We start from the raw sequence: 72089 nt of genomic DNA, 5'->3' as shown, positions 1-72089 counted from the left end.
CGGAAAACGACTCAGCCACAGTCATGAAAACGAAAACTTTTCACTTAGAGTCCTACTTCTTAATACCAATTCTGAAAAGTGCCTTCTTCTCACCTTTTTGCTGGTCCCACTCTCAAATAAGGAATAATTTTACTTTTATTTTGAACTTAATTTCAAAACTTTGATCAGACTATTGTAGCTGGTGAGCTGTTGCAAAAAAAGAGTACAAAGGGTGTCAAATTAAGCATCTTAAATCAAGTCTCAGCCAGTAGCATCGCACCACATGTGGGTTGGTGTGCGCAGTTGCCCACACCAGTTCTTTAAAATTCTTTTTACTTTTTTATTGGTAAATTTAATATTTACTTTTATACATATATATATATAGGTGTCCCTCCATATACAAATATTTTTGAATAAGAGTTCCTCCAACTAATTTTTCTGTCTTTGCCACTAGTCTCACTATTACAGTTCTCTCACTACCCTCTTCCTTAATTCAAAAGCTCAATTTAGTTGAATGAGATGACAATTATGTGTGTGGTTGCACAAGGTGACTTGCATATTATGGGGAAGTGGGAAAAGAGCCTCCCCCGACATGTTAGAAGGAGGGCGACTCTCTTCACACCTTGCTATAATACATAACATGCTCTGATGTAAGTAATAGAAGTGAACTTGAAAATGAATTAAATTCTAAGCTAAGTTTTTGTGATTGATAGTTTTTCCTATTTGACCCAAACTAGCCGTGTGCAGATTGAAGAGAGCTTTAACAGGCCTTGGAGTTGGGGATGTGTACATGTTATGTCATATAAACAAAGTTGGACTTCCTTTTTATGCGTCCACCAGTCTTTGAGATGCTATAAAATCTTGTATTAGTTTGGTTTCTAATTTTTATTATTCTTTAACAAATGTCTTGCAAGCCGAAAGCTGAAGGCATGCGTGGAGGTCGACTTTTTATCTCAAAGCAGATCATCATTTTTACTTGAAAAGATAAAAAAGAAAAGGTAGAAAAGCTTCACATTTCTTAAGATAACAGACGTGATTTTTATTTGCCAATTGTGAGACAAAATCCAACGTATGATAGAATATTTAAAAGTATTAAGTCGTTTCTGAACTTACAACTAAATCATTAGGTCTCAAATGAAAGCGTAAGTTGAAAACAAAACATTGGAAGGCGTAGGATTTACGGGTCGTGATCTCTTTTCGGGTTCGGTCCATTTTCCCTCCTCCCAAACTCCATGGAGGGGGAAAAAATGAAAAAACCCAAGGAAAAAGAAGGGAAAATGGATTAGGGTTTGCTTTGCCTGTCAATTTCTCGACGAGATGAGAAATGTTTTCTTGGTTTCTCGTAATATTTTCATTTTTGGTATGTATGTTGTCATTGTTGGGTTCCGATTGATGATTAGAATCTGACGAGATGAGGAAGAAGCTCGACACGCGTTTTCCGGCGGTGCGCTTTCTTTCTTTTCCCTCTTTCTTTTGATGGTGTTCTTTTTGTGTTTTTCTGGCTGTTATTTGTAATTCTGTAAGCTTTCCTTTATTGCTACGGCGTTGGGTTTTGTTCAGTCTCCGTTTCTGTTTTACTTGATTTGTGTTGTCGTCCTGTTCGTCCCTTTTCCTAGAATGTTCTGAATAGGAACTAATGGCAATTTCATCTTCAGGGTTTCTCATGGTTTTCTAGATTTTGAATTTCGTATGTTGCTAACAAACGCCTCAAACTTAAACATCTTAAAACCCGTATATTCGGTTTCCATTTTCATCTAGATAAATATATGCCATCACGCAGCTATCGTTGTCGGGGGGCGTTGAATTAGAGTTTTGATTGATTGGATTGGCACCCATCTTACTATTATTGTCGTTGATGATGATGGTAGTGTTCATGTTTACGGACTCTGTCTTTTGCGGTTCTGCAATAAAGTATCTGCTGTCTATTTCGAGGAATTTATACGTTGGTGGTCGTAGTTGGTCAAGTATATCGTTTATGAAGGAGTTTGTTTATGAGCACTTTCGATGGTTTCTGCGGGAAATACTGAAGCAGAATATATCGTTTATTAAGGAGTTTGTAAAATGCTATGAGCACCATCGATGGTTCCTGCGGGAAATACTGAAGCAGAAGACTATCTGCCGCTCCAACCCTGCTGGGGGATCACACCGATATCTTATTGACAAAATGAATCTACATAAAAGACACAACATGTAAGAAGAAAGACTACATCGCATCCCAGATCGTCCTAGATTCCTTGAAGCAGGGATTAAGTAAGAGTTTGACAACCTCTGCTGGCAGATTACAAGAAGAAATGTACAAGAACCTCTTGAGGCGGCACAAAACATAAGAAGCAAACAAAAACTGGTCTGCTCTTTCCTTACAGCGAATGAGTCTCTTCCTCTACTCGGGAGGGCCGACTATCACCCTCATACCCTTCCGAACATCTGGGAACAGATTCAAGATGTGATCTAAAATTTCTATCCCGCCAGCAAGGCGACCTCTGCTCGAGTTGAAACTGCCCTGGCAAACCGGTTGGCCACTACTAGACTTGATGCCAAACACCCATGTTCAGCACTGGGGTTGAATCCGTACAGCAGTACCAACATCAAAGCTCTGTTGATTATGAGGAGGCCACGGGTCTGGGATAATACCTGTACACAACCAGATCTTCCCCGTGTCCACTTTGGAATCCTGCGGTGAGGCTGCCATCAACAGCATTTTCACATCGGCACAAATAAGTTGGCAAGGCAGGTTAGAAGCAGAAGACCATCCAAAGTGATGAAATAGCAAAGAATAGCAGATCGTCCTTTTTCATCACGGATCAACAGAAGAAGGGTATTATTATATTGCATTCCTTGCTTAACGAAACAAGATAACTCAGTACAACTTTTGATTCGTCGTGGGTTTTTCAAAATTTTAAATTATTTTAAATTGGTTTTTGGTCCAAAGATTGCAATTTGTTGTGACCAATATGATCAAAATCCTTATATGTTATTGTTCAAAGTGATGCACTTCCTGAACCAATTCTGAGAAAAGTCTGTGGTCTCTTGTTCCCTGGTAATTTTTTGGTTAAACTTAGGTGCCTCTAGCAGGCGCCTGGGAGATAAGCATGGTTACAACTTCGCAGGTTGCCATATAAAGAAAATTTGTATCTGATGGAGGGTCTTATTCTCCGCATCCATGTTGTACAGTCAAACTTTATCAAAATATTGTAAAGTCGTTTTATAGATTAAGAAGCTCATGCAGAAAAGCTTCTGGTTTGTTGATGTAAGACTGGGCTATTTCTGGTTGAACTTGGAGCATAAGGCCTTTCTGATAGTCACATTTTCTAGCAGTTATGCGTGAAATTAGTTTGCACAAGCAAATTCTCTGAGCTAGCAGAATGGCAGATGAGATTTGAGTTATGGAAGGATTGGTTACCTGACAAAGTAGAGTTAGTTTAATATTAGTAGCAATTTATTGAGAACCACTACACCAATGTTCAGTTTTTTCTAGAATTTAGCCTCCTAGTTAACTTTGATTCACATTTGACTTCGGCAGTGATAAAATAAAACTTGCATGCTCAAGATTTCCATTTTTGTTATGATGTGATGATGAAATGTGAAGTTACTATGCTTTTATGTTTCCATTTTACTCATTACCAATTTGTGCCAGATAATGAATGAAAGCAAGTTGCCTGTGTGAACAAACACCTCCTGACTTTGTATAAAAATTTAAAGCTCATTATATTTATTGATTTTATCTGTGTGTTTTCCATTTTGCCCTTAACAGAAAATTTTGAAATGTTTACTTTGTCAATAATTCTTGTTTTGGCAGTCACGAATAAAAAAGATTATGCAAGCTGATGAAGATGTTGGAAAGATTGCCATGGCAGTGCCCGTTCTAGTATGTGAGTAACAATATTGCCGTCCTTTACTCAGCCATTGACTGGTGGTGCTGGTTAGAAGTATGATGTAGCTTTATCCAGGCTTCACCTGCATTCCCATAGTTATCCAGGGTTAGCACTTCAAGGAAACAGGTTGTTGTGTGCTTGTAATACAGCATCTTTTCCTTTATTTTTCTCAAAAATGCATAAATATCCAGACAGAGGAGTGTCATTATGAATCCGACGTGAATCCACAATTAACCATTTGTTGAACATAAGGAGCAGACATGGAACAAAACAGATATGTATACCGAACTATATATATGTATAGGGTCGCCTAATCTGTTCACCTGGCACCCAGTGCCCCTGCCTAGGCGTGCCTTTGACTATATGAAATTAGCAAAAAAAGGTTGAGTTATTTTCTGAAGAGATTTCACAAGGGCAACACAAAGTTGAATGCATGATCGCAGCAACTTTATTTGAACGATCTTTGAGGCCAGATTAATATCCATGGAGTCCCACCTCGAAATGCTACGGAAGTTTATGAGGCTTGTTTCCACGATCTGAAGGCAAGCTGGACCCACTGACCTTTGTTGAACTGTTAAGGGCATAACCAGTTTTACGTCACCTCTTCTCCATATTTCCTTTTTTTTTTTGTGTCTAGGTGTCATAATACTATTTTACTTCTTGTTTGCTGTTCATATTGAAGGTTCTGCAGCTATAATTTCTTGTATAAAGTGCCGAAGCATCATTTAAGTTTTTCCTATATATCTTGCAGCTAAAGCATTGGAACTTTTTCTTCACGATCTTTGCAACCGGACATATGACATAACTCTGCAAAGAGGAGCAAAGACAATGAGTGCTTTGCATTTGTAAGATGTCGCTGACTTTTATGCTTTTTTTTGTTTTTGTGGGGGTAGGTTGGGGGCCTCGGGGTTGGGATGCATCCGATTGTTTATGATAGTCACAGACCTGCTCATGTATGACTCTCTCCGTGCATGGGATGCTCTACACATGCCATGTGCTTGATGGATCTGTTCTTGTTATGTACCTCTTGGAAGAGATACGTTACAGTTGTAATTCTGGTGTAACTGCTTTCCTCTGGTTTATGAAATTCATGGAAGGCCCACAGGTTTATCAAAGTTTATTAGATCTGGGACGTCGCTTACAATTTTCTATTTTTTCATTTTCAGGAAGCAATGTGTTCAAACTTTTACAGTCTTTGACTTTTTGAGAGATATTGTAAGCAAAGTTCCAGATTTAGGTGGTGTTGATGCTGGAGGTGATGAAAGGCATACTCCAAGGAGAAGGTATGGTGCCGATACATTTGAACTATACTGCAACTTACAATGGTAATCAACTAGTACAAGTAATATTTCTCTTTTTCTTCGACAGGAAAGTTGTGGAGGATGATGTCAATGGCAGTGATGAGGAGTCAAAAAGGACCAGGACTGTGAGTTCAAAACCATTTTTGAAGAACTCAACTGCCTTTTGCTGGCCTATTTAGTTCAATTGAGGCGTGGAACTTTTCCTGTGTTTCCTAGGATATACACCTGTTGCACATAACGCTAGAACTGAGAGCTGAAATTCTCAAATCACATTCTGTCATTTTTGTCATTCAAAAATGAGAAGTTGAATGAGATGGGTCAGCTGCTTATTTTCACTGATCCTGGGTTGTCAGGATCTAACCCTAGATGGACTTAAACACACAAGAACACACTCATACACTCACAGAAGCAAAGCAAGAGGAAGGCAGAGTGTAGATCTATTTGAATCTTTGAGGAGCAAGGTCTTTAAACGTTGAAGCCTATAGGAAGTTACCATTTTTTATATATATTCATACCATCTTGCTGAAGATAGTGTTGCTCAACTGTAGGAGCTTTCTCCGTCTGGAATGTCTGCTTTGTCCAACCTTATCATGCGCGGTATTTTACCATGAAATCTGGAAATTGGTAGTGACTATGATAAGTACAAACACTATAGCTATCCGTAGAAGGATGTGAATTTGTATAACAGATTGACTTCAAGAAAAATTTGAAAGCCTCTGTGTATTTCTTCATGCAAGATACTCTTGCCCTCTGTCCTTTTCTTTCCTTAGATAGCCATCTCTTTTGGTGGTGTATCAAACTTTTTACAGTGAATTTTAGCCATGAGAAAACCTCCAATGCCAGATTATCTTGAGTGTTCTTTTCGTCCTTTGCATTATTAAAGCAACCTAACATTTCATTTCACAGCAGGAGGGATCCTATGGTGGTCGAAGAGGACGAGGAAGGGGCAGAGGGAGAGGCCGAGGCCGCGGTGGTGCTCGGACAAGTGAAAGGGAGAATGCTCACTTTGGAAAATGTGAAGATGAGTCAGATCGCTCTCCTGAAAATGTAAACAAGCACAACCCATTTTCTAGGAAGCTACAGAGTAGAGTTGAACACAAAGAATCAAAGGAAGACGCATCCTGTAGCACAAGCAGCCCAGTTTTTAGAAATTTTGACCTCAATCTTGACCTAGATGAACATGGCAATAATCCTGCTGCTTCTACCTCTGCTTCAGCTTCCACTTCTGTTTCTGCAATCAAACCAGAACTGAATCACGAGGAATACCCAGGGTGGTCATTATCTGAGATGAACAAAAATGGAATTGATCCTTTGCAGCTTCTACAGCTTAATGAGCAAGCAGACGAAGAAGAGGAGGATTATGACACCGAAGATGGATGATGACAGACAAAGACATAGGCGAGTAGCTTTAGCTGACCATTGCTCTCTTCTCAAAGCTGGGGAAGTAGCAAGCGGTGGGCAACACATATTTTCCTCACTTGAGCTCCTTCGGAAATTGTAACATAGCATCTAACATAATAATACTCGAACTTGTATCTTCCAATTATCAATCTTAAAATTTCACGTGAAGCTTTGTGTAAGTTTCATTTTCCCTTTACTTACTCCTTTCCTATTCGAGATGTCTAAACTCTCTCTCTCTCTCTCTCTCTCTCCCTCTATATATATATATATATATATATATATATATAAGCAATTACTAATTAACCAAAACATTGTAAATCCCATAAAATGACTTTTTTAGTTTGTAGTTAGAGTTTATAAAAATACAATAATCAATGGTCAATTTTGTTTTGCTTGTAAAGCTCATGTTGCATGTTCAAAAACTATTAGGTGCACGATTTGACACCAATAAATTAACCTCTTTGAAAACGGGGGTCGAAAAGTAGGCAATGACCTCCCTTTCTTACATGTAAAGATGCTGTTGTTTCTTGCTTTCTTAAAATTAAATGGTCTCTCTCTCTCTCTCACATTGAGACGTGGGATCATGAGTAGGGATGTCAACGGATCGAATTCGGATCAGATATCCGATCTGAATTACTCGAAAACAACGGATATGGTTAGCAATTTGACATCCGATTGAGAAATCGGATCGGATTCGGATTTAAGAAGTAACATCCGATCGGATACGGATTCGGTTTTAAGTAAATATCCGATCGGATTTTTAACCATCTTATCCGTTCGGATACGGATTCAGATTCGGTTTTAAGTAAATATCCGATGATTCTTGAGTTGATATCCGAATCCGAATTACTGATATCCGATTCCGAACCGTTAGTTGATATCTGAATCCGATGATATCCGAATCCGAACTTGAGAGAGCTTGAATTGGTTTCCCCAAGTTTTGAAGTTGTGACCTATGAATGGTTAGGCAAAAGGTCTAACCAAGCGCACCAACTTAAAATTATGATAGATAAAGAATATAAACTGTATATGAATGAATAATCTGATTGAAAGCTGATGATTTTATGAAATTGCATATAATAATAGTCATATAATTACTATGTATAACATTGTACTTAAAATATTTAAAACTATATCATACAAAACCAATTAATAAATAATTAATATTATATTTAATTAAACGTTTTTGTGTAAACAAGAAAACTATTATAGTTAAGGCATCAACTAAACAGAATATCTTAAATAATGTATTTATTTAATTAAAAATAATAATAATAAACTTCTATAAAGAAATTTCAATAAAATTAGTATTTTTAAAAATATGAAAATTAATCGCAAGTAGATTTATTTAATATGAAAAAACTCTTGAACTCATAAAAAAGTTTTAATTTATGAAATTAAAAATTATTTATTTAATCAATCAAGAAAATTATTTTGTATAATCATATATTATGTCCAAAAGTCTTAGGTATTTGATATATAACACAAAATTCAAAAAATTTGTAAACAAAAGCCTTTAACTATTAGGAAAACAACAGATTGTCCAATTTTTAATAAACTATCTTACATATCATTGGAACAATTATACAATTTCATGTAAAAAAATAATTATTGTAATAAAGGTAAGAGTATTAATAAATTATTTGATATATTATTAAAAACTCTTTTTACGGGTGTAACACGAATTATTTCAAATAACTCAATAAAATGAGAAAAAATCATTAAATAATGTCTTTTAATTCACAATAAGTTATCAACATGAAATAATAGTTTAGTCAATTAAAATATGTTATGTTATTAGTTAAAAATAAACCAATTAATGTTCAATATTCACAATTTTTATAACTAAAGTATGAAAGCTTCTTCACCGTGTATTTTAGCAAGAAACCTTAAATAATATATTTATTTAATTAAAAATAATCAATAAAAGCTTCATATTTTTTCCACAAGTTTTTCATATGATTTGTATATTTTTTTCATAAGTTATTCATATGACATTTCATACTTTTTCATATTAATTGTGTATATAGAACATTGATTTGATTATTTTTAAATAATAACATATTTTGATCGAGTAAATTATTATTTAATGATAATTACATATTGAAAATTATTAAATCAAGTGACCTATATTGTTTCTCATTTAAAAAAGACATTATTTAATGGTTTTTTCTAATTTCATTGGGTTAATTAAAAGACTCTTGCTTTATATATGCAAAAAGAATGTTTTAATGATGTCAAACTTTTATTCTTCTTTATACTAACTAACTTTTTGGGTTAGTCCTCTTAGTTTTATTGCAATAAGTGTTTTTTTTATAAATTTGTATTATTTAATCAAATCATATAGTTTATTAAATCAAACAATTTATTATTTTCTTACTAGTTAAATGTTTTTGTAAATTTGTGAATTATGTGTTATATATTAAATACCTAAGACTTTTGGACATATTATATGATTATACAAAATAATTTACTTGATTAATTAAATAAATAATTGATAATTTGATAAATAAAACTTTTTTATGAGTTCAACATCTATTTCATATTAAATATATTTATTTACAATTAATTTTCATATTTTTAAAAATACTAATTTTATTGAAATTTTTGTATACAAGTTTTTTTTATTTATTTTTAATTAAATAAATACATTATTTAAGATATCCTCTTTAGTTGATGCTTTAACTATAATAGTTTGCTTGTTTACACAAAAATGTTTAAATATATGAATTATTAATTAAGTAGTTTTATGTGACTTTAAATAAATACGGTATATGATAACCTCTTAATTTATATTGTACCCTCATATACAATTTATATTCTTCTTTTATAATAACTTTAAGTTGGGGCATTTGGTTAGACCTTTTGCCCAACCATTTATTTATAGGTCCCAAGTTCAAAAGGTGAAGCCACCAATTTAGGTTCGGATTCGGATATAACTTAAAATTCGGATTCGAATTGAATTCAGATATGGATTCGGATATAACTTAAAATTCGGATTCAGATTGAATTCGAATATAACTTAAATTCGGATTCTGATTTTAGGTATAACTTAAAATTCGGATCGGATTCGGATATGTTAAATTTCGGATTCGGATCGGATTTAAGTGTAACTAAAAATCGGATTCGGATCGGATTCAGATGTGGATTTTAAAATCGGATTCGGAAATGGTATAAACTTCTTCTCATCCGAATTCGAGTCTTAATCCGAATCCGATTATATGAATATCCGAAAAGTCGGATATGGTAAAAGGTTTATCCGATCCGAATCCGATCCGTTGACATCCCTAATCATGAGACCGCGGCCTGAACATTCTACCTTGTGTCGGACCTCGACCTCTCACACAATGTTTCTCATTTTGAAAAAGTGACAAATATTTCAATAGGTTTTTCACAAAACTTTTTCCCTCTTCCTGGTTTTCCAGTCTTGAACCCGCAACCTGCGTGTTCGGGATGGACCAGATAACATTCCAAGCGGTGGTGTGGGCGTTGGAGTTCGAACACCTGACCTGTTTCAGGTGGCCTTTTTTAAGCAAATGTTTATACCCATCTTTCACTTTTGCCTTCAGAAAAATTTATAAATAGCCGCTCATATTTTGAGCCTATAACAAACCCACCCTCAACTTTTGAAGGGCAACAAGGAAGCCCCCAACTTTTAAGTTATACTCACAAATCACTACCTTCACTTACGGAGATGGACGGAGATTGTTATTATTATTATTATTGTTGTTATTTTTCAATGACAAGGTTACCCTGTGAGAGTATCCGATGAAAAGGAGCACTTGCCTCTTTTTCTCCCACCTCACCTGATCCGCATTCTTCCCCTTACCTACCACTTCTGCTCCCCCTCTATTCACCAGTCGCCCTTGTTCTCCTAATCCTTCTTCCTCGCGGTCGCACTGTCGTCCTCCTTATCTTTGCTTTTCCTTCCCCTCCTACCCCTTCGTTGTCCTCTTCTCTCCTGCACATCCCTGCTTCCATTGGTTGACTCTGTCAAATAGGTTTTACCAAGTTAATCTTCAGGTTTCCATCTAATTGAGGGTTTCATTGGCACTTGACAAACCTTCGTTTTCATCAAAGCATCGATTCCTTCTGAAGCATTTGAGTCTGCATTTGAAGTGATGAGAAACGTTAGAATCTCAGATACAATACAAGCTTGGCCCAAGTTTTGCATATGGGACTTTCTCCATGGACCTGATTAGGTGTTCTGCATTAATTAACATACCATCTTTCGGGCATCGCTGTAGCTTGAGATGTTATTGATGATTCTTTTATTTTCTCTTACCAAGGCAAACACAAACTAGGGAGTGGGTTATGCATCTAAGAGTGGCCGTTTATATTCTTGAGACTTTGTAGTAGCAAAGGTCATCCATTGCTGTATTAATTGCTCTTGTAGGCATCTGAACAATGTCAAATCTAACTACTACATACATGCACATGATCCTAGTTATTGTCCTTATATGTGGATGGCATATCTTGCCAGGTGTCATAATTGATTGGAGCCGTATTACAATTACGAGCCAATGTGCTTAAAAAGTTGGTAATTATTGATGCATTGGCTTTAATAGCTTGACCAAATTCATCATAACCTACTTTTAATTTTTTCCTTTTTTCAGTTTGGATACCTTTAGGCATTGGCTCTTTCCTCTGGTTTAGAGGTTTCCTTGACTTGAATCTATTGCAAAATGTCAAAACACGTATACTAAATATGCAAACAAACATAATGAGAAAACTTGGTCAAAAAAAATTCTTAAGAGTCATATTTATTTACCATGATCAGTATTTGAAGTTACAATGTCTTCATTTTCATCAAAGGAATCAAGTGAAGAAACCTCAACACATGTCATACCTATCTAAACCACTACAATGAGTATAGATACAAAATGTACAAACAGTGTTGGGGCCAGAAAATTTTGACGGAGGGGCACTAATCGATCTCCCACTTAGGAGAATGAGTGATCATAGAGTACTGACTCAAGTCTGGTGCAGGCACCACATGTGGCTGGACCTAGCTGAAACTAGGTCCAGCTTAATCATTATGAAAGATTTCGGGGGCTGGCATGGGCAGTCGCCCATGCTAGTCACACAGTAGCTCTGCTACTACTGTGTACAAGTGATCAAAGGCATATGAAATATGAGAAACATGTTTGAATTGAATATTAGAGAAGTTAGTAAATTGAGAAACTCAATATGGCAAACATAAGAAATGTTCTATGACAACTAAGTCTGAGGACAAGATCATTAGTCAACTATGGCAAACATCAATCTTATTTTTCATGGTTTGGCTAAGTTTTCATTTCCAACGCAGGAATTTTCTTCAACTTTTTTTTCATCAATTTCTTCGATGGCTCATAAACATTATCATGTCCAAAATAAATATGCTAGTCTTGGTCAATTGGATCTGGAATATAAAAAACTTGGTTTACTTGATTAGCTAATATGAATGGTTCATTTTCCATGCAAGTGTACTTGGATTTCACCAATGTAAATCCAAATTTATCCTTTTTTCATGCCACGATTGTGCAGTCCGAGCACATCAAACCACTTATATATTTGAAAATGACAAAGGTAATGCATTTAAAATATTCTATGTCAATAATATCTTCAAGAATGCCATAATATAGGACTTCTCTTATATGAGGATTTGTATCTCGTTTATTTTCATAGTTGTATCCCCATTCACGAACACTTACTCCACTATTATATGTTTTCCTCTTTTTCTCATTTCCTTTGGTGCAAAATCTAAATTCCATTGATAAGGAACACCTTATACCCTTTCCCCATAAATATTGTTCCTTGAGATAGCCACCTAGATTCTTTAGAAAAATAATGAAGAACATGAAAAGAAAAAATAAAAAAAGGTGGTAATGTGAAAGAAAAAATATAGGTTGGCGACTGAGATAAAAAGAGGGGATGATGGAACCGTTCTTCTATTTTTGGTCTAGTTTTTTCATCTATTCTTCTTCTTTCCTCTTACTTGTTTTCCATTTCTTTTTTGTTTGCTTATTTATGCATAACAATTCTCTATACGTTAAGCTTGATGAATTCTTAGAAAGATAAGGGACTTCAAACTTCATCTCATTTAGGAATTGTTATATATATATATATATATATATATATATATATATATATATATATATATATATATATATATATATATATGTCAATTGTATGAAATATAAAACTTCAAAAATTTTACAGCAAGACACTTTCAAAACTAGAGTCTTCTCAGTGGGTAGGTGTCAAAGATACATAGATTACAAATTTTTAGTTTGATCCAAAGTACATAAATTACATCAACATGTTGAAAATCTTGAAGATAGGCTTCCGCATTTTACTTTTGATTGATGTATAACATCAGGCATTTATTGCAATTAAATTGTAGAGACGCTGCCCTTGTCTTTTAAATCAGGGAAATGAAGGTATTTCTACTTGAATGGCCACGTACCAACCATTAGCCTGAGCTAGTGCACCAACCCCTTAGGCAACTAACTCATTACATGTTAATAGGAATGCACAACGAGCTCACCTTAAAAATAGTGGCTTCCTGACATCTCTCTTGGAGACTCCAATGACAGGGATCCTTTTGTTTGGTGTACAGGAGAGACAAATAAGGCTGAAAAGCTCCATTTTCATGTGTTTGAGATAGGTTGAAGGCCTGGAGATACAAGTACTGCTTCTTTGATCAGGTTTTATGGCAGACAGCATCAACTTAAACAAGCAAAGAAAATGTTTGATTCTGTAACAGGCCCTTCTATAGTTGGAAGACCTATATATAGCTTTATGATTAATGCCTATGCCAGATGTGGTAATCTGGAAAAAGAAAATTGTCTTTATGAAGAAATGGTTGGTCAAGGTCTTGGTCAGGATGCTATGACTACAGTGTTATGGTGAACATTATTACTAATCATAGTTGATTACAAGTTACACCCTACAAACCAATAGAAAAGCCAAAATTCTTTAAAATTTCTTAGGTTACATAAATGCTAAGCTCAAATGGCACACCGTGGCCGTGTATAATTACCAACTTCTTGGAGAACTCATTTGTCTTTTTTATTCCATTGTTAGTTTGTCCGACCTCCACATTTCAAGTGGTGCTAGAGGATCAACATTTTTTGTTGTTTCTTCTTTGTACGTCATATAATGCACATTTTTAACTAGATACATAAATGCACATGCATCTCTATGTTGAATGGAAAATGTGATATATGATAGAAAAGTTTCAAAATCGTCTTTGATTTTGCCATTTTGTCCTTGGATTATTTTCCACCTGTCCTTTCACTTTTTGGATGGAATGTTGTGGGGGGGGGGGGGGGTGCTAGCTCAAGGGGAGAGTACCTAGGTTGTAACGTCTGAGTCTAGTGATATATCATCCCAAGAAGCAGCTAGCATATGATCTAGTTATGCTCTTATTTACAACAATCAAACTTGACCTGCTACTTGTGGTTCCCAAGAATGGTGGGCTAGCATGTAGGATTTCAATTTTGAGGAGCTAAGAGAAGTACTCAAGTATTATCCTCAAGGATATCGTGGAGTTGATAAAGATGGCAGAACGCAGGAAGAAGAACATGACTTGACAATAGAAGAGCATATCTCGATCAATTGTACATGTAAATAGGGGAAATAGAAGGAAGAGAAATGCGGACAAGAGGCCATCCTTTCAAGACTGACAATAGAAGCATATCTGAACTAGCAAGTAGGAAAAAGTAGGTGGTGTCAGAGTCTTAGAACAGAAATTAGAAGGTTAAAAAGTGGAATAATTTATGGTTCAGTCAAATAAAAGAATTTCATTATGAACCAATAAATCTAGGAAAGGAAAAGGGAAATTTTTGAACATCTACACAATTATATTTCTTCACAGGCCAATGTTCAAACAAAAAAACAAAAGGAAGCTCAACAAATATTGCAAAAATTGAGGATTTTTTATAGCAATAATATTAGGAAAATCTTCTTCAGAACAAACATGACTAAGAGTTCCCTCCGCAGAACTAGAAAATGCAAGCGTGAGGGTAAGTCTTAGGTAAAAAAATCCATTTGGAAACACTTCATTTCTCAAAAATTTTATCATATTAACATTTTTCAAGATCAAAGGGGTAATTGTTCCAACAATTAGGATATGCATGTAAGGAACTTGGATTCATCATATGAAAAATGATACACTTATTGTACAAATGAACAATGGTAATGCTCCAACACTTAGGATATATGTGGTATGAACTTGATGATGCAATTCATTTGCCTATGTTAGGGGACAACCTTCAGTTTGGGTATCGATTTGGGACAGCATATGTGCAGATGGTGAACTGGTAGAGCAAAGAGATTCCTCCCCTAGATTTGGGACCCCGACCAATCTAGATGCCAAAATCCTTGCAGTTTTGAAGAAATCTATAGATGTATCAAAGAACAGAATTGATTTGGTTTATAAGAACAAGAAGGGTTTACATACCTTCAATTTGGGACTGATGGTACATCAATTGCTGGTGGAGTTGAGGAAACCTATAGGAAAGTGTTGCAGGTAGAAAAGATGAACTGAGGAAGGCAGTAGGTACATGTGGAAGGTGATCGATTCTAAAGAGAGAAATAGGTTGATGCTTCATCTATTGGGCAGGAAAAAGATTACTGCCAAACACCTCCTGGTTAATGAAATTTTGCAGCTTTTGGTAACCTCTTATCTTCTTAACAGATAACGAAATTAGTTCTAGAGCATTCTTCTCTACGACTGCATCTGTTGGGAGTTCCCTATCCAAATTTCTGCATTAAAGGGCAGTGTCCAATCTTTGTCGACAGAAGGTACTATCGGCTCTTTTATAAGCCCTCTCACAACGAGAGAACACCTGTTAGGGTGCGTCTCTTTTCTTGTAATGTCTAATGTTGATTTATCACAAGCCAGCAAAAATTTTCCTTATTCTATCTCTATTCTTTCCCTTCACATGGGCAACGAGTGCATATCCAATTTTTTCCATCTTTCCACTAGTTCCTTCACACTGAAGATTTGTTTTTTTTTTCTTTTTGATGTATATTTGTAGAACTCTTTATATAACTTCCATTAGAATCAAATAACTTTATAAAAACTCCAACTTTTGTATTTAACCATTGTAAAAAAAATTTGTTTTTTTCAGTACAATGTTAAAAGGAAAAAATTGAGTTTCACAAGGTCAATCATATTTCATGATCAGATCATTGGTCTATTTTACTAGAAGCCTTCAATTGCTTTACCTTCTTGCAATTTTATGCATCAAGACTACCTATTGTAAACAGTCCAAAATTTCCACACTACCAAATGACTATTTTACCATTGTTCCCCAGTTTTATTACTGTTTTGGACCATGTTCCAACTAGTATGGTCCATAACCACAAAGTAGAATCAAATTACCATAGGTTGTCCAAGTAGGCTAATCTTTACCCTAAACATAGAAAACCTTAACACTCTAGGCTAATCCTAAGTCACTTTTACCAATTTACTCCTAAACCCTCAAAAAACGTTGGAAATGAGGCTATTTGAGGAATCTGTTTTCTAAGTCATTTGAACTAGAATAAAATGCAAGACATGATGCTCATTTCTGCCAAATTTAGAAGCTAAATTCTATTAGATGTTATTTTAGGTAGGCCTTGTCTAATATAGATTCGTGAACACACAAAGTGTAACCTGCCAAAAATAGACTGGATGAGGCCCAAATTTGTTTTCTTTCCAAAAGTTGCCTAAAATAGCTTTATATGACCCACAAATCCCAAGGCAACTAGACTAGCCAATAATAGCGTCTAGGAAACCAAAAATCCTAACTTTCAAAATCCTACCTAAAATAGCTTTGGTAGGGCCCTCAAAACCATAGTTTCTCAAAATTGCCAAAAATAGCTTCAACAAGGCCTATAGATCCTGACTTTACTGAAATTGCCAAATATAGCTCTAGTAATCCCAAATCATTTGTTTTGCTACTACTTGTGTAATTTAAACCTAGTATGACCCAATGAACTTAGTTTCCTAAAACCTACCTAAAATAGTCCTGATACACATTGGAAACCTCAAATGAGTGAAACTTGTCAAATACAGCTTCACAGGGGTCCATGAACTCCAATTCTTAGCCTTATGTAAACCTAGATCCTGTGTTTGCTTAAAATTGCCAAGTTTAGTTTTGCTGGGCCTACCCAACTCAGTTCTTTAATACATGTCTAATTTACAGTGTTGCAAACAAGTGAACCTTTTCAATCAAAACCAAGTTTAGCTCGCTCACTGGATTTAGTTTGCAACCTTGACCGAAACAAACTCAAAGCTAAGTCATTTTGGCTTGCCTAATATAAATCAACCCAGATCAAGCCCAGGTCAAACCCTAACTCAAACCTAGTCCAATTTTTGACTCAGTAATCTAGATCTATTGAGCCTAATATTTAAGACTAATATCAATTTGACGAAGCTTGATCAATTCCCATTAAAACCCATTTCTATTTGACTAAGCTCAATCAACTCGATGTCTCCTACCTCTCTTTCTCTTTTTCTCTAAGGTATGTCCTCTCATCTTTCCCTTATTTCCTCTTTATTTACTTAGATTTTTGTATGACATCTGTCCTCTCTTTTTTCTAAGGTTGCCACCGTCCCTAGAAAGACTCGTGTGACCTTTCCCTAGGACCCCTAATTGCACTCAACATCAATCAAATAAGTACAAAGTGTCCCATTCAAAAAACCTTTGAAGCAAAAGGTCTTTGAATACAAGATAACCCACTCACAGTCTAAGTTACGGTACAATGTTTCTTCTTTCTATATGAAGGTGCAAATATAAGTAAACCATAGGTGAAAAGATGAGGGAGATAGAAAGGGAAAGAGTATAAGAAGGAGAGTTGCCTTGATGGAGGAAGGTGGTTGGCCGGGTTTCAGATGGCTCGACTAGAACACAGATAGGCAGCCGGGTCGGCGCATCCACCAGCTAGGTGAGGCTGAGGCCGAAGTTATGTAGTTTTTACAAGTAAAACTTTTCAATCTTACATGCAGACCATAATAAATAGGATATCATTAATTGTACTAGCCTTCATTCCTTATGCGAGATGACAACGAGACCTGACCTGTTGGTACTAGGTCTCACTATTCGTAATGCTTTTACCAAATGTAATCATAGCCAGGACTTTATTAAATGTTCCAATTTTTAAATCCAAATGTCATCCAAAACCTAAGAAAACAAACATGCCCTAAGTTAGAAATCACGTATGTTTTTAAAATCTAAATTGATCTCAAAAGAAGATTGATGAACAAAGAAAATTTAATTTGATGTCTGTTCATGCCCAAAACATCATAGATCAATGCAAAAAAATATAAAAGATCTAATATGATACATGCAAAATTAGGTCATATAGATCTAGAGTCTAGTCTCTATTGTTCTAAATTTGAAATAGGAGATGCTATAAAAGTCAGAATATCATATCATGTGATTAAGACTGATGATCCAAAATCCAAAGTCAAGAGTTCAGTTAACTTGATCTTGTACTTTTAAAATCCAAATCATGAGAAAATAGATCTAAATCTGATAAATGCATGCTTTAAAATATTGTATTTTAGTCTAATTGTGTGAGTATTGACATGCAATTCATAATACAAAGCTCATTGTGTAAAATTTGATATAAAAAAGAAAATGCAAATGCCACCTTTTTGAGTTTAATATAATTGAATCAAGGCAAATCGAGACAAGAGAAGAAATCGAAACTTATCTCTACATACCACTGTAGAGCATGTATTTGGTTTGCTTAAGCAAGATTTCAAATTTTGAAAAGTCATACGCCTTATTCAGTAGACTGTGCACTCAAGTTATGAGCAACATGCATTCAACATAATTTTATAATCCAACACAAACGAAATACCAAATAATTTTTTCCTGATGAGATCACTGACGATGGAGCAAATGACACAATGATGAAAGTATTCAACAAACACAAATACATGGAAGTAACAATGAACTTCATGATCACAATTCTATTTCTATGTGGAATGATTATGTCTCAACTAAGATTTTATTCAAAAAGTTGCCATTGTTAGCAACATTTCAAAACAAACAACATTACCAAATAAAGATGCCATTGTTATCAATAGTTGGTAAAATAGATAGGAAAAAACAGGAAGAACTAGATAGGATACAAACACTGAATAATACAAATAGAATAGTCAGAACAAAAAACAAACGTCAAGCAAAATAGATGGAACAGACAACACGAGACAGAAATATTAGGCAAAACATACATAACAAAAAACAAACACTAGATATAACAAACAGGACGACCAAACAGATAAAACAAAAAAAAAAAATTGCCGACAGAACAGACATTGTATTCTGTTTTTAAAACTATAAAATAATGATAGAGAACACATGAATAGAATGGACATGACCGAGGTGTGGTGTTGAGGGCATCATGTCCATTTTGTTCATCATGACAGTTATAAAATGACACCTTGAGAGTGCTTGGTTGCTAGGGTTGAGTTGCCAATGTTGGAATAGCACTCTTTCACAGTTAGAGCTGGGCATTAGGCCGGGTTAGGCCACCCAAGGCTTGACAAAGCTGGACTCGAGCAAGCCCAAAGACCTTGCTGGCAGCCCAAACATGGCCTCCTTAGTTATGGGGCCAGGCCCCACCATCCACTTTGTGCACTATCGGGTTTGATGCCCATCTTTATTTAAAACCGTTAACATTTTCTTTTCTAATATATCTCTGAAACTTTTGGTACACATCAAAGTTTTTAAGGATCACTTGGCAACACGTCAACAGTTTCTGAAGGAAGTCATCAGCAATATGCCAAGAGACCGGCATCATGACAAAGAAGATTAAATGCTGACTCTAGTTTAACTAGACATTCAGCGACATCAAATCTGAGCCGTCTGACTAGATGAACCCCTTCTCCCTCTCTCTCTGCATCTCTTCCCTTTCCCTGTGCCGCTCTTCCCTCCCTCTTTTCTCTCTCCCTCTCTCATTTTCTTTCAACAGGAGCCTTAACAGCTCGGGCCCCAGTGTTGTCGCAGGTGGCAAGGGGGAGGGGTTCCTTCTTTCCCCCTTCCACCATTGTGCATAACGATGTAAAAAAAAAATTAAAATTAATAACAATATTCACAGGCCGTCCATATATATATATATAAAGAGAGAGCAAAAAAAAAAAAAAGAACAAAATAAAAAAAATGGAGAGATGGAGTTTAACTATGTACACCGGGCCAAGTTGGGCTCCCACTACCTTTTGCGGACCTGCCGGCCTAGTGAGTTTCTTTTATCAGCCTGGCCCAGAGGTCAAATAGCCAGCCAAGTCCAGCCCATCATGGGCTGAGTACCCAACTATCCATCCGGTACCGGTCCCAATACCCATCCTTTTACACAATATTGTGGTGAGCTTGCACTAAAGGGCCTCCATGGTGCCTGTCAATGATCTTTGGGAAGGAGAGAGCTTGTGGTGCCCGAGTAGCATCCAAGACGCTCAACATAGAAGAGTTAAGTGACCAAGAGAGCTTAGCTAGTTACTGGAGGAGCAAGATGTACGTTGGGAACGTTCAACTGTTGACGGGAGGGACTATCCTCCGATCGTCTCCATTGATGAACAGAAAATTAAGGCAATGTCTTGTCGGATCTCATTGGCAAAAAAGAAGAGATTAAACACCGAAACTTAAAATTTATTCATTCACTCAATGTCCCCAAATGGGCATCTTGGAAGCCTTTTGTAATATGAAAGTGAAGCCACTCAAAATTCTCAGCAAGGCAGGTGAAACGAATGGAGATCCTAATCTGCAAATATGGCATGGCAGACTTCGGAACTTTCAGATCCAAGGTACATGAATGAGAAGTTCCACACGCTCGACTTATCTTATCTTCCATTTTGGTAGGCGGGAAGGGACGAAACTCCAAAACTGCTTGACATAACCTTTCTTGTGCATATTCCATGGTGGTTGGTACATGGTAAGTCTCAGCCAATCCACATACTCTTCCTCCACGCTAGAAGAAGACGAAACATAATTATTATTTTGTCCTTTGTAAGCAAAAAGGACAACCCTAATTGCAAAAATGTCTCCATAGCTCCCTCCTATTCTTATGTGGATATGATATAAGGTTTTCTACGCATCCATTTTTGAAGAAAAATACGTATAAGCTTCCAAAATTCCATTGGAACCCAAACTCGCTTTTTGAATGGGTTCCAAAATAGGCCTTATCTCAAAAATTTTGAAGGCATGGGTCTTGTCTAGTATCTAAATCTGTGACGTGGGTAGAGGTCCAATGTTGCTGGTTATAACCCAAGATCCAATATAGATATGCATAACTTAACGTCTGTCAAGCCAATGCAAGTACCAATCCCAATTTCAAGCACGATCCACTGTTTTGTTGTTTATTTGACCTTGAGAGGTCTGCGGTGGGAAAGGTAGATGGGCTTGAGAGGATCTAAATTTAGGTGTAAAGGTGATTTGAGATCAAGGAGCTCTAGTGATATAAACTCATGACTTAGAAAGGGAAACTAGATCTAATGCGGAAGATGGCTTGTAGATCTTGAATGGACAGTGGATCAAGGGCTAGTATACCGAGGTCAAGACAGATCGAAATTGAACTCTGGGAACCAAATTAAGTGGTGGTCTTGTGAGATAAGACACATACTAAGTTCAATTTGAAATCATTCTGGCGAAGCGGTAGAAAAATTGTAGAAAAAATATAAAAAATGTTGAAAGAGACGTTGGAAATGTGTTTTGAGAAATAATTCGAAAATAGTTAGAAAATAAGTGGAAAATAACTGAAAAATATTTAAAAAATGGCTTAAAATATAGGAAAATGATGAGGAATGAGCAAATTGAAAATTTTGGGTTGTTTATATCTCCATCGCCTTCACACATGGCCAGGCCAACACTAGGGTGTCCATGCTGACTGACAATTCATGCCGTCCTTAGCAGCTGCAAACGTCTGCCTTCTCACTCATGCTTTGCCTATTTTCACCTATACATGGCGACCCAACTGCTACCATAGACCTAGTGCGACACTGAAACATTGTGAAAAGGTTACGTTTCACCCAACGGGAGGGACATCCATCACCAGTGGCGGAGGGTACGCAGGGTGGAGCTAGAAAATTTTGATTAAGAGTTATATCATTTTAAATATTTAGGAGGCAACAATATATAAAATGAGAAAAACTACCACAAAATATTAATATGAAAATAAACATTTTTAATGGGCCTGTGAGGGGCAATTGGCCACACCTGCCTCCGCCCCAGCCAACCCGCAAAATTGCATTATTTTCTATTGTTATATATACAACTTTTATTTGTTTATATATGTGTGCCTTTTAAAGTTTAAGATCTAACTATTAATGCCCTTTAACCAGAAAAATCTTGCTCCACTACTATCCATCACCAAAGTATCAAGTAGAATGACTTTCTTTGGGAATGTAAGAAAGCTCCTATCCCTTCCTACTGCTATCTAGTCAAAGGAGCCACTATTAATAATTTGCCTGTTGCAAGACCATCTTGGCCCTTGGTAAACTGCCTCAGTTCTATTTCAATAATTTCCCCAAGATCCTTCTCCTCACCGCATTACATTGTTTGTGTCCGGGGAGGAGGCAGGTATGTGTGGGCAATTGCGCACATAGAGGAGCATAAAAAGCTTTTTATTTTTATATTGATATTTCTGAGCAAATTTTCTGGTTCTGACCCTGCTTCGTGTGGACAACATCCTTACAACTTCTTTTACGGCTAAGAGCTTTGCCGGCCTGCCACAGCAGACCTCCATGTCACCCAACATTATCTGCAGCAATATTCGTGCCCTCTTGATAACAGGGCCATTCTCATCAGTCTAGCCCCCTTTTTTGTGGCTATTGCGACCTAGCCTGAGTTGGTTTGGCTTGAACCAAGACTATACCAGCACGCCATTAATATATATTCTACCGGCCTAACCAAGAAGAGGTCAAGCAAAATAGGAAGTTATGAGCAATCTCTAACTCAAGCCATCAAATCACCCTCATAAGCCAAAGCGTTGTCGTCTACAACTTGTTTTGCATGTCTAAAAGCATGGACGTTATACTGTTCCATATGTTTTTAATCATATATGTATCACATCTATATAACTATTATTTTTCTATCTGATCCTTTGAATATGAAAACATGGTAAAATCTTGTCAAAGTGAGATGGATGGCTCAACATATTTCACATAATGATAATTCATAAGGAATGAACTGTTAGAGAGTTGTTTCTTTTATATATATATATATATATATATATATATATATAAAAGAAAATTGAATGGTTAGCCATCTAACCATGATTGTCCAATCCAACATGATAGATAGTTAAGAGAAAAACAAGAATAAAAAGGTGATGAACATTTTCATCATGTAGTATTAGTTTTTACCTTTTTCTCTATGTTTTTCCCTCAACCATCCATTTGCACATATATATATATATATATATATATATATATAAAAGGAGGGAGAGGGAGGGAGAATATGTAGATTTCTATATCCTGGTTTGCATGGCGAAATCATCTGTTCCCTCATTGGACATGGTCCAATACATTGTATCGTTAAGGGTAGGCATCGAGCCATCTCGGCCCCATAAGGAGTCGGGCTTGAGCCAGGCCACACATCTCTCCTCATTTGAATCTTTGTTTCCTATCATTGGTTCTTTTAGTCTGTGAGTTGTGGGTATCAATTTTGGGGGTCCAGTTGCTGTGTCTTTGAGCTTGTGCAGTACATGTTTGCCGATTAGCCTGACCTGTGATTGAATGTTTTAAAATTTTAATGTTGTGATGATGTTGTTCCTTTTTCTTATTTTGTTTCTTCATTTCTTAGAGATTTTGGGATTTAGGGATTGAAAACATGTTTTGCTTGGAGCTTTATGTAGCCCAATCCACCTCTAAGTAAATCTTTGATGATTCTTTCATACATGATTGAGTTCTGAAAACTTCTTGATAGATATCTTCTACTTAAATGAATTGAATCGTTAACGAATTTCTTTCTAGTTACTTTGGAACAATTAGGAGATTTTTTAGAAGAAATACAAAGTTTTACTTCTGGTGGCGACATGCTATTGAGTGGTGGTCTTACTTATGGGATCAAATCAATACGTTCTCAATAGCATGTTGAAAGATTTGAATATCAATGTCATCGGTATCATCTATCTCATAAATATGGTACCAAATCTCATCAATTCAATTACTTTTCAAGAAATATGAGACATCTAAGTTGTTCTATACATTCATAAAAAAAAACATAAACACTGATTGAATTGGTGATCAAATAAAATCCAATGTTGCAAACAGTGATTGGATAGATGATAAAGAAAGAGAGTTCTTAGTTTTGTTCTCTACCTTAATGACAGAAGAAAGGATTGGTCAAATTCTATTATTGAGTCTGACTCAAAGTGATCATTTATCAAAGAATGACTCTAATTATCATATGATTGAACAACCATGATCCATTACTTATAATACTTAGCTGACACTAAAATGGTATCTAATGAATAATGTATTTAATAGATCCTGTTTAGCAGAAAGACAGATATTCACTGCTCATTATTAGACAATTATTTATTCACAAATCCTATGTGGGTCTAATAGTTCTAATTTCTCATATCATCTTTTCGCTCAGCTTGGTCCTACCCCTATTTAGGGGCATTTTTTGTGATAGTTTTTATAGCAAGTGGATGATTATATGTTGTCAAATACCAAGTGATAAACTCCGATGTTTTATTCATTATGGTAGTTTTGAACAAGTTCTTGGATGACAATAAACGTTATCTTTTTTATGATATCGACGTTGATTATTGAGATGATATTGATATTGATGATCATGCTGATGATGACCTTGATTCAGAGCTGCTAACTATGTTAAATGTGCTAATTGTGTATATGACGTAAAAAAATCGACCAATTTCAGATCACCCTTCCATTAGAATTAGCAAAAGCAAAGTCTCCCAACATAATATGAAATCCCCAAACATTCATGATTTTGTATGTGAATAAGTCGAGTTACTTGTCCCTCAGTCTATTACTCCTAGGGATTGTTGTCCAAAAACTGGATCCCTCTCTAATAGTATGCATAAATCAACTACATACATTAAGATGCGAAAGACCAGCGTCCGAAGTCTCGATGAACAATGGTCACAGCTATAACGGTCCTACGGTAGCAAAATTCGCTGTCGGGCAAGTTTCGACCACCATGAAAGGCATAACGTTCTGGCCACTATCTTAGAGAGAGCGTCGCTGAAATGTTCTTTGTCTAATTTTTGGATATGGATATACTCAATCTAGCTTCTTTACAAAATAATGTTTTAGGCATTCAAGCTTTTCTGAAATAAATTCATGAGTTTTGACCGATCAAATTTCAGTGTGTTGTGTGGGCCAATATTATTTTTGTCCCTGATTTTCATTTGCATACTTATTTTGGCTTTTAGATCAGTTTATTAGACATTCGAAAAACAGGTAACAGGGGATACAAAAACTCGAACCACTCTAAAGTTGTACTCATTCTGTTTCCATTTTTCAAATGTTTGTGAATTTTATGTTCAATTTATTGAAGGGTTGCAAAGATGATAAACATAACTTTAGATCAAATCTCTTTCTCTCTCTCAAGTGTATCTAAGTGTTCACAACCTTAAAATCATTGAATCAAGTCAACCAATGGCAAAGGTAAGTTAACAAAAATAACCTTATTTCAATGTGCAAAATTGTGTACTAAAACATCAAGAGCACGTATTCTATCACAATTTGATAGTGAAGAAAATAAAGTTATTTTATGAAAATATTATCAAAATACGACTTTAAACATTACAAATATGTTAAATTCACTGTTGTAGGATTTGATTTGTAAACGAATCAGGGGAGCTGCCCATTGAGTGAATGGACCGATTCACTGGCTCAACTGGATAGATTGGAATCGAAAAACATATCAAAAAGTTATTAAAAGAAAACAAAAAATAATGGATAATTAAAAAATTTTAAGATATATTAAAAAAACAGTTGATACATGGCACAATTGAAATAGCCATGAAATCAAATCTGTATGCCATTTGAGTAAGACACAAGAGGGATTCGCGGATACAAAGTATTGAGAATATGATCTTCGGAACTCACAAATAAATATTTAACGACCAAAGAACGCTTTGTTGAGTAGGGTTCTTCTAAAAATTGGTCAAGCCTTAGCAACTAAGGAAAAGAAAAATATCTACTCTGGCGGGGAGTGCCGATTTCTGCCACGTGTCCATCTGTTGGGATGACCAAAAATAAGAGAGATGGGGGTGATGGGGGGTAGAGAGATATGGCAGCATAAAGAGGGGGCGAGAGGGTCGAAGAGATGAGCAAGGCCATCGGATCTTCTCTTCTTTTCCTGTTGGTGGTGGCGCAATTGGTGGTTGCTATGGCGATGACTGGAGCGCCAAAGGACATTCCGAGTGAGAACAGCCTCGAGATCTCCGATCTCGGGCGGTTTGCTGTGGAGGAGCACAACAAGAAGGAGGTATATCCCTTCTTTCTTGCTCTGACCGGATGGTTGGCGTTTGGGTTTTCTTTTATTCTTCATCTGTTGATTTCAATCCCTTGACCTTTTAGATGGGATCTTTCTTTGATTCATGGAGGTCTTGATTTGGTGTTGGATTTTGTTTTCTGATTTTGGTTTGGCTTACGTTTTTCTTGCTCCGGCCGAATCTTAATGGTCTTTTGTTTATTTTCTCAACGTTTGAATGATTTTTGGTTTTTCATTCCTTATCTTGATCATCGTTTTTGTTCTTTTTGCGGTTAATTTACTTCTGGTTGATCGTAGTTCTTCTTGTTTTGACATTTTTCTTTGTTTTTGGCTTTCCTTGTTTGAATCTTTTTGCATGTTTCAATTTTACTTCGGTTCCTTTTACCGTGAATTTGAGTTATTTTTGGTTTGGGAACTCTGTTTGGTCAACTGTGATGAGTTTAAATTCTCTTACGTTAGGCTTTCTTTTTTGTGTTAGAGCTTTCAACTATTCTGACTCTTCGTTTCTGGAGGAGTTCCTGTCTGTTAATTACTGTTACTTTGCTCTGATAGATGTTGGCTTCCTATTTGAGCTTGTCTTTTGTTTGGAATTTGCCCCTAGAACTTACAGTTTTAAGGTTGGAATGTGCTTGTAGGCCACCTTCTTTTTTAAATGTTTTAAATATCTCATTCATTTCTTTGTTCAGGTTACGTTCGCTCTATCTTTTTACATGGTTTTACCATCTATATACCTAAATCTTTTTATTGAAATAATTTGTGTTGTGGATGGTTTGGCTTGTTAAGCAGATTTTTTATTATATTCATTTTATATAACTCTAACAGTGAGGGGATTTATGAGCCACTGTTTGGTTTTGTGGTTTCCGGCGGTGGCAGTAACATCATCTGAGTGATGCAAATTGGTTTTTATACCATGTTGTTTATTTCATATTTATTTTATCCTGTTCATCTTTGCCTCTGTGTTACTGCCGCTCAGTAACCTCTTCTATCTCTACTTAATTGATTGTATTCCGTCTTTTCGATCACGTGAGTGTCATTTCTCATCTAACTTGTGTATTATGGTGTAGAATGCTCTTCTTCAATTCGACAAAGTTGTGAAGGCGAAGGAGCAAGTGGTGGCCGGTACCCTCTACCATCTGACCATCGAGGCAGCTGATGGTGGACAGAAGCATCTTTATGAAGCAAAGGTCTGGGTGAAACCATGGATGAACTTCAAAGAGTTGCAGGAGTTTAAACCTGTTACCGTTTCCGCTTTTACCAGTTCCGATCTTGGTGTCAAACAAGGTTAGCATTTAAGCTGAATACCTAGGATTGCCATATTTTATCTCAACGGTTGGATGGTTGTTTGTTCTTGCTCTTCAATCGGCTGCCAAGCATTACCTGTGCAAGTTTGACGGTAGTCAGGTTCCTAACTTTTTCGTAGTGATTAGTGCACGACTCAACAAACTCGTACTTGCAGTTTTGAGGACTTGTGTCCTTTGCTTTAAGTTTAAATCTTTCGACGTGGAGTTTAGCTAGCTGACAAATTATGTGGTTGGTGCCATTCTGAAAACAGAAGGTGGAATGCATAAAGAAAACTGATCCACCCACACTTGTGGTCGGTCTGCAGATTACTTTGACAAACAAAGTTGTTTTCTAGTTACTTGAGCTTGTCAATTTGAGGGTTTTAGGCTGACATCTAAACACGTGTATGGATCTCTTCTTGGCAGGCATTAAGTTGTTTGTTATAGAATCCATTAAAGCCGAAGATATCTGGATTTTAACGCTATGTATTTTGTTTCTTCTTTCTGCTAAAACTGCACTGCAGCTTGTTGGAGGATGAGTAATAACTTGATTGGCAAAAACCAAGCCTTTGGAAGCTACCGCCATTTAAATAAATGCCAGATAGGAGAGTGCTGTAATCCATTTCTTTTTCTGATGGCCCTGCCTTTTCATTTTTCACTTCTCTACATAAAGCATATATTTTAGTGTTGCAAATTTAAGTGTCAAATTTATCTTCGATATCTAGGTCACTTTTGGTTATCAATTTATTGTTTCGCAGAAAAATGAAGCGCATCAATTATGCTCTACTTTTTGATTGATTGATCTAGTTATGAACCTGCTTGTTCCTTCATGAACCATATCATTGTTTTGTTGGTAGTTCATCATTCCTGTCCACCGTTTCATTTGGTCCTAGAAAAGTTTGTGGTTACTTTCTCTTGGGTTATTACTTGTTAAATGTTCGCTTGTCCATTCATACCATAAGGGAGCTGCTGTGTGCATCGCTTTGCTTTCAGAAAACATGAAATCATGTTTTCTTATGTTTGATATGTTGGTAAGGAAATGGAACTATAGTGATAGTCTGGTTTCTGTAAACTAGACCAACGTGGGTCAGGGTGGCGAATGGTGCCGGCACATGACCCTATTGTAAAAGAAGCAGCAGACCATGCTGTGAAGACCATTCAGCAGCGATCTAACTCGCTGGCTCCTTACGAGCTGCTGGAGATCCTTCATGTAAAGGCTGAGGTCTGCATTTCAGTTTTGCGTTTTTTGTGTGGACCTCTAGTCTCCACTTACATGTTCTGTTTCCATGCATGCTTTAAGAAAGTCAATTGCTTAATGTATCTTGTCCTGTCCGCGTCTGTAGATAATTGAAGAATTGGCCAAGCTTGACATGCTTCTGAAGATGAAAAGGGGGAACAAGGAGGAAAATTTCAGGGTTGAAGTACATAAGAATGTTGAAGGCAGTTATTTTCTAAACCATATGCAACAGGAGCACCCGTAGGCTCTTTTAACTCTGCTTATAAATGTACATCCTGGTGACTGCGTGATATGTAAAAACGCTTTACTAGTATACGAAATAACGGTGTACCTCTTATAGCTTCTGCTTGTACGTGTTTATCGTTGGTTGGGAGTATTCGCTGTCCCGTCTTCTCGTTTCCCATTTCTGCCGGTTGAAAATTTCTGCGCTATTTGGTTAAGCGTCTCTTTGCGGACTTCAAATGTTGGTATAACTGTTACCTTTTTCGGAAGGCGTGGAACTTAGAAAAAAATTCGTTTTTCTCTTTTTCTCATCTGACTGCCTGTTATTACTCCTATTTATTTTACTGCAATTTTTGGAAATACATAATTCAACGTATATGGTTTTGTAGCATGATGGCCAACTTATTTTTAGTATTTAAGACGGTTTTATATTTTCCCGTTCTTATGTTGTTTGTGCTTATCGATTATCCCGACATTTTTTAATTTTTTTTACACAAGTTATTGTGGAAATTCAGAACTTTTCTTTTTACTTGCTTCATTGCTTTGTCTTTCTCTTATTTGTTTTTACACTTGCCTTGATAATGATTCTATATCGTGGGTAGCCATTCAATTGCAACCTAAACAACTTCAATTAAGGTGCACGGAATTCAACCATTATAAACTAAATGTGAACAAGGACCGGAGGAGATAAATGCCAAAGGACCATGTGAAGGTCTAACCTACGATCAAGCATTTGCAGCTGGACAATAAATTCCAAAAAGATCAGATCAAGAAGACAAAACTAGATTGAAATTACATCATCACTTTCCACAAGTACAGTATTTGGTCCTCTCACACTCAGGCACAACCTAAAATAGGAATTGAACCAGGGGATGGAATATTAAGAGCAATTGATTAAAGAAATTAAGCGATGATAACATGTATGGGAGTGTCGTGGGTGTGTGAATACTTTTCGTTTTTGAACTATAATTATCTTCTTGTGCTATGAAAGCGATGAATAATTGTAACAACATGTGCATTCCTCTCTTTTTACATACTACAGAAGAAAGAGCGAGAAAGCTTACATGAATGGAGAATCAATGTGGAGGATAAGCGCCTATTAAAAGGAATACGATAGAGGACAATAACGAGTAGCTCCATAGAGCAAGGGCCTTCTTTCTTGGAAGCTAAGTGAGAAGGAGAGATGAAACAAAGATGGGGAAACCGTCTTTGTCGATCTGTTTGTTCTCTTTAACTCGACCAACAATGACAGCAGGTTTTAATTGGAACTCTCCACATACATATCGATAGGAGAACTCTCTCCTTATCATGAAATCATCACTGGCCTCTAGATTGAACAACGATCCAAAGGAGAATATACTCATAATGGGGCAAATCTCCACTTGGCTTCTCCACTCAAATGAAGGAACACTCTCTGCTGTGGAGAATTTTCTTGAAGCTTCCCATCATTCGCTGCGTGAGAGATGGGTCAAGCAGTTCATCAGAAAAGAGGAAATGGGTTGAGCAGTTCATAGCAAGAAATAACAAATGGATCAAGTAGACAAGGTGTGATAATATCAGGGCACTATCCGCTACGATTCCTACACTAGCCAGCAATCGTAACAGAAAAATACATTTGTTGTAGCGTAAGGAAAAGCACATATGGGTTCCAAATACTGTTTAAATCTATAAAAAGTATACGTAGATTGAGCTTGTCAATTAGAAAGCACATGATTAATGTAGTACCACTAATATTTCTCCCATGAGTTAATGATAGGCTTGTAATACTCAATCTAAGATGATTTTGACTCAAAGTTTGAGGGGGCATGTAAAGTACAACATTTGAGGCCAATTGCACTTCGTAACACATTATTCAAGATCATCAAGAAAGTGTCAAGAGATTTTAAAGTGTATTATTGGCAATGAGTGCAGCTATCTTGCTTGCACACGAACTGTACGATAATGTCATTTTGGGAAATGGGGTAGTGCATTCTCATGGGAGGTTTGGCATCTGTCTATATGTTTGAAGGTTGACTTTTCTAAGGCATACACCGAACTGAAGTGGAATTTTCTGTGTCGTATCATATGAGAGTTGGGATTTGCCAAACTTTGGGTCAAGTATATTTAGACATGTATTTCTACCACTTGAGCTCTAATCTCCATTAATGGTCAGATTGATGAATGTGAAGGGGTCCCATTGTTCCCTTACATATTTCTAGTGGTCATAGAGGTACCTGCAAGAGCTACTAAATCTAGAATTGGAAAGGAAATAGTTAGAGTTTGTTGGATTCCTTGTGTTGGGAGATGCCAAGGTGTTCTATCATTTGCAGATGACATTTTTTCTGTATAGTAGAAAATGACTCAATCATGGGGACTATGGATGTTTTTGGAGATATGTGGATGGCATCAAGGTTAGTTGCCAATTTAGCCAAATTATCATTGATTTTGTTACAAGGAGATAGTCAATTTCTTGTTGTTTTAGCTTGAATAGTCAATTTCTTGTTGTTTTAGCTTGAAGGACATGATTTTAGATCCAATCTCTATCCATAAAGTACTGGGCTCCCTTTATTCCAAAGGGATCTCACTTCGAATTGGTGCAAACTACTTATTTTAAAGGTGAAAAAGATATTGTTGGTTTAGAAAATCCCTTTATTTTTGTGTTTGCTTAAACATGCCATTCCCATGTAATATGATTTTAGTCAGGAGCTTTCCAACTCCATAGGAATGTGATTAAGAAACTGAACTCTTTGATGGAAAAGTTCCTTTGGGACGAATTTAGCATATTTGGGAAAGTTGGCTCTCAAAGCTTGCTTTCACGAAGGCTTCTGGCAGAGGTGATAAAAAACAAAAATTTAGCAAAAAATAGTTTTTGAACAATGCAAAAGTGTAGTTTAATGTCTTGGTTCTTTAAGGGATTGAGAAAAGCGTTGTTTATCATGAATGAGTAGGCTAGATGAAAAGTTGGTTCAAGTGACCCATTATTTTGGAAGGAGAATTGAGCAACTCGTCCATCAATCCAGATGCTGATAGAAGAGGAAATGGATATTTTTTGAGTCCAGCTTAAACTTGAGTATAAAGGATGTAATTTATTTCGATATTATTTTTTTTTTCCTTTTATAAATTTATTGTTGAGAGCTGGTGTTGATCGGTCTTAGATCACTGAATCTCCTGATAGACTTTTGCTTGGTTACAAGGACATTAAGGATGTAGTGGTGGCTGATGTGTGAAGTCTTTGTTGCAAGAGAGGTTCTTCAGAGGAGTGGAGAAGGTAGGTTTGGTGGAATAAAGCTCATCTGAGGATTCAATAGTTTGTGTTCATGACAGTTATAGTTAAGCTTCCACCCAAAAGCGGTTGAAAAAATGAGGCTTCTTCCTTGCTGGTAAATGTGTTTTGTGTTGTAGGGAAGTAGTGTTGTGAAGTCATCTACTTCTTGCTTGCTCATGGGTTACTAAGTTTTGGAGATATGGAGGCTTCAAATTCAAGACAAGGGCTTTAAGGGAGGGAAGTATAGTTCAACACTTTCAGTCTTGGTTCCATTATAAATTTCAGACTAAGTGGTTGGAGTTATGTTGGTACACAATGTTTTCATTGAGGTATATGGACAATTTGGATGTTAAGAATGCATCTTGGACAAAATAATCATTCAAGCAGCTGATATGGTTAGGGAAGGCTAGTTCCCTACTATTCTTTGAAACAAAGCTAAGGAAGTTAGGGCTTGTAGTGTGTGGCTTAAAATAGCTATTACTGATGGGGAGTGGCCAATTATGCAGGTAGATTATTTTTGCATTCAAATTGTGTCAATCAGAAAATAAGGGAATATTCTCTTGGTTGTGGGTGTTGGACATGGTCAAGTGCTGTCCATGCACTCTGAAGTCAGACAAGCCTACACTCATGGTAGCTCACTTGAGCTTTGTGTACTTAACAATGCTCTGGGAGGGCTCTATCCTTCAGCTCCAATTAAGGTCACTGTGATTTTAAACTAGCCTAATTGGCTGTGGACCATGTGAGCTGGGTGGAAGGAAGGACTCATCTTGGCCGAATGTTTGGATGGATTCATAGGTACACAACAGGTTTGTCTATTTCACATGTTGTGCTTGCACTTGATGTTGTTCATGTTCTTTATTCGTTGTTGTAAGGGATGCACCTTGTGACATTATTCTTTGTATTTCAATTTTGAATGAACAAAAAGTTAGAGGCATAACCTCTAACAAGGCTGTTTTGAGATTGAAGTACTAGAGACCATGCATCTTGCCTGCATTGGATCTCATGCTTCTTGAAGGGATTCCCAAAGTCAAGTGTTCTAACTTTCACTGCCTATTATTTAATGCCTATTATTTAAAACAGTTGGGCTGTACAAGTTGATTGGATGAGAAGCGTTCGTCGTATCATATACACTCACAACAATGGTTTATTTACTGGCAAATTGGTGAAGTAGCTTCTCTACCAAGAGTTCAATGTTAAAGTTTCTCAAACATACCTAGAAATAAAATATGAACAACAGAAACAAGAGGGTCACTTTCCTTAGTAGGCGTTATTAAAGAAAATGATACAAAGCAAAATTTTTAACTAATGAAGAATGCAGGCCTGCTGCTTTATAAGGGGGTTGAATAAGGCCTTCAAGTTGAAAGACAAATTTTACAGCCAGGGTGTATCTTAGAATAAATCATTGAGTCTGCCGAACCCAAGCTTCAATAGTTCCAAAAGAAATAAAAGCGAGAGGAAATATTAGCTCTTTATCAGCAAAGTTGGACCTTAGCAAGTATGGCTATTTGATGCAGTAACGAACACATATTTACAAAATGTAGAGTTGGCAACTTGATGATGCTCCTTATTAGAGATTCAGTTTCGTTGCACGTAAAATAGCCTGAAGTTAATTGAGAGTTAAAAAATGAATAACTGAACATATTTTGTAATAAGCCACTTCTCTACTTTGCTAGCAATTCTTATCCTACCTCCACCTTCCAATGTTGTAATATATGATACATTACATTGCGAAAGGTAGGAATCTTCAGGAGTGAATGTGAATAGAAACCAAAATTGCTCAAATATAACAAAAACAATGACATGCTTTGCAAAATTCCAAAATTGCTCAATTGCATCATCAGATGGAGACTGACATACTAGAAAATAAATGGAATAAATGCAGAAAAAGGTTAGAGAAGTTGACAAACACCTAATGATGAGAGTCAAACGACTTATCCAAGCTGAATTTTATCGAAATCCAAAGCTTCAAAGCATCCAAGATTCTCCTAGGACAGTGCAACCAAAGAAGAAACTTGCCATGTCATCCAAAGCATCAACTTACAGTTAAACATCTTTAAGACTTTGAATAGGCCAAATTACATCTAATATACTGCACCATTGGTTTAGAGAAACTACTTACAAAAACCAGATCCAAGATATTTTCATTAGTTGGCCTATGGATCCAGGCACATGTTGAGGCATGATAAGCTCCATGGATAAGTTGAAATATGGAATAGGAAAGTTGATGAATAATTTAGAAGATAGCTGAAATTGGGTTATTCCTTCTCACAAAAATGCACTTCACCTTGTGGCTGAGTTATGAAGCTTGTGATTAAACAATTTTTATCTGATGTTACACACACACACACACACACATACACACATATATATATATATATATATATATAAATAGAGAGAGTCTAAATGCACAATTAAAAGAATATTTAGTCCATTAAAGTTAAACAACAGTTCAAGAGCAGAAAAAATAGTAGTGTAAGAAACAAATAGTCCAATAGTCACAAAATTTTAATAGCTCAAAAGCAACAAAAATTTAAGAGTATTAGAGTCAACAAAATTTAAACGATCCATGCACAAAAAACATCCAACACAACTTTAATGAACTCCATTTGTCCAGGGGAGAAATTTTCAATCCTTTACTTTATTTTCTGCCATCATCAAACCTAGCAATGATGAAGTTGACATGCAGTGATTAAATTAAAGAACATAAGCACAAACAATTAGAATTAAACCAATAACTCCTTGTAAAGTAAATCTCACTTGTGAACTAGTTTGTTCATGGCGTTATGACATTCCCATCAGCTGACTAAGGTTGTTCTTATGTTCTATCAACATTTTGATCTGCATCTCTAATTCATCCATCTTACTTCATCCATACTATTTATCTGTTCTATGAGGGTAGCATTACACAGTAGGAGCTCATTTCAAGATGGCCATTTGCCAATCATATTATGAGCTTTTACAACTTCTCCACATGTGCAAGGATGCCCATTCTTCGGTTCACCTATTGTTCGAGTTAAAACATCACCATGGATTGACTGTCCCTAGATAGAACCCTCTGGCAATTAAGCTTCCATTTGCTTATTTTTCCCCTACATAAAATGTGAAAATAGACAATTAAATAACATCTCTAGATTATTATAGCTTGGATTGGATGTTATGCGAGTCATGACCCACTTTCTAGCTTTAGATGGTTCCCATTCACCATTTGGAGTCTATAATTAAAGGTCAACATAAAATAAAATGTTAATAATTTATCATCAATATAATTTAAGATGCAGCCATATGAAAGAAAATTGCTTACTATTCCATTGTGGAATTGGAAGTTCTTGGTTCTAGTTGTATGTTTCAAGCATAAATAATTGAATGCATTTTGTTTGCTTTTTGCCGGAAATGAGATCATAACCTTTTGAGAAAAACATTACTAACACATTTAATGTAATTAATGAATATCCAATACTTTATCCTACCTTTTCTTCAAGTGTGTCAAATTGTTCCATTAGTTGATTCCATTGATCAATGGGAATCTCATGAGAACAATGTCACATATATTCTTCAAGATTCCTATATTGTTTAGGAATATCTCTTAAGTTTGACCTCTAATTTTTTCATAATCTTTTATATCCTTTGGCTACCCAATCCTTAAAGAGCCTTCTATGGTATACTACTCATATAATACAAAAGTATAAAACATAAGTACAAAAGAAGTAAGAAGTACATGAATTGTCAGGTACTTGCTGAGGGCACTTGGTCATACTAAACAAGTGTGAGAAGCATCAGTAAAAGTACAGGACCACACTAACCATTGAAAGTGTAGGCTGAGTTGCTAGGTTGAGTGGTTGCAGCCAAGGTTAATGTGACTAAGTCCTTAGCCAACCAAGACTAGAAAGAAAATTTAGGGCTCTCCAAGGGATTTTAATGTCACTCATGGTGACGAAAAGAATCACCTACACTACCATTAATATAGATATCTACTATGAGGATGGTCTTGAACAAGCAGCTAATGAAAAAGGACCACGTTTGCGAGTCTCAGAGGCACTATGGCCTGCGAGCACAATGATGACTCTAAGAGGACATAAATTCAATAGATGGTAGACCATGTATGCATGTTAGTTGTAATTTCGAGGAAGGTTGATGCAAACATAGTTGAAAAATGAGAAAGAAGTTATGGGCATAATACACAGAGGGCAAGGCAGTATAGTAACTATGGCATGATATGAAGTTGACTTCAAATTCAGTGGTCGTGCAGCAAGCCGCTACTAGCAGTTGGCCATAAATAGGCACTTGGCACTTTAGAAAGGTTAAGGACTCATGTCAAGTTTTATACTTTTGTTGAACTTGAGTAGTTCCTTAAAGAAATAAAAGCAAAAAAGTTGCCTCTGGGACTGACCTTTTTTCTATATTGCATTATTTAGGTTGCTAAGCATTGTTTGGTCCACAAAATAACTTAACCAATAAAAAAATACATGATAGTTTTGAATCAGAAATAGCTTCTTCAAAGACCACAACTGTTGTATAATGCATGAATGAGTGAGATGACATGAAGAGACAACCGATTGAAAGGTAAAGGTAAACACACATTTGAAGGATGTGCTTATTAAAAGCTTTTGCTTGGGGTTTCATCTCTGGTGGATGTTGCGCTTCATAGGCCATCAAACATCAGATAGTCTTGGGAAGGGCAAATGAGAGAACTAGCTACATGCTTTGGGTGGGTTGTTGGATAATCTTCAATTAGGAACTATCCAACAACAAGCATGGATTAGAACAAGAAATAAACATATTTCACTATGCCTGCAACGGCTCCCTTGCCTTTGAGAATTAGAATATCAAGGGGTCCTAGAGCCAAAGTGATGTGGACCCAACTAAGTGCTCAAGCCCTTCTTGCACACCCTGCATCTGCATGCTGTAGCACATTTTGGAGCCATAGAAGGAGGTTAGCTCCACGCTGCTGGCCACATAGCACTAGCCCACACCGGATGTGTCCGTGATTGGCACCAACTCATGCACTCTGGCCATGACCAACAAGCCATGACTACCCTACTCCTCCAGCCTGCTACATGGTAGGAGCTTGGGCCAAAGCTGAGTAGTGCCCCTAGGCTCAACCCAAGTTAAGCCCAATCCGTGACCAACATCTTGCCCAATCCACAAGATGGGTCCCTGCTAGACCCACACATGTGCTAGGAAGAGGAAGGACTGAGAGTGCTTGCTCTCTTGGAAGACAAGTCCTACCATTCACTGACTTGGTAGATAAACCTACTTGTCAACTGTTGGTTCTCTATTCCCTGGACATGATGAGCAAATCCTCCCATCAACTTGCACGATTCATCGAACATGTGGTTTGTGGTGTTTCTCTTGTCTGATCTTGGCCTTCTTCACACCATTGTGGCTTGTACTTGTGTGACATTTCCTGGCATGCAATCTACTCCATACTAGAACCAAGCCCTAGTTGCAGCTTGTTGCGATACTGCAGCTGCTTTAACCAATAATTGACCCTCGGCAAATTGGCCCTTGTCCTTAGCAGGTCCTAGCCTGTCATGGTTGTGCCTAGCCACTTGAACCCTAGCCTTCACCAGGCTTCTCATGGTAGAGCCATAGTTGACCGCACTCAACCAATTCCCAAGCCCTAGTCTGGTCTATGCTTGCATGCTAGCTAGCCTCAATCACTTGGCCAGCACTTGCTAAGTGTAGTCGAGACCTCTTTGCCACCCTTAGCTAGTTCCACCAAGCACTGCCTCAATAGCTTGACCATGCTTGCGAAGCACGGCCGATATCTCTCGAACACTCTTGCCTATCGCAAGGTATGTGTGGCACTACTAGTGTTGGCCATGCTTGGCCATCTTGGCCTAGCATACCAAACCAATGCTGATCCCTTTCTGCTAGCATTAGTCACAACTGAGCCTAGCACCCTGTACGCATCCCCCAAAATTTTTGGTTTTTAGAGTGCTGCAGAAAAATGAGTTTTGTTTTGAAAATGAGAGAGAAAGGGACTCGCTCGTCGGTATGATGATTGACCGTTCTTGGCACCTTTACTAGGGTTAATCAACCTAAGGGCTATGTTTATTATTGAAGCATTTCACTTTGGCTTGAACATCTTTTTCATTTTATATGCGGTGTAAAAAATATTAAAAGTTTGGATGTTTCAAACTTTTGAAGAGGTTATTGAAGAATCACATTGAAAATGTGAAACATTTTAGGGAAAACTAGGATTGAGAAATCTTTATAAATATCATTTGGAAAACTTGAGAAATAATTTTAAAATCATTTTAGTGTTCTCTTAAGACATTAAGTAGGTTTGAGATTTTACTAATTTGGTTACTACCTAGTTAGAGCTCCATCTCATGTTGCTTAAGTTCTTTTAGAGATGTGAATGTGGTCATTTGTGATGTTAAGTGAATGTGGATGCATGAATGCATTGATCCTACAAGATTAAAAGAAAATGAAGCATTCTTACCACAACATTCATCTAGGAACATTCCTACCATAGCATACATCTAAGATTTTTGTTTTCACAATTATCATATATAAGGAGAAAAAATTTTTGAAAATGGATTGGGGTTGTAGTCCATTAAGCATGATTCCAATATTGGGTCATTACATGAGTTTTGGTCTTGGTAAAGTCGGTAAATAAGAAAAATATGAGATAAAGAAAGTTCAAAAGAATGGAAAAGATGAAAGACTACATCCCAAGAGAGATATAGAGAAAGGAAGAGAGAAAGAGATCTTGAAAATCATAAAATCAAAGATTTCAAAAGAGATAGATACACATTCGTATACATATATGAAAACTTAAGAAAATGATGTTTAGATCAAGTAGAGAAGAGAAGATCATTTTAGAAAGAGAAAGATTTTAAAATGGAATACATGTATATATATATATATATATACATATATGAGAGTTTAATTAAAAAAAGCACATATGTTAAATCATAAAGAGAGAAAGATGAAGAAAGGTATTCGTGTACATGTATATGTATATAATATGTATATACGTACATGTATCCATGAGAATAAAAATCAATAAATGACTTAAAATAATCGACTTCAAGTTTTTATGTAGGCCGGAGGAGAGCTTGGACTCATGCAAGAGTCTAATCTAAGTCTCCAAGGCCGCATTAGAGAGAGTTTCTTTTGGAAATGTTTTGAAAAATATGATTTTAAATATATATTTTTTATGTATGAACATAGAACATAGTCATTTTGTTTGTTGTAAGGGAATATGTTTCTTCCATAGTTGGGTATGGAAGAGAACCAAACCACATGATAAGGCGTTCATTGGGGTTCCTAATCGGATAATTAAAAAGAAAACTAACGAACAAAATGACATGCAAATGCATATTAAAATGTACATATTTTGTGAAGGTTTTTCTCAGGTTGGACAAGTCCCAACATAAAAAATTAATATGAAGATAAAGATAAAGAACCCCAAACCACACTCCCATTCTCACCATAGATTCACATATAAGTGAGAAACCAAACAACTATGCATAGATAATATATAGACAATATTCAAGAAAGGAAAGAGAGAGAGAGAGAGATGTTCAACTAAGAGGGAGGGCATGATGTAACAATGAAATGATATACCATCTCATCTTCCCATGCTCCCGGTGCACTTTGAGCATAACCTCTTGACTCTAAAATAGAGATTGAGAGCTATCTCCTTTGGCCATGAGGAAGAGAGAAATGGAGAAGCAAAACATGACTATTTTCAAGAAATGAAATAACATGACTCAAACATGAAATAAAAGATCATCTCATCTTTTCATGCTCCCGATGCACTCGAGCATATCCTCTTGACTCCAAAAATAGAGATTGAGGGATATCTCATTTGGCCATGGAGAGAGGAAAAAGAAAGAAAAATAAAAGGAAGCAAAAGAACAACAAGAATGTATTCATGAAAAGAAAGAGCATGATATAATCATAAAATGAACTATCGTCTCATCTTCTCATGCTCCCGGTGTAATCGAGCATACCTTCTCGACTCTAAAATAGAGGTTGGAAGACTATCTCGTAGGGCCATGGGGAGATGAAGAAAAGATGAAATAAAGTAACAAGAACAAGACTATATCCAAGAAAAGAAAGAGTACGATTTAATCATAAAATGAAAGATTACTTCACCTTCTCATGCATCTCGGTGCACTTAAGAATAGTCTCTTGACTCTAAAGTGAGAATGAAAGAGGAAGAGAGAAATGGAGGAAGCGAGTTAAGAAAACTCTAAGTCCTCAAGTGAAAATTTGCTAGAATCTCTCCAAGGGCTAGCTCTTACCCAAGAGGGGGAATTGTCTCATGCATGTGTCGGAACAACAATCAAGTATGAAATAAGGGTCCAAGAGTGTGGTACGTCCATGATAATGATGAGTGTATCGAGGTGGACTCTGACGACGATCACAGTTGTCCCAAATGATCTCATCTCCATCTAACTACTCAATCAAACAGCGGTATTGTTTTAAAACTGTCAATGCTCCATCAGCGTTTCTAAATAGATTGGCTTGGGGTCCCGCATGCTTGAGAAACTAAAATTGCAAAGCATACATGCATCCTTATATGAAGTCGGTATCTCCAATGGTGAAGCGGGTGAGTCCTCGATAGAGAAAGGCTAAGGCTGTCATTGCTACTGACAAGTGTCGAGTCCCACTATGCCCCCATATTCGGAAAAGTTGGGCAATACGTACATCTAGGAGGTCACTTCCATTAGTAAAAAGGGTCACTCCTACTAGCTTTATAAGGGAAGGTGACACCATGTCATAAAATGTTTGATTCTTCCTATGGCTTTTCGAGGTAGGGTGGAAGGTTCAACATAGGCTGCAAATTCTTCATACAAAATTTTCAGGTTGATGTTTTGGCTCTCATGGTTTTCTACTAGGGGCCAAGTTTTCCGTCCAGTAAAGTGAGCTATAAAGTCATTTGAGTTAACCTTAGTTGGGTTCATGATGAACTGTTTCTCTAATGGTTCATTTATGTCACAGGTTGAGGTGGGAAGGTCTAGTATTTCAACAAATTCATCTAATAATATCGTCATTTCTCCCCATAGAAACCAAAAAGAGGAGGTCCTTTGGTTCCATTGCTTGGCAATTGCATGTACCAAATTTCCATCCACTATTTGCATTCCTCCGGCTGCCATTGTCTCTACCTCACATTCTTCAAAGTATGAAGAAAACATCTGAGAGAAGGAGGGATGCCAAGACCGATACCATTGGAGAGCCAAAGGTTTAGACTCAAGAGAGATATAAGTAGACCGTTCGGGACCTTCCCCAAAGAGGACGTGATCATAAGGGAATGTGACACCACGTCAGAAAGAATACCTCTTGAATGATGACTCTGAAGGGTAAAGATCGAATTAGCAGAAAAAAAGATTGACTTGATTGAAAAAGATAATATGAAGTAGATGTATATAATGAGGTTGTAAAACATCACACAAGGTTTTACGCACAACCATATATCACTTGAAATAATTTTTTGTAGAAAAATTGGTATAGGGACCTAATTGAGATAATTTTGTGTCACGATAATCCAATGTCAAGTTATGCTTATATACTTTAGCCAAATGGCTTGGTACGAGCATAGATTCTTCCTTAGGCAACTAAAGGTAAAGTTCATCAACTTCTTCTTGATCGTTCATCGATATACAACAACTTACCACTGATGGTACTAACTAGGGGTCTTTCCTGCCCAATGTGTGGTCTACTTGTAAAGCTTGGTCTTGTGCTACCGCCTAAGACTAAGTCGGGCAACATGATGACCAGGACAAATAGGTATGAGGAATTTCAAATATGAGAAATCACGCAAAATCAGTTGTCTCTAATGTAACGTTGCCTAAGATGATGGTTAAAATAAATAGAAGAACAAGCATTGTTTTCAATCAAGCTTTAAATTGAGGAGGGTTGTACTTGATTTTAGATCTAGGTGTACTTGGTTGATCTTCCTCAATTAGTTTTATATGCAAGAAAGCAAATACAATCACCAAGAAATGTAATGAAATGCCGATGAGGTCAATGCCAAAGTAGGGGACATGCTTTATCATCAGCAATGTATGAGATGTTTAAGTTAGTAGAAATAGATCAATTATAATTATAGCCAAACGATGACAGGTCCCATCACGGTCTCCATCTGTTCGCATCCCCCAAAATTTTTGGTTTTTGGAGTGCTCCAGAAAAATGAGTTTTGTTTTGAAAATGAGAGAGAAAGGGACTCGCCCGTCGGTACGAGGATCGGCCGCTCCCGGCACCTTTACCCGGGGTAATCAACCCAAGGGCTATGTTTATTATTGATGCATTTCACTTTGGCTTGAACATTTTTTCCATTCTATATGCGGTGTAGAAAAATATTGAAAGGTTTGATATTTCAAACTTTTGAAAAGGTTCTTGAAGAATCGCTTTCACAATGTGAAACATTTTGGGGAAAACTAGGATTGAGAAAATATCATTTGGAAAGCTTGAGAAATCATTTTGAAATCATTTTAGTGATCTCTTAAGACTTTAAGCATGTTTGAGATTTTGCTCTAATTCGGTTATTACCTAGTTATAGCTCCATCTCATCTTGCTTAAGTTTTTTTGGAGTTGTTATTATGCTCATTTGTGATGTTAAGTGAATGTGGATGCATGAATGCATTAATCCTACATGATTAAAAGAGAATGAAGCATTCCTACCACAACATTCATCTAGGAACATTCCTACCATAGCATATATCTAAGATTTTTGTTTTCATAATTATCAAATATAAGAAGAAAAAGTTTTTGAAAATGGATTGGGGTTGTAGACCCTCAAGCATAATTCCAATATTGGGTAATTACTTGAATTTTGGTCTTGGTGAAGTCGATAAATAAGAAAAACATGAGAGAAAGAAAGTTCAAACGAATGGAAAAGATGAAAGGCTCCATCCCAAGAGAGATATAGAGAAAGGGAGAGAGAAAGTGTTCTTGAAAATCATAAAATCAAAGATTTCAAAAAAAAGAGATACATATTCGTATATATAGATGAAAACTTATGAAAATGATGTTTAGATCAAGTAGAGAAGAGAAGATCATTTAAGAAAGAGAGAGATTTTAAAATGGAATATATATATATATATATATATATATATATATATATATATATATATATATATATATATATATATATATATATATATATATATATATATATATATATATATATATATATATATATATATATATATATATGAGAGTGTGAAAATAGATTGTAATGGGGAACCGGGTCCATATCTGGACCCGGTCCCATGGGGCATGGGTACCGAGGCTGGCTCGATACCCTAGGTAGCACTCTTTCTCTCCCTCTTATATATTCTTCACTTATGTGTAATTGTTGAGTTAAGTGAATAGATTTTCTCTCTCCTAGCGTTGCGGTGGTGCACCTAGGCTAGAGCTTCTCCGTGGTTTTTTCCTCTTTCTGAGGTTTTTCCACGTATACCGTGTGTTCCTTTCTTCTTCCTTCATGTGTTGCATATTTCTACATGGTATCAGAGCCAGGTTGGTGAGATCATTCGTTTGCATCTCGTGTTTCCGCCGTCATCCCTGCGCCGCTATCGCCTTTGGAGTTTTTTTTTCGGCCGCCGTTGGGGTTTCCTGTGCCGCCAGTTTCCGTGTAGCCACTGTCGAAGTTCTTTCTTCGCCGCCGCCGTCGGACGATCCAGCGCCGCCGCCGGTTGCCTTCTGAAGTTTCTGCTGCCGTGGGTGTCTCTCTTTTCCGTCGTCGGACGATCCAGCGCCGCCGCCGATTGCGGATCAGTTTCGTCTTGTTGCTGCCTGGTGTTGCGTCTGACTTGACTGCTTGTGATGGCGGAAGAGATCGCACCTAAAAGTGATGTGACCTTTGACGCGGGCAACACTCCCAAGAGCGAGAACTTGCCGGTCCAGGTCACGCCCATTCGTCTGACTAAAGATAACTATCTCTCTCGGTCTGCTGCTCTCGAGATTGGGATAACGAGCTGTGGTCGTCTCCCCTATATCACAGGCGACAAACCGGCACCCAGCAAAACTGATCCGCAATGGGCGACTTGGGTGTTGGAAGACAGACAGGTTAAGGTGTGGATCATCAGCTCTGTGTCCGCTGATATTCAGCCTCTTATTCTGCGGAAGCCGACTTCGTTTGATATGTAGACTGTGCTTGCGAGGATGTATGGTCGCAAGAAAAGGGTTCTGCGTATGTACCAGATTAAACGCAGTATTTATTATCTGAAACAGGGTGACTTGTCTGTTGCCTCCTTCTATGCAGCCCTGAAAACTAAGTGGGAGGAACTTGATTATCATGTGAATGATAATTGAGACTGTGGTTCCGATGATGCCCGGTACTGGGAAAAGGAATGGATGGACCGAACGTTCCTTTTCCTTGGAGGCTTGCGTGATGAATTTGAATCCATTCAGAGTCAAATTCTCAACTGTGATGAGATTCCTGGAATAGAAGATGTATATGCCAGAGTGGAATCCGAGGAACAAAGACGCCAAGTGATGCATATTGACCCTAGTCATGGGAGTGGTCCCTCGGCCTTTGTCAGCCGTTCTTCTGTGCCTGGCCAGCGCCCTGTTAGGCGATGTACCCATTGTCACAAGTCAGGACATTCTGTTGACTTTTGTTGGGATCTTCACCCTGAGAAGAGACTTGTTCGTGGTCTCCCTCCGTCTAGTCGGCGAGGTTCTCTTGTGCAAGACTCAAATCAGAGTGGTTCTTCAAGTGGTGAAAAGTCGAGGCTTTCCCTGGATCAAATCAAGGAACTACAAGCTTATATCAGTTGTCTTTCTACTACGTCAGAGGACACATCTACGTCTGATGGAGCTAAGTTAGCTCCGGCTCTTGTTGCTACTAGTGATCAAGGTAATTCCTCTCTCAGTGATTGGATTGTTGACAGTGGGGCTACTCATCATATGACCGGGGACCCTAAGACGTTTCAAGAATACAAGTTGACTTCTGGGCAGCAGCGTGTCTCTATGGCTGATGGTTCTTCTATTTCTGTGGCTGGAAAAGGGAGTTTATCATTACTGAACAAATATTGTCTTCATAATGCCCTGCATGTTCCCAATATTCTTGTAAATTTGTTATCTGTCAGTAGTATTACCAAAGAGCTAAACTGTAATCTAATATTCTCTGCTGATCGTTGTTTCCTGCAGGACTTGGGGACGAGGCAGAAGATTGTGATTGGTTCAGCTATTGATGGTCTCTACAGAATGCCAGTACAGGTTGCTTCTGCTTTGATTTCAGCCACCAGTGGACAGTTGTCTGGCGTGGAGGACAGATCCGTTATTATGCGCTAGCACGAGAGACTTGGTCATCTTCTTTTTCAGTTGATTAAACAGTTGTTTCCTAAGATGTTTCAGTCTATTTCTTTGGACACCTTCGCCTGTGAAGTGTGTCAGTTGTCTAAGCATGTTAGGGCCTCATACCCTATTTTGTTCAATAAAACCAGCCGTCCATTTGCTTTGGTTCACTCTGATGTTTGGGGTCCTTCGAGAGTACCCACTTGTCGTGGTTTTCATTATTTCATGACTCTTATTGATGACTACTCTCGGTGTACGTTCATGTATTTGTTGAAAGAACGTAGTGAAGTTCCTGGCATTGTCAAAAACTTCGTTGCATTTGTTGAAACTCAATTCTAGACCTCTGTTCAGGCCCTTCGTACTGACAATGCTCGAGAGTATGTCTCCCAATCCCTTGATGACTTCTTGCTAAGCAAGGGTATTATACATGAAACATCCTGTAGCTACACACCTCCTCAGAATGGCGTGGCTGAAAGGAAGAACCGTCATTTGTTAAATATCACCCGGGCCATTATGTTTCAACGTCGTGTCCCTAAGCGGTACTGGGGTGATGCACTTCTCACTAGTGCTCGTCTCATTAACCGTATGCCTACTTGTGTGTTGAATGGTCATTCCCCTTATTATGTTTTGTGGCCTACTAAGAATCTCTGGCCTTTGACCCCTCAGGTGTTTGGGTGTGTTTGCTTTGTCCATGATCATAGTCCCACTCTCAAGAAACTTGATCCTCGGTCCATCAAAGCGGTCTTTTTGAGGTATTCCTCCACCCAGAAGGGATACAAGTGTGTCGATCCTAGCACTTCCAGAGTATATGTCTCCAGGGATGTTACCTTTCATGAACATGAGGCATACTTTCCTGCGAATCCTCTTCAGGAGGAGTGTCTAGGTGAGAGAGTGGAAGAGTATTCTTCGGATCAGTTGATTCAGTTCACGGATTTCTTGGATTACACGACTAGTTCTCCGAGTGTGGTAGATACAGTCAGTGAGGACAGAGACAGTCAGATGGAGGGGGGCCCTGTGGAAGAACAGTCCCGTGATCATTTGTTTGGTCAGGTATACAACAGGAAGAAGAAGGATGTGATGGAGGTTGTTGATGTTACCAATCCCAATCTTGTGAGCTCCCCGGATGATCCAAGTCCAATGAATGAAGATCTTCTCATAGCCCTGCGCAAAGGCACCAGGTCATGTACTTCTCATCCTATTCAGAGATTTGTTTCGTATGCTAAACTCAGTAAAGACTATAAGTGCTTTATTACCTCTTTATCTGTGGCTGTTATTCCTAGGTCAGTGGAAGATGCCAGGGAGGATCCTAAATGGCTACAGGCCATGACAGAGGAGATGGACGCCCTGCTAAAGAACAATACGTGGGAGGTTGTTGATATTCCCAAGGGAACTCACTTAGTTGGTTCCAAGTGGGTCTTTACTGTGAAGTACAAACCTGATGGCATTGTAGAACGCTATAAAGCTCGTCTCGTTGCAAAGGGGTTTAGCCAGAAATATGAGATTGACTATCTAGAGACGTTCGCTCCCGTTGCTAAACTGAAGACAATAAGGGTCATCTTAGCTCTGGCAGTGCAAAAGAAGTGGAGCATGGACCAACTTGATGTCAAGAATGCCTTCTTGAATGGTCACCTTGAGGAAGAAGTCTATATGAGCATGCCGCCTGGATATGCGCAGAACGGAAAGTGTTGTTATCTAAAGCATTGTATGGTCTCAAGCAGTCCCCTAGAGCGTGGTTTGAAAGACTAATGGTTGTGATGAAGACTGATGGATATAAACAAGGAAATGGTGATCACACCCTCTTCATCAAGTAGAGAAATGGTCTGGTGAGCTTTCTACTTGTATATGTTGATGATATGATTGTCACAAGTGATGACGAAGAAGAAAAAAGGAAGATGAAAGAAACGTTAGCTGCTGAATTCGATCTCAAAGATCTGGGTAAATTGAGGTATTTTTTGGGAATTGAGATCGCACGATCTGAGACTGGACTTGTTATGAGCCAAAGGAAATACACTTTGGATCTTCTAAAAGAGATAGGTAAACTGGGATGCAGGCCCTTTCTTACTCCAATGGAGTCTGGCACAAGGATAAGTATCAAAACTGGGACGAACTTGGATGAGGAAGGAAAAGGGAGGTATCAGCGGCTGGTTGGTAAACTCATTTATCTCACTCTTACTCACCCAGATATTACGTATGCTGTGGGTGTGTTAAGTCAGTTTATGCATGCCCCTACTGATTGTCATTGGAAAAGTGCTGAAAGAGTATTGAGATACTTAAAGAATGACCCAGGGAAAGGACTGCTCTATACTCGACAAGGTCAACTCAGCATTGAAGGATACTCTGTCGCCGACTGGGCAAGATGCATAGATACTAGAAGGTCTACCACAGGATAGTGCATCTTTCTTGGAGGTAACCTGGTGGTATGGAGAAGTAAGAGACAAGAAGTTTGTTCCAAGTCCAGTGCTGAGGCTGAATACAGGGCGATTGGTATGGGGGTTACAGAAATGTTATGGCTCAAAATTCTTTTAGCAGATATTGGGGTGAAAATGGAAGAGAAGATGAGGATGTATTGTGACAACAAGTCGGCTATTAACTTGGCAAACAATCCAGTTCTGCACGAAAGAACCAAACATGTGGAGATCGATCGCCACTTCATACGGGAACACATAGATTCAAAGGAGTTGATCCTGCCCTATATGAAGTCTGAAGATCAAATTGCTGATGTCTTAACTAAGTCTTTATGTACATCTCAATTTGAGAAAAATGTTAGCAAGCTTGGCATGTTTGACATGTATGCCAAGCTTGAGGGGGAGTGTTAAAATAGATTGTAATGGGGAACCGGGTCCATATCTGGACCCGGTCCCATGGGGCATGGGTATCGAGGCTGGCTCGGTACCCTAGGCGGCACTCTTTCTCTCCCTCTTATATATTCTTCACTTATGTGTAATTGTTGAGTTAAGTGAATAGATTTTCTCTCTCCTAGGGTTGCGGTGGTGCACCTAGGTTAGAGCTTCCCCGTGGTTTTTTTCTCTTTCTGAGGTTTTTCCACGTATACCGTTTGTTCCTTTCTTCTTCCTTCGTGTGTTGAGTGTTTCTACAGAGAGTTTATTTAAAAAAAGCCCATATGTTAAATCATAACGAGAGAAAGATGAAGAAATGTATTCATGTACATGTATACATATATAACATGTATATATGTACATTTCTCCATGAGAAGCCCTTCTTGCACACCCTGCATCTGCATGCTGTAGCACATTTTGGAGCCATAGAAGGAGGTTAGCTCCACGCTGCTGGCCACTTAGCACTAGCCCACACCGGATGTGTCCGTGATTGACACCAACTCATGCACTCTGGCCATGACCAACAAGCCATGACTACCCTACTCCTCCAGCCTGCTACATGGTAGGAGCTTGTGCCAAAGCTGAGTAGTGCCCCTAGGCTCAACCCAAGTTAAGCCCAATCCGTGACCAACATCTTGCCCAATCCACAAGATGGGTCCCTGCTAGACCCACACATGTGCTAGGAAGAGGAAGGACTGAGAGTGCTTGCTCTCTTGGAAGACAAGTCCTACCATTCACTGACTTGGTAGATAAACCTACTTGTCAACTGTTGGTTCTCTATTCCCTGGACATGATGAGCAAATCCTCCCATCAACTTGCACGATTCATCGAACATGTGGTTTGTGGTGTTTCTCTTGTCTGATCTTGGCCTTCTTCACACCATTGTGGCTTGTACTTGTGTGACATTTCCTGGCATGCAATCTACTCCATACTAGAACCAAGCCCTAGTTGCAGGTTGTTGCGATACTGCAGCTGCTTTAACCAATAATTGACCCTCGGCAAATTGGCCCTTGTCCTTAGCAGGTCCTAGCTTGTCATGGTTGTGCCTAGCCACTTGAACCCTAGCCCTCACCCGGCTTCTCATGGTTGAGCCATAGTTGACCGCACTCGACCAATGCCCAAGCCCTATTCTGGTCTATGCTTGCATGCTTGGCCATCTTGGCCTAGCATACCTGACCAATGATGATCCATTTCCACTAGCCTTAGTCACAACTGAGCCTATCACCCTGTTCACATCCCCAAAAATTTTTGGTGTTTGGAGTGCTCCAGAAAAATGAGTTTTGTTTTGAAAATGAGAGAGAAAAAGACTCGCCCGTCGGTACGAGGATCGACCGTTCCTGGCACCTTTACCGGGGGTAATCTTCCTAAGGGATATAATTATTATTGATGTATTTGACTTTGGCTTGAACATCTTTTTCATTTTATATGCGGTGTAGAAAAATATTAAAAGTTTTAATGTTTCAAATTTTTAAAGAGGTTTTTGAAGAATCACATTGAGAATGTGAAATATTTTAGGGAAAATTAGGAATAGGAAATATTTATAAATATCATTTGGAAAGCTTGAGAAATAATTTTGAAATCATTTTAGTGTTCTCTTAAGACTTCAAGTAGGTTTGAGATTTTACTCTAATTCGGTTACTACCTAATTAGAGCTCCATCTCATGTTGCTTAAGTTTTTTTAGAGATGTGATTGTACTCATTTGTGATGTTAAGTGAATGTAGATGCATGAATGCATTGATCCTACAAGATTAAAAGAGAATAAAGCATTTTTACCACAACATTCATCTAGGAACAATCTTACCATAGCATACATCTAAGATTTTTGTTTTCATAATTATCATATATAAGGAGGAAAAATTTTTGAAAATGGATTTGGGTAGCAGTCCCTCAAGCATGATTCCAAGATTGGGTCATTAATTAATTTTGGTCTTGGTGAAGTCGGTAAATAAGAAAAACATGAGAGAATGAAAGTTCAAAAAAATGAAAAAGATGAAAGACTACATCCCAAGAAAGATATAGAGAAAGGAAGAGAGAAAGATATATTGAAAATCATAAAATCAAAGATTTCAAAAGAGAGAGATACTTATTCAAATACATATATGAAAAGTTATGAAAATGATGTTTAGATCAAGTAGAGAAGAGAAGATCGTTTTAGAAAGAGAGAGAGATTTTAAAATGTAATACACGTATATTGATATATTTATATATACATATATGAGAGTTTAATTAAAAAAAGCACATATATTAAATCATAAAGAGAGAAAGATGAAGAAAGGTATTCATGTATATGTATACGTATATAATACGTATATACATACATGTATCCATGAGAATAAAAATCATGAAATGACTTGAAAAGAGTCTAATCTAAGTCTCTAAGGCCGCATTAGAGAGAGTTTCTTTTGGAAAGGTTTTGGAAACTATGATTTTAATTATTTTTTTTTATGTATGAACATAGAACATAGTCATTTTGTTTGTTATAGGGAAATATGTTTTCTTCCACCGTTGGGTATGGAAGAGAACCAATCCACACGATAAGGCGCTCATTAAGGTTCGTGATCGGATGGTTAAAAAGGAAACTAACAAACAAAATGATATGCAAATGCATATTGAAATGTACATATTTCGTGAGAGTTTTTATCGGGTTGAACAAGTCCCAACCTCAAAAATTAATATGAAGATAAAGATAAAAAACCCAAAACCACACTCTCATTCTCACCATACCTTCACATATAAATGAGAAACCAAACAACTATGCATGGATAATATATAGACAATATTCAAGGAAGGAGAGAGAGAGAGAGAGAGAGAGAGAGAGAGAGAGAGAGAAATGTTCAACTAGGAGGGAGGACATGATGTAACTATAAAATGATTTACCATCTCATCTTCCGATGCTCCCGGTGTACTTTGAGCATAGTCTATTGACTCTAAAATAGAGATTGAGAGCTACCTCCTTTGGCCATGGGGAAATGAGGAAGAGAGAAAGGGGGAAGCAAGACAAGACTATTTTCAAGAAATGAAATAACATAAATCAAACATGAAAATGAAAAATCATTTCATCTTCTCATGCTCCCGATGCACTCGAGCATAGCCTCTTGACTCCAAAATTAGAGATTGAGAGCTATCTCCTTTGGCCATGGGGAGAGGAAGAAGAGAGAAAAATAGGAGAAAGCAAAAGAACAACAAGAATGTATTCATGAAAAGAAAGAGCATAATATAATCATAAAATGAAATATTGTCTCATATTCTCAAGCTCTCGGTGCACTCGAGCATACCTTCTCGACTCTAAAATAGAGGTTGGAAGACTATCTCGTACGGCCATAGGGAGATGAAGAAGAGAGGAAATAAAGCAACAATAACAAGACTATATCTCAGAAAAGAAAGAACATGATTTAATCATAAAATGAAAGATTACTTCACCTTCTCATGCATCCTGGTGCACTTAAGAATAACCTTTTGACTCTAAAATAGAGATTTTAGAGCTATCTTGTATGGCCACGAGGAGATGAAGAAGGGAAAAAATAATAGAACAACAAGACTATGTTCAAGAAAAAAAATAGCAATAACAACAAGAATATATTCATGAATAGAAAGTACAACAACAACAAAAATATATTCAAAAAAGGAAAAAACATGATTTATTCATAAAATAAAATATCATCTCATCTTTTCATGCTCCCAGTGCACTCGAACATAACCTATTGACTCTAAAATATAGATCGAGAGAGCTATCTCATATGGTCATAGTGTGATGAAGAAGAGAGGAATGAAAATAAGAGAGAAATGAGAGGGATGGTGATTACATACCTCTAATGAGAATGACTTAGAGAAAATAGACACCTTAGCTTGGATTGATCCTAGATCTCCTTGAGTGAAGTTCGACGATGATGACAATGTAGCCTCCAAGAGATCTTCGTGCTCCCTTGAAAAGTTGTTGCTTGATAAAGTTTACTCCAAGGTTGGAGAAGGAGAGGGAGTGAGACGGAAAGAGAAAGAGGGAAATGGAACAAGAGAGTTAAGAAAACTCTAAGTCCTCAAGTGAAAATTTACTAGAATCTCTCGAAGAGCTAGCTCTTACCCAAGAGGGGAGATTGTGGGGGTATTTATAAAGAGTTTTGGAGCCAAAACTCAAAATTTGAATTTTTTTGAATTTCACAATATTTTCATCCGAATTTCACATGATTTTGAATTATTTCCAAATTTTTTTTAGAAAAATATGTTTTGACTAAATGGGATAGGCCATTAGCCCTGCAAACACCTTTTCGAGGTGTGGGCAGGGCTATTGCCCACCCAAAGAAGCCAAAACCGCCTCCTAAGGGGCAGTTTTTGCAAGGAAAGGGGAGGGTCCTGCGCTGCTGCAGGCCCCTGCCGGGCACTGTCACGCGCCAGGCGCAACAGCTCCCGGCACTGCGGTACTATGCGCGCGGGAGCGCTCAACACGCTTCTGCGCACTGCATCATCACAGGCGATCGCATCCTTGTGCGACATAGAAAACTCCCTTTTTAAAAAAAAAAATAAATTTAAATAAAATCTAACAAAATAAAATAAAAATGTTGTTTAAATAGGAAGCATAAAACACATTTTTTTATTTATTTAAGATGTGGAAAAAGAAAAAAAATTATTAAAAATGGGTGGCCGACTCCATTTCGAGTGACTCTGGACTCGTTTTAAGTTCGATTTTGGATTTTGTCCGTTGTCGACTCGTTCGAGTGTGCGACTTGGGTTTTAATAACGTTTTGGTGTGAGAAATCAGTTCTTAAAACAAAAGGAAGGCCCGTGCACGCGCGACGCTCGAATTTTGTCGTTTTGAACTTGATTTGAATTTTGGGTTTGAAATGCTTGATTTGGATTTAAACTTGAGCTTTGGATATGATTTGGATCAAAAATTGGGTCTCGTGTTTTGATAAAAGAGCGTATCAAAATTTTGGGGTGATTACACACCCTCACATCCTATCCATATCATATGCCAGCCTCAGCTGTTCCCTTTGGCCTTAGTCGTATAGTTGCAGCCTTTGGGCCTCTCCGCCCAGCTGTTCTTGACTAGCCCTCAACTGCTGCTCGGCCAACTAGCTGTTAGCCTCTCGGCTACTACCAAAAGCAGCCTAGAGGGCCCCTTGGACAGCCCAGCAGTCCAAGCCCATAGGGTCATGTCCAGCTTAGCCTTAGCAATTGCAAGCACGTGAAGTAGACCCATTCAATAGGTAAAACCCAGTAGACCCGCCTATCACTTTTTGTGCAAGCTGCCAAACCATGACTCTCTTTAAGTCTGGCCATGGCAACACCTGGCTTTCTAGCTATGCATCTCTTTCTTTGTCTTCTCAATCTCTCGTCTCCTTTTGTGGTTTGGCGTTATTGTATAGCATTTCTCACAAGGCACTTCATGCATTAGCTAGTGAGAGATTTTTTTTTTTTTTGTATTGTGAAGATTAGCTTAATAGATTGGACTCTTGTACTCCATATTTGTTCTACAGGGTATGGCCAAAAGGGCATTGATTATTTTATTCACATGAGTACAGAGACACAACCTGGGTTCCAATGCTTAGGTGGGCAATACCACAATACTAAGGCTTTCCAATGCTTTGGTATTTGAAAGACTTGGAGAAGTCAGAAGATATGGAGTAGTATGTTAAGATTGTGTATATGAAAGTGGGAGACACTGTCATTGTTGCTATCATGTATTTGAATGATGATGCAAACTCTATACTGTAGAAAACATTTGGGAGAGGATAGTCATTTTAGGAAGGCACTTATGGTTGCTTTAGTTTGACATTAGAGGCATACATTCTCAAGCATCAGTTCTTTTCCCCCATGAAGGTTGATTGTTTTGCAAAGTTTTGGCCACTTGAGATAGGCCAGCTCTATATATTACTTAAGTCCTTCAATTTCCGTATGTTTGACATTAGGTCTATGACTAAGGAAGAAAAATTCTTCTATTTCATGACTGGCTTATAGTGCTAAAACTGATAACTTCTTCTATTTCCCTGATGTTAGGCTAGCCTTGGGCTCTAACTGAGCTTCGGCACCAGAGAGTGAAAGACATCTTTGGGTTTCACATTGGTTGATCATCTACTGAATGCCCTAGTATATGCTGAAGCAAGAAAATTGAAAGCAAGGTTAATGGCAAGGAGCTGTCTAAAGACACATCTTCCAAGTCATCTAGCGATTTAGGGTGTTTCACATACACTAGCCATCATTAGAAAGGGGAACATCTATAGCATAAGGAGACGAGTGAAGCAAGTTTTATGTGACCAAATGGAAGGACAGACTGTAGCATGCATGAACCCTTTGTGAATGTATAATACTTTGAGATAGACAATGAAGGAGGTACCATTGAGGTCTAGTCTACTTTACGTGTCGATGTGCTGACCACTGCATTGGTTTATATGGGAGCTTCACACAAGTTCATGTCTACCCACATGGTCGAGAAGTTTCGGTTGTGCCTCATCTGCAACTCTTGTCAAGTGAAGGCCATCAGTGCACCCCTTAACTGATAAGTGTGAAGCATATAACTTCACTAAGTTAACTTAAGGTCTGGTTAGTATCATGCTTGGATTGTGGAGGGAAATGAACCAAAGATTACATCTATACTACATTATGGATTATTCAATTAACAGGTCATGCCTTCCTACTTGTGCAATGCCCCAATACCATTATGCAATCTCATGCAAAATGTATTCAAGGAGTATTTAGATGACATTGCCATCTATAGTCCCATTTTGAAGATCACTTGAAGCAATTGGAGAACAATTTTAACAAATTAAGGGAAACCAATTCTACTTGATGTAGGAAAAAAAAATTGTGCAGCCACTTGGGAGTGGCCAAGACTAACTACTATGAAAAAGCTGCAATCCTTCTTCAGTTTCCTATCACATATTTGTGTAAGGCTATTCAAATATATCTGCACTATCGATGGATTTGTTGAGGAAAGATAGGGTTTGGTGATGGAGGGAGCATATGCAGAATGGGCTTCAAGTAACCTGAAAAAAAAAACTTATATAAGTGCACCTATCTTGTGGTTGCTTGAATAGTCAAATATTTTTCCAGTAAATATACATGCATTGGAGCAGGAGTAAGCAATGTCCTTATGCAAGAAGGGCACTTACTGGCCTACTAGAGCTGGAAATTCTCGGAATTGGAGAGAAATATACGGCTCATGAGAAGAAGATGATGGCCATTGTCCACCATATGTGCGATGTAATGGAGACTTTTTGACGAAAGGTAGGCCTTAGCAATGGATGGACAACTGCAAAATGGCCTTTATGTGATTTGAAAGAGACTTGCAAGTGAAGCTGTCTTGCATTTGCCTGAATAATCAAAAGCTTTTGTAGTGGAAATATAAGCATCCAATCATCTATTGGCAATATACTTATCAAAGAAGGACACATAGTGGCTTAAGAGAGATGGAAATTCTTGGATATGGAATGGAAATAAGTGGCCTATGAAAAGGAAATAACATCCATTGTCCATTGTATGTGGCAACCACAATGCTAATTATTAGGCCGACCTTTCAATATTCAGATTAATATTGTAGCCAATAGCTACTTTCTATCTCATGGCACCTGAGTACTATGTAAGCATGTTAGTACAAATTTCCATTGGAGTTTGAATTCCAAAATATGGATAAGTTGGGGAAATCCAACCAAGTAGTAATGCCATAAGTCATATGGAAAGAAGAGGTATGAGGGAGAGATGAGGGTGGTGTCTCACTCTCTTCAGATTTGAGAGATTTACTTTGAAGATTCAAGAAGAAAATTCCGATGATCTAGCTATGGTTTGACTGGTTGGCTTGGTAAGAAGACACATGCCCAAGAATGTGGCAACAATATGATGTTCTTTTTGCCAAGGGAGCTCGAATTTATATCCAAATGTTGATGAAGTTCATAAAGAGTTGCTGAAGGAGATGCATGATAGCCCATGGACCGGTCATCCAGACAAGGTCACACTTTGGCCATGGATTTTGGAGCATTTATTGGCTGAAGATGGGTGAGGATATCAATCATTATTTCAAATACTCCTCTTGATAATGTTGACAGACAATTAGCTGGTGGCCTCCTACAACTACTGCCTACCTTAAATTGACCTTTGCATCAGTCTGTGGCTCAACTTTATTTCCTCCTGCTAAAGGTAGATAACATGACCTCAAGTTTTTTAATGTTGTACTATTTTTTAAATTATGTATTTTATACTGACACCAGAGTCATGTTGGCCTACCACACGACCAAACTTATCTTTGGTAAACACGGTAAAGTACCAGGGTATTTTGGGGCGAGCCTCTTTAAGTTGTTGATGACAGAGTTAAACCTTTCAACAAGCAATTACCTACAAAAAGAAGGTGAGATGAAAAGAGTGAATGTTGTGTTGGAAGAATACTTACAATACTATGTTACTGCTAATCAAAAGAACTTGGTGGCCTTGTCTAAGATAACCTAATTCTGCTATGACTTACAACATGCACACATGACAAAGGGAAGTCCAGTTGAAGTGATGATGAGGTGCAATATCCCCTCCTTCTAGATGACCATGGTCTTACAATCCAAGTTTGAATGCACTACTACAATAAAAATGATGTGCAAAGTGCAAGAAGCCAAGGAAGATGCATGAAATTGCTTGGCCAAGGCAGTCAATTGTATAAAGAGAACCAATTGTAGGGACATTTATGGAATTCAAAGTTACAAATTTTGTGGTGCTCAAGTTAGCACCCCAAATATGGGAAAATATAGGCAGTAAAGTAGTTTGTTGGGTTTTTGTTGCAAAGTACGATGGCCCTTTTAAAGTGCAAAAAGGCATGGGCACAATGGCTTATATGTTGGGTCAGGCAGCAAGGGTCAAATTAAGTTTATTGATTGCTTCATCTTAACTTCTTAATTAAGCCTTTTGATGAAGACAATGGTGACATTCACTAGGAAGGTGACAGGCCTTGCACCTCCATGTGTAACAATCCATTTTGATCATAAGGTTGATTGTATTCTGGACCATAGGCTGAACGACCATAGAAACACTACAAAAAGGCTACCATGACTGATGTACAAAAACTTCAGTAGAAAAGCACCAACCAGAGTAATACTTATACTGACGGATATCATGAACCATCAATGTAGATGGTGTCGTTGAAGGTTTCACTGACTGTTTAGCTAGACCCTTATTGATGATCGTTGCTGTTAGGATATTAGGCAGGGTTTATTGACACATGCTCAGATCTGTTTGCATATGTCCACTTATACTAATCATCATGGTTGTTGGTGTATTGCATTGGATTTACGTACACATGCTCAAAACCATTAGTATAATGTGCCAGATGTACTGACGAAGACTTACCATCAGTATATTTTCAATTTTTACTAACAGATCACCACATCAGTAAAGCCTTATCTTTGATACTGATGATCTCTCCCTACAATAGTGACCATTTTATGGACAGAAAATTGTATTTTTACTGATGTGAGAGACCCTTTAGTCAAAAATTATAAAATTTTTATATTATATTAAATTATATTAGGTACCACCTAAATAATGAAAATACAAAAAAATCCTTGCATGGCATCAATAACAAAACAAAGCTGTAATTAATGTATTACACAACATAGTCTTGGTTAACATACAAATAAATTACTATTATCTTCATGAATAAGTCAAACAAAGTTTGTGATACATGTAGTCCATCTTTCATATTAAGATGGTACTTGTATATGATATTTAATATATGCAACCAAGCCCAAGAGTCGAAACTTGAAATTTGGTTTACATGTATCAATGGTGAAAATTGGGAGGTGTCGGCAAACCTATATAGAAGAAGTAAAATATGTTATAAGAAATGAAATGCATCGTTTAACATAACATATATTTGAAACTTAACTGAATGGTCTCACAAACAAAGTCATGATTTTATTTATACGATCTTTGAGCATATCCACCCTTGCACATTTAGCCTCTAACTTAGGGACTCTACCATTGGTTGCCCTGAGCTCAGGTACTCTAGCACATGTTATTTTGAGTTCATCATATTTTATGCATTTCTCTTCAAGCACAACCATTTTTCTTGTAGAGTACTAACTTTTTTTTAATGTTGCATTTTGTGCTTCAAATTGACTTTTGTTTGTGTTTCTAGTAGAAAACTATAAAAGTTTTGCACTCAGCATTCCCATTGTACATACCTGACCATGGCCATCTTGTCCAATCACTTGGTATAGCATATCACTGCTGCCAGATGAATCACCTCAAGCAAAGTAGCTGTCTTTTTTTTAGCTTTTCTTAGTGCATTACATGCAAACAAGGTTAGTAGACAATAACATATCTACTTTTATGTGAAATAACAAATGAATATGACACTTACTACATCATTATTAGTTTCGGGGTTAGAGTCATTTGCACTTTTGCTGTTTTTGTTAGCAATAAAAACTTCAGCATGTGAAAGCTAGGTCCATTTTCTCCAAACTGTATAAGAGAATATATCAAATTGAATAGGTGATATACATATAGTTAATTATTATTCAACTAGAAATATGAACTCAAAATAATATCAAATTATAATTTACCTTTTATGCTTTAAATCATGCGAAGCTCTGTGTCCATATCGTGTGTTGGTACTTTAGTTGTGTACAGTTTTGAGTATTTCTTTTACTAAGTTCTTGTAAAACATTTACATTATATATGACATTACATCGGCTTATACTAAGATTTATACTTCAAATTAATTCCCACTGAATTTATGGAATACATACATTTTGCCATTTTCATCAAAATGCTTCATCATAAACTCCACCTGATTGACTGGAATCTCATACTTGGTAAATTGGGCTTTACGAGCTTCAAAAGTTTAAAAATCTGTGTATACTTTCCTCAATTCATACCTCCACAATATAAAGAGGCATACATATTCCTGTAATATTGACTAGTGTATGCCCAACTTATGTTAGCTAGGAATGTGAAACTTCTCTTACTTTGAACACATAATGTATAACTGTGAACAAATGGAATGTAACATTCAATCATTAAATTTTAAAAAGATGACTATATTACTTACACATGTTTCCAAAAATCTAATGTAAATGAGTTGAGCAATTCCAACCACTTATGGAAAATCAAAAGTGTAAATTCTGGATCTCATGCCAACATTCCAATATACATTGTGAAAAATTTTATTTCCTAGACTGTTCACTTGTAGTTTATGTTTATAACTTTATAGTCATGCCTCAAATTTGCAATGGCAAGAACTCAAGTCAATCCCCAAGTGTTTCTTGGTTAGGGTACTATAAACAATTGAATTAAAACATAAACTAATATTTAGTGATTGAAAATATTAGTAATTAATGAATATTGTTACTTGAACAAGCTGCATTCAATGTACCATCTTCTATTCTCTCATACATCGATGGTATATACTGTAGCTAAGAAGTCATCTACAAAGAACATATTGTTACAAAAAATTAGATGTAGAACATGTGAATATATATGAAAAATATAAATAAATATATGCATGAACAAGTGTAGAACAACAGTGGCATCATTTAGTAATGCAAAATGAAAAAAAAAAGATGTCAATTCGATCAATATTTAAGGACTATGATGAATGAACAATGTAAACAATAGTATATGTGTAATTCATACCAACTATCTCTGAGAGAATGATTAACCACAAGGACATGTATAACCTCCCTAACATAAGCCAAGTATCAACATCTGCAACTGGCATATTATGCAAATCTAGGTCTTTATCACTATTATTATTGTCAATCGCTTCCTTTCCTGAAATGTCATACATATCTCTAGGTCTTCTTTTAATAACATGACAATCACTTTTTGTCATGTCTTCTACGTAAGAAACTTGTTGTGCTTGTAATGCTAAGATGAAAGGTTCATCTTTTATACAACTGAAGTTGATGTTGATGCACATGAACCCAAATTTGTCTTCTTTAATGTCACACTGTGCAAAGTAAGTACATTGTACATTTGCATTTGAGTAGAACAAACTTCAGAGTCTTTGTTTAGGTGACCTCTACAATGTCTGTGATAAATTTCGTAGTATGAAACTTCACCAATCATAGGATTCCCATCTCTTGAACTTGAGAAACTAAATGTCTGTTTAATAACGAGTACATCACCTTTGGTACTTTATATTTATATCGTTGTCCCTTGTGTGAAATTTAAACCCATTAGATATGAAGCCTTGCATAACAATACAATTTTTTTGGGAAATAAAGACAACCATACCGTATCTTCTAGCACATATTCATTTTGATGGTCATATTGTTCATGAATTTGTCACATAGGAAACATGAACATTAGATGTACTAGACTAATTTTTTGTAGAACAAGTCAATGGATTTCTAAAGTACTAACACATAGGTGATTTTGAAACTAATATATAAATTTTTCTCTATAAACATATTTAATATCATGGAGTCTTTTAGAGCATTGCTGTCTAACTAATTTTAGGTGATGCCTATAGAAATACACATAAGTTAAAAGAAACAAAAGACATATAGTAAATTGATTAACGTATCCAAATGTGTACAAAGATACTTATGTCGTCCAACCGGCTTATGATTGAATATTTTATACGTATGCAATTGTGACGGGTTAAGGTATCCAAAGTTGTTAGCTTTGACGCACCTAATGGATGATGTTCACGCATCCCATTGGATTTATCTTCTTCATTCACAATAAGATTTTCGTTGTTCCTTTTGGTCCTCTTGCATCTTGTCGCAATGCCATGAGAATACGTTGAACAAATTGTTATACAGTCATCTGCCAAATATCTTTCTATAATGGAATCTTCTAGTTGGCTTTTACTACATATATAACATTTATGTTTAGTTAGTACCTATACAATCGAATACAAGAACATTATTATAAATATAAAGCCCTACTCACGAGTGTGAATAGTAGAACTACACACCCTTCAATAGGATACTGCTAGCACTCAAAATTTTCATGGGTCCAAATGACCATTTTACCATTCACTATGAGATTTCTAAATTGATTTTCAAAGACCAAATTTCAACAAATGTTTAAGACAAACAAACACCTTTTACACCAGTATTGATCACCTAGACTCATATCATATTGGACATCCAAGCTAAAAATTATCATTTTGCCCTTGTATCATGGAATATCTACCTTAAAAGTAGGAATTTTTCACCAAATTCTGGAGAATTTCCTAACATTTGAGCAATTAGGTCATTTCCCAACTTTACATGACTGCATGAGTTGCTAGAGTCAGCTCACTAAGGTAATCCCAACCTGAAGTCAGCTCCCATGATATCCCAACCTGAAGTCAGCTCCCATGTAGCTCAAATCAGCTCATTGAACATAAGATTGTGATCTTTAGCTCAACCAAGTCCAAAACAAGTTTACTTTAATGGAGAGAAAGTTTTATTTCGCTTAATTTGAGTCATCTGTATGAACTTGGAGATTTCCATTGGGTCGTTCTCCCATATGTTTTCATGGGTTAGAGATGGAATTGAGCTTAAACTGATAGAGTGAGCTGAAACCAAGCTAGGACCATGTTTAACATTTATAAATCAAGCTTCCCTTAGTTCTGTTTAAGTTCATTCACCTTTGTTTGAGTTCAATTCAATTTTGAGCTCTTTCTTCTATTTTTAGGGGTTTGAGCTGAATGTGAGATCAACCCAATAGAGTAAGCTAAAACTGAGCTGGGATCATATTTATGATGTATAAATCAAGCTTCCCTTAGTTCAGTTTGAGTTCCTTCATCCCAGTTTGAGTTCAATTCAGTTTTGAGCTTTTCTATCCCCTATTTCATGGGTTAGAGTTGGAATTGAGCTTAACCTGATAGAGTAAGCTGAAACCAAGCTAAGACTATGTTTAACATGTATAAATCAAGCTTCCCTTAGTTCTGTTTAAGTTCATTAATCTTTGTTTGAGTTCAATTCAATTTCGAGCTCTTTCTTTCTTCTATTTTTAGGGGTTTGAGCTGAATGTGAGATCAACCCAATATAGTAAGCTAAAACTGAGCTAGGATCATATTTATCATGTATAAATCAAGCTTCCCTTAATTCAGTTTGAGTTCATTCATCCCAGTTTGAGTTCAATTCAGTTTTGAGCTTTTCAATCCCCTATTTCATGGGTTAGAGTTGGAATTGAGCTTAACTTGATAGAATGAGCTGAAACCAAGCTAAGACTATGTTTAACATGTATAAATCAAGCTTTCCTTAGTTCTGTTTAAGTTCATTAATCTTTGTTTGAGTTCAATTCAATTTCGAGCTCTTTCTTTCTTCTATTTTTAGGGGTTTGAGCTGAATGTGAGATCAGCCCAATAGAGTAAGCTAAAACTGAGCTAGAATCATATTTATCATGTATAAATCAAGCTTCCCTTAGTTCAGTTCGAGTTCATTCATCCCAGTTTGAGTTCAATTCAGTTTTGAGCTTTTCTATCCCCTATTTCATGGGTTAGAATTGGAATTGAGCTTAACCTGATAGAGTGAGCTGAAACCAAGCTAAGACTATGTTTAACATGTATAAATCAAGCTTCCCTTAGTTCTGTTTAAGTTCATTAATCTTTGTTTGAGGTCAATTCAATTTCGAGCTCTTTCTTTCTTCTATTTTCAGGGGTTCGAGCTGAATGTGAGATCAACCCAACAGAGTAAGCTAAAATTGATCTAGGATCAGATTTATCATGTATAAATCAAGTTTCCCTTAGTTCAGTTTGAGTTCATTCATCCCAGTTTGAGTTCAATTTAGTTTCAAGCTTTTCCTCTCTCCTATTTCATGGGCTTGAGCTGAATTTAAGCTCAACGTGATACAGTCAGTTAAACTATGTTGGGGTTATGTTTATCATGTACAAATCAATACTCCCTTAGTTCAATTTGAGATTGTTCATTCCGGTTTGAGTCCAGTTTAGTTCTGAAGGCCTTGGAGTTCATTCCTTGTATTTGCTACATTCTGTAAACTTCTTTCAAGGTCAATTTTATGTAACTAAATCAAATTTTTATGATCTTTCAACATATCCTTATAGGCATGTAGCTTGTCCAAACACTCTCACTCCACCTATTAAAATTTCAATAAACATTGGATTTTTACAGCTGTCGTTGATCTTCCTTTATAAACATGACATATATAGCTTGTTATTTTTTTCAATTTTTAAAGCAATCCGGGATGAATTTCTCAAAAATATTTAAGCTAGTGCCAATTAGCCCCACGCTGGTTTAGTCAAATTGAGAAAACTCATCTGAAGCTCTAAAAATGCATACAGGAGTAAAACAGTCACTTTTTTGGCATTTATTCGGCATAAACATAAGGCATAGACCACATATGCCTTGGTTAAAATTAGCTTTCTTACTTGAATATGTTTCAAGGGGTGTTTTGGTAATTTCTTGCTATTCATGTATTTTTCATAAAGCTAAACTTAAGAGCCACATGTACCCAAGTTAGCACTTCATATCCTTTCACATGAATCTAGTAGGCTTGATCCCAAGCTCAACCTACCCCAATTTCCCATTAAACCAAGATCTTTCAAAAAACAGCACCTAGGATGAACATAGCCCCGTCCAATCCATATCATGCAACCTGAACCCTCCTAGCCTTGGTGACACTTTTTAATTTAAATTATTGATCAAGATTTCATATTCAAGTCCAATTTGTATATCTAGATCTCATATCCAAGTCTCAGATATGATATATTTTCATAGTCCTTGATTCATTACTCCAAATTCTAAATCTTGTATATCAAATCATGTTTCAGATTTTCATAACATATACAGATCCATCTTCTAGAATTTTCTTTAGAGTCCCAATATCAAACCTAGATCTAAGATCCACATGTGAACTTAATGCACATTATATTTCAAAAATGCATCATTATTTTAATGTCAATTCTCATGAAAGTACTTGAAACATGCAGAATTCTTTGCTGAGCACTCCAATGTAGATGGAATGGAAACTGGTTTCCATATGTGGTTGAAATGAATGCTTTTATAGCACATCAACTTTTAAACTATGATTTTAAATGTATGTTTTCTCCTCTTCATATTCTCACATCATTCCTTTCTCATGCTAAATGTCAATCTGAAACCTTTATCAAGGATTGACCAGAACTTTTCTATGTGCATGTGGCTTTTCACATACTTGAATTAGGAGTCCGAACAATTGCACAACATATGATTTTGTGATGGAAAACCCCTTTTTAACATATGGTTTTTGAGAGAGGAAAATGTTTAGTCCCATGTTGATGGGCTCAAGGAGGTTATCTCCCCTTCTCTCCTATAAATAGGGCTCCCCCTTTCTCTCTCTTACTACACACTTGAGCTTACCTAAAGAAGCTCAAAATAGTTGGTAAAATTTCAACTGGGTACTCATAATGTTTAGCACAAAACAAGTTAATTTTTTTTAGTCTTAGTATAAGTCTTCATTCGGGCTGCATTACCACTCAATGTAGACCCAAGTAGCTTGGGTGTAGAGATTGGGAGCAAACTCAAGCATGTCTCTAGGTTTTATTTGCAATTTAGTGTTTCTTTTAATGTATGTTTTATTTTTCCTTTTACCATTAGCATGTTCACTTTAGCTTATTTCTTACTTAAGTCCTAGATTTCTCTTATTTGCTTTAGTAATTATGAAATTTAGCATGTTTGTGTTTTAGATTAGATTTATTTTAATGTCTTTAGGGTAAGCATGCAGGTCAAATATGCCCTTCTCTTCCTTGTCTCTTTCTTTTAATTTTGTGCTTTTCTTACTTAGTTCTTACTTGAATCAGACATATAAAATGTAGTTCTCTTATGCATTCACAAGTCATACATTGCACTTTGACTTTAATATGCACTAGATCACCTTGCACCCACATACACCCCTTCTCTGAGACCTGGTTCACATTGCACTTTGATTTTAATATGCACTAGATCACCTTGCACCCACATACCCCTTCTTTGAGACCTGGTTTAGGCTACTAGCATAATCTGTGGCATTAGCCTAGGCATATGAAACCACAATCCAGCTTGGTCTTTATATAAAAACCATTTCAAAACCATATTTTTGTAAAATATTTTCAGAATCAACTTTTTCAAATGATATAAAAAACTCTAAGTCATGTAGGTATGGAGTCCAATCTTACTCATTTATATACGACCTAGCCTAGGCTCATCTTAGAGGCCACTACTTATGATCCCATAGTCTAGATCTAGCCAATTCCTTTATTACCTATCTAAATAAGATGAACGAAGATCAAGTTACAAATCATCTGGTTTGAGTAAGACTAAATCCATATGCTTCAATCAAGCCCGCCCACAAGTAGGTTCAAACCTAGCTCAAAGTGAGCCTAGTTCTCTTGACCAAGCTACTCATAGCCTATTTGGAATCTTGTATCTCATTTCAAGGCATTAGATTCAAATCATGAACCTTATACTGATCTAAACTGTGATATTAAACCCAATTCTACTATATGAGGTTTGGATCTCAATAATTATTGGCTTTTTAGATCTAAGATTATGGATCTCTGATTAACCAGATTATAGGTCTCAGATTTTGGATCTTATATTTTGGATCTCAAATCTTAGGTTTTGGGTCTTCGATTCCAGACTTTGAATTTTGGATCAGATTTCATTTGATGAATTTTGGATCATAAATTTTAGATCAGCTCCCATAGAATCATGCTCAGATACAAGATTCTAAATAATATAATCATCATATTTTGATATATTCTTTTAAAATTTTGATTTTAGAAGATCAAATTATAAGACACAAGATCAAATTTGATGGATCTCTAGCCATTGAACCTTGGGTCATAAATTCAGAATATCCATGACATGACATGATATTTTAGACCTCTACGACATTTTGTAACTCAATTTAACACAAGAATTATGTAATCTCTTAGACTATGATTATACGTTTTGGACTCGGATCCAGTTTTCCCTTAATAGTTCCACGTCCTACACCTAAGCCACATCAAAGACCAAACTCGAGGCTTACATGACACAGTTCTGCATGCCATATTAGAGTTAGAATATCGATTTGCATTCTTGTATGATGATTCAGACATGAACAAACTATAGATTAATTTCTTCTCGCTCATGAGTCCATTTTTGAGATCGAGTTAGATTTTAAAACATGCACAACCTCAAAACTAAGGCACATTTGCTTTTCATATGTTTTGGATGACATTTAGGTATAGAGATTGGAACATCTAATCTAGTGTTTGATCTGATTACACTTGGTAAAGGCATTAAGAGTGGTCAGACTTCGTACCAATAGGTCGAGTCCTGTTTCTCAGAATCCCGCAAACGGAACGAAGGTGAGTATAGGTAAACAAGTTCCATTTATATGGTCTGCATGTAAGATCAAAATTTTACATGTAAACTGATACATCTAATCATATTGCATAGCACACCCAAACAAACCTCATGAGCCAAATGAATCATCAAATGTGTCATGGTTTTGAAAAATAATGGTGGAAATATGATCTCCAATTCACACGGTGTGAGTGCAATTTGTTCCCTCATTTGTTGCAATTCATTTTTTGTTATGACCGTCAAACACATTTTTCTAAAAAACTTGCACAATTTAACTGTCATAAGACTGGCTTTTTTTGCTAATGACATATGCATGACTAACAGAATGAACTGCTCGAGCAGTACATGACAATCATGGATCTTGATGTTTGATATTTTGTGCCCTCTTAATCTTTTAGGTGATGTTTGCTGAACATCCATCTGAAACTTTTAAATTCTTTAATAACTTGCAAAACAAATCTTTTTCTAACTTTCTCATATTATAACAAGCAGCGGGAAGTATCTACCTTTCTGAATTCTGCTACTACCATGCATGAACTGATGGTCTTATATTCATTTTCTTCAAGTCTAATCAAGCATTCAAATGATCTTTAGATTCCTTGTTCAGGATCAACAACATACCAATGATGTTGTTAGACATGTTATTTTCAATGTGCATGACATCTAGATTGTGACATAACATGTTATGCTTCTAGTATGGCAATGTGAAGAATATACTCATTTTCTTCCAGTTGTATACAAACCTTCAGACTTGGCTTGAATTATCTCTCATTACATCACTTGTCAATATCATTTGTTGCAGTAATTCGCTTCCAAATAGGAGAATTGGAGCTGGTCTCATTTCCATGGTACTATCAAAAAAATGATAGCTTTTTTGTATCTATGACTCATAGGCAACCAACGGTGATATTCCATATAACACATTTTTTTACTATGTTTTATTCTACAACTAATAGTATCTACATAATATATTCAACATGCTAGCTTGCCTTTATTGCTCTACCCTGATAGATCAACATATCCTTGAAAGTCATGTACAGTGCACATCAAAACAACATGAAGTTGAAAGTGTTTTCTTCTAGGAATATCAAATGTCATACATCATCATTCCATATTGTGCACAATTCATCTACGAGCAGTTCCAAACAATCATCCATGTCAGATCAATCGGGAGCAATTGGTCAAGGTATGAACAATGATAATATAGTATAAGGCTGTTTCGTACACATCCAAGATAGGAGATAGTAAACAACTAACAAAACAAGCCAGATACTGCAGGTTGAGGTTATAGTTCCAAATTGAATAAAACCATCATTTGCTATACCAAGTTGTATATTTCGAGCATCTTCTGCAAAAGGTGAGTTCATTTCTTCAAAACTCTTCCATGCCAATCAATTTGCTAGGTGCCTCAACATTCCATCATTAACAAGAGTTTCAAAATGTCATATATCATGCAACATTCAACATTAATAACAACCTCTTCAGTCACTGTACAATAAGAAAATCACGTAGAGTTGTAATTGGTGTCTTTTTTTTTTTCAGATGCATTCGTGTAGCATTATTTTTAGTGCCTTTCTATTGTGACACACCACATTTGTCACAAAAATTCTTGACATGAACCTATTTCTGCATAACATGCAATTATTCCGGCACATATATATCATTTTACTATGAATTTTCAATTCCGTGATAATCTTTTTGGCATCATACACAGTCTTTTGTAACTGCACTTCATCAGAGAAAGCTTCATGCAATAGATCATGTAACATACTGAAGCTCTTGTTGTTGTACCACATAGAATCTTGATATAAAACAAAAAGACTAAAAAACTCATGTTCGTATGTCTGCTGCAACCTAGATAAAGTTCCTGTTATGTGTCCCTGCTTAATCTTTCATACATGCCATTGCCTTCTAATTCTTCAATAACATGGTTGATAGGCCTAGCTAAAGCCGGTGCATCTTCATGAATGCCAAAAATATCATCTAACATATCTTACATACTTTAAAAATGCATGTCCAACAGTCAGTCAACTTCCATCATAGTGGCAAAACTGATTCCCCATGATAATGCCACCAAACTAATGACTGACCGAATGCAGAAGAAACAATATGATTTAATGCATCAAGCACCTTCCAGGACCTACAAGGTTTGCATTTCACACATGGACATCTCATTCTTTTATTAACAATGGAATTACTAGCACTCATTAAGTAAAAGAAGTTGTCTACACCGTCAAAATATTCTACACTATCTCTCATCTTCGTGATCCAACTTTGATCGTCCATATTAATAGAACTTCAATCTAAATAATCAATAACAGATGCAAAAGACGTTAACTAATAGCATACTAATTTGCTATCAAGGTAATTGAAATACATATTCAGTTATTTTATGATTTTTTTTAGAACAAAAGATCTCTAAAGAATTATACTTTGACTGAGAATAAATGGTAGACTTGAACAAAGAGTTGCAGCATTTTTTAGTCTCTATGAACTGACACTGCATACAACAAGAAGCTTCTTAGACCAGTTAGTGATAATTTATAAGTATAACAAAGATATATATCCAACTATTACCATCTAGACAGGAAAATCTCTCAACATAATTTTCAAAAAGTCCCTGAACACAGATTAACCTTGCTAAACAAGATTCAAACATCTATGCATGCAGAAGATGCCAAAGAGTAAAACTTATAGAATGCTTGAATTACAACTAAGCACGAGGCAAGTACCACTATACAAATGGATTGTCTCATGTCTTCCATTTCTCAAGTTTTCAGAGTTTCTCACCACTTTCTCGATTGTTTATATATGAAAGGAAGACAGGCCATAAATTTAAAATCCAATGGGAAAAATTGCAACAAAAATCTTCCATTACTTTGGTTGCTAACTTTTATGAAAAAACGTATATGAAAAGGACAAAAAAGACAACGAAGAAAATGAAGAACAGATGAACATTAACACCTAAATGTTTGTAGAACAAACCGATTCATCATTGAAGGGCAATCGGATGCCTAAATCAAACAATGAAGAAGTTTTATGCATATGATTAAAAAAATCAAGAAGGGAACAAACAATGAAGAATTTTTATGCATATGATTAAAAAATCAAAAGCCCTACATAGCCCAAAGGGATTCATTATTCATTATTCAAGGGAAAATTAGCAGCCCAAAAAACAAATAATGAAAAAGAAACTTCTAACGTTTGAGAATGAGAATCTTAAAATTGATGCAAGCTGCGAGAGACGATGTCACGATGAGAAGTGCCGAACGATTTCGACAATGAAGTGTAGGCAGGCTGCAAGCGCAAGTGGAAAATGCAAAGCTTAGAAAAGATGAAGAGGAAGACGCGCGGGGGTGGGGCGGGGGGTGGGTGTGTGTGCGAAGAGAGAGAGAGAGAGAGACCCAAAAATGAAGAAGAGGAAGAAGGACAACCAAAATAGGGAAAGGGCACAATTTGTGATGTCACCCATGGGGCATCCATCGTCGTCTTCTCTGAGCCCATCGTCTAGTAGAACTTCCGAAGGAGCTATTAATAGCAGGCACCTGATAGATAAAACTCAGGCGTTTGCGATTTCCCTGAGTTTTGCTGGGTTTCTGCTCTACCTGTTCAGCTTTGAAAGGGTGTAATAACTGATTCTAAGAAGAGGATTTGCGTTTGCTGGTGTGCTCATCGCCCGTGGTCGGTGGTCGGTCAGACCATAGTCGCCGAACGTCCATCCAACTAAGATCGACAGTAGGTGTTGTGAGGGTTTGCAAGTAGATGGTGGCAAGTGGAGGTGAGTGTACTCGTCGTTGATGGTCGACGGTGGCTGGTTGAAGTGGGTGTGCAAGTCACAGGCAGTAAGCGGAGGAAAATTGGGGGCAGCAGAGGACGCCGAACAGGGTCAACGGGAAACGGGATATGGTAGCAAAATAAGAGCAACTTTCACTGATGTGAAAAGAAAAACCGTGAGTAATAAAATAAGATATATAGACGTGTGTTGAGAAACCGTCAATGTAAAACTCAATGACATACGCTAAAGAGAGAAACAACGTTGGTTATCATCACACAAATACTGATGGCCAACCAATGCTGTCAGTACATGTAGTGTACTTACTGATGTGCCCAGCATCAGTCAGTAAAACTATGGTGCGGATGCTAGTATAAAGGAAGGACCGCCATTACTAACGACAGTTGCCCATGTCAGTCAATCAACACATACTAACAGTTCTACTTGAACGTCCGCGATAATCGTATGAATACTACCAATGATTTTAACTGTCAATAAAAATCTAGTCTTTACCAATGTCTCTCTCTATGTTACGTCAGTTAACATGAAGCTGTTGTAACGATTTTCTCTAGCTGTCAGAAAAAACAGTCTGTACTATTACCATCGTGATGAAATTGAATTTTTACTGACAGGTTTTGTTTTGCCCGCTAGTAAAACTTGGGTTTTTTGTAGTGAAAAAAGCGAAGTGAATGAACTCTTAGTGCAATGCCTGGGGATACTCAAATAAAATAGTCGTGAAAAGGAAGCAACACAATGGTAGTTCCAGGAAGAAGTGCAGGCTTTCTTTATTGCCTCCATATGGATGTTAAACTCGGCCTTTCGGCTGGTGTGGAAGGCCTATAAGTCCCTATTCAATTGGCTGGCGAGGCTTGCAAAGTGTGCTGGCTGGCTCATCAAACAACAATCGACCACGAGTGGCTGAAGACAGTGGTTCTCTACGTGATTTTGGTGCTCCTATATTTTTTATTGGGGAGGCGAGGGGACGAGCACCCGAAGTTCCTATACGAAAAGACTGAGAAAATGCAGGTGGTGGCGGTTTTGTCTATAAATATACGGCTTGGCACTTTGGCAAAGGAGTTCTTTCAAGTTTTCTTCTTTTTGTTGAGCTTGTGTAGTTCCATGAAGAAATAAAAGGAAAGAGTCGTCACTTTGGTCAAAGTTTGTAGTTCTGCGTTGTTGGTTTAGGCTGCTCAGCCCTGTTGGGTTCTACGGACTTGGCCTGCACCGTATACGTGAAAAGGAGAAGTTCCCATGGTGACTCTCGGTCTAGTAATTCCCATAATTGTGGATATATCTATTTTTCAATGAATTCAATGGAATCATGCATAGAAATGAATTTTCACTAGTTTCCACTAAGTAGTGAGCCTGAATCAAATACAAGAAAAAAACATATGAAGAAGAACTGGCAACTGGACTAAATTTTGCTTTGAGGACCTCAGCTCTTCAGCTGCATCTGAGCAACGACGTGAACACTTGAAATCCTCGCAAAGCTTCGTAAACGTGCAAACCTAGAAAATAAGATTAAGAAATTTTTTTTCCTAAGGCCCCGTTTGATAGCCGGGGCAAAATGAGAGGAGGGGGTGAAATTCACCTGCCCAACTAAAAACGCAACAAACGGGGTGGAATTTCACCCGTTTGTTGTAAAAGGGAGTGGGTGAAATTTCACCCGCTCGACATGATTTCTCACCGTCGCATTTGAGTCGCTAGCGGCAATCGCCGTTTCTCTTCAGATGCTCGTCGTGTCATGAGTTCCAGAGATGCTCGACAATGAAAAGAAGAACTAGTGCTTTGAGTGGGATGAAGATCGACCTCTAGGCAGACTTCCTGATCTTGGGGGTTGGCTTGGAGCAGTACGACGGCCATTATAGAGATAAGAATGGAATAGAATCCTCTTTAAGTTCTTCCCAGCATCTACCCTCACCGAAACTCCACCGCCTATCGCCTGAACCCAACATCGATTTTTCCCCCACCATCCCATCATTGTGAAGCATTT

General features: G+C 37.0%; 2 protein-coding genes across 4 annotated transcripts; both read left to right on the top strand.

Annotated features, from left to right (window-relative positions):
* The first annotated feature begins 1176 nt into the window (after window positions 1-1176).
* On the top strand, window positions 1177-6749 carry LOC116261309 (uncharacterized). Of its 3 annotated transcripts, XM_031640011.2 has the most exons (7): window positions 1177-1423; window positions 2030-2794; window positions 3776-3848; window positions 4603-4696; window positions 5018-5134; window positions 5220-5277; window positions 6059-6749. In XM_031640011.2, the coding sequence occupies exons 3-7, from the start codon at window positions 3794-3796 to the stop codon at window positions 6530-6532; spliced, it is 798 nt and encodes a 265-aa protein (XP_031495871.1). In that variant the 5' UTR covers window positions 1177-1423; window positions 2030-2794; window positions 3776-3793; the 3' UTR covers window positions 6533-6749. The 3 variants fall into 3 exon arrangements, with proteins under 3 accessions (XP_031495871.1, XP_031495870.1, XP_031495869.1); XM_031640010.2 differs by lacking the exon at window positions 2030-2794 and having other exon boundaries at window positions 6062-6749; XM_031640009.2 differs by lacking the exon at window positions 2030-2794.
* Window positions 6750-25788: 19039 nt separating this feature from the next.
* LOC116261276 (cysteine proteinase inhibitor 12-like) lies at window positions 25789-28857 on the top strand. The gene is made up of 4 exons (XM_031639961.2): window positions 25789-25995; window positions 27066-27282; window positions 28358-28503; window positions 28625-28857. The coding sequence occupies exons 1-4, from the start codon at window positions 25834-25836 to the stop codon at window positions 28760-28762; spliced, it is 663 nt and encodes a 220-aa protein (XP_031495821.1). The 5' UTR covers window positions 25789-25833; the 3' UTR covers window positions 28763-28857.
* The last annotated feature ends 43232 nt before the right edge of the window (window positions 28858-72089 follow it).

Source organism: Nymphaea colorata, chromosome 9, assembly GCF_008831285.2.
Source record: "Nymphaea colorata isolate Beijing-Zhang1983 chromosome 9, ASM883128v2, whole genome shotgun sequence".
In the NCBI taxonomy this organism is placed as follows: domain Eukaryota; kingdom Viridiplantae; phylum Streptophyta; class Magnoliopsida; order Nymphaeales; family Nymphaeaceae; genus Nymphaea; species Nymphaea colorata.
This window is presented reverse-complemented; position numbering and strand designations above follow the sequence as displayed.

What these genes read in the sequence shown, in the direction of transcription:
- LOC116261276 (XM_031639961.2), top strand. Translation starts at nt 25,834, where the DNA reads ATGAGCAAGGCCATCGGATCTTCTCTTCTTTTCCTGTTGGTGGTGGCG. An exon ending in AGGAGCACAACAAGAAGGAG is followed by an intron (nt 25,996 to 27,065) that starts GTATATCCCTTC and finishes ATTATGGTGTAG; the next exon opens with AATGCTCTTCTTCAATTCGA. An exon ending in TCCTTCATGTAAAGGCTGAG is followed by an intron (nt 28,504 to 28,624) that starts GTCTGCATTTCA and finishes CCGCGTCTGTAG; the next exon opens with ATAATTGAAGAATTGGCCAA.
- LOC116261309 (XM_031640009.2), top strand. Translation starts at nt 1,391, where the DNA reads ATGAGGAAGAAGCTCGACACGCGTTTTCCGGCG. An exon ending in ACAATGAGTGCTTTGCATTT is followed by an intron (nt 4,697 to 5,017) that starts GTAAGATGTCGC and finishes TTTCATTTTCAG; the next exon opens with GAAGCAATGTGTTCAAACTT. An exon ending in AGGCATACTCCAAGGAGAAG is followed by an intron (nt 5,135 to 5,219) that starts GTATGGTGCCGA and finishes TTTCTTCGACAG; the next exon opens with GAAAGTTGTGGAGGATGATG.